Genomic DNA, 72,089 nt, shown 5'->3' with positions numbered 1-72,089 from the left:
CTATCCAATCATACATGACCTTTGCTATCCATTCGACTGTCAAGTTACGGCTCCTAAAATGTAGCAGCAATGAAAATGGCAAGCAAGACCCTTGTATACTCCAACGAAATAAATTTTCTGAGTTTAATTTGACATGTTTGCAATTAATGCCACAAACTCAAGTAATTCATTTTGTGGCACCTACTATTTCGATACAACACCAGAAGAACATTAAGTTTTAATCTAGTTTTGAAGTCCAAGTCAAAATCTATTTTTAGCTAAAGAAAACTACCTATTAAAAGATAATCACTAAGTAAAACTCAAAAGAAGAAGAAGAAGAAGAAGAGGCCTGCATAATTATAGTCCCTAGATATATATACCCATTTTTCTTATCCTTTTATATTTAATATTAATTTTTTAAAGCGGAAGAGAATTCAGCAAGAAGAAGAAGAGGCCTGCATAATTATAGTCCCTAGATATATATACCCATTTTTCTTATCCTTTTATATTTAATATTAATTTTTTAAAGCGGAAGAGAATTCAGCAAGAAGAAGAAGAAGAAGAAGAGCAAGCAATGTCGTCAGGCCAAAACATCAATACAAGCACTCACGGACATTAATAAGTCGAATGTTTTAGCCAAAGTTCACACATCGAAAAGACTGATCAAGCAAGATTTGTCCACCAAACAGCCACGAAGAAGAGATGCAACAAAGTAGTCTTCGACACCTCCAGCATATTTCCATTCCCATAATATCCAAAACATTCGAGTTCCAACATCATTCAACTCCATCCGCACAATCAGAAAAACTGACAAATCCCTAAAACCCTAATCAATTCCTATTCAGACAGATCCTCCCTCTTTCAGACACACTAGAATTTCAAAGTAAGGAAGTCAAACAAGGCTGGTTAATCATCGACATATGCTCTTTTGGAACAACGAACCAGAAAAGTCAAATTCGAACTCTCTCGAATAATCTGATTCACATTCGCCTTCTCTCTCTTGGGAAACAAATCCGGTGTACATAAACTCAAGGCAAGAGCCAAGATCTCAACATGTACAGAAGCAACCAGACAATCAAAGCTTTGACGCCAATTACAGAATGACCGAGATTGGACTGGCCTCATGCATGACGGTTCTCCACCAGCAAGTAACAAATCAGTAATCATACCTTAGGGTCGAAGCGTCAATTAATAACCATGCAAATCGCACTGGAATACTCTCAGATTGACTAATAATAGAAGCAAATCGATACTGAAGTCACTTGAGCAAAACATCGGACGCCTGATGAACATGAAATTTGAAGTGCTCGGGACAGAACACTTAACAAATTATCGATTAGGAGTGTAGAGTGAGGTGTTCATTTTAAACATTATCAGAGACAAAATCGACGAATAGGAGGACAGGCATGCACTGAAATATGATCGGCTAAGCCAAAAACAGAGCATAGGAGAGGGATACATTGCCAGAGCCGTCACTGGTTGAGATTGATGATCGCCCGAAGGACAAAGATCGTAATGGACAGTAATGCCGAGACCTAGAACCGTCAAAGGGAGGGAGAGACAAAGATTGTGTACTTCGGCAACGATGGTTCTGAATTAAGGGCGGACAGAGCCTCTTCACGATGGTGGAACTGGTGGCGATGAGGGAGCTACCGATGGTTGTAATTGACATGACTGGAGGGAATGAATATGGAGAATCCTCCGAAGACCGACTTTATGAGAGAGAATTTTCTCTCCCGAGCTCCCCTTGTGCCCCTACTATGTTCTTTGGGTATGTGCTCTCTGCGACGACAGCGTGCGTCGGTGACCCGTGATGGACGATTGACGGTGGCCACTGATGGCCTGAGGGCTATGGAGAGGGGAATCACCATGAGAAGCTACATAACCCCGAGAGAATCGGACTGGCTTAATGGGCCTGTGGTTTTAATGGGCTTGATCTCTGAGCTGAGGCTTCCTCTGATGATGGGCTTGGTATGGCCTAGGCTGTTATTATGGATCAAGTCTGGGCTGTGCAAATTAGACAAGGCCCTTTCAATTGTGACCGAATTGGAGCCTTTTTTTATTATTTCCTTTCTTTCTTTTTTATTATATAGTTCTTCTAAAACGAAACAAATTTGTTTTTTGAAGTTCAAAAAAAAAAAAAAATCCCATCTTGTTCGACAAAGTTGACATTCAGAAGTCATGGGATGTTCAAAAGTGCATTCAATACTATAATTTAAGATAGAAGAAGATTGACTGCCATACTTGTATAGCATCAAATTCACTATGACATTTTGAATATAGTGATGGGTATTTTCGTATTGCTTGGGTGGATGAATGGGAAGAAGTGAAGCTGGTACTTGCAAGAGAGATTTTTTAGCAATATGATTTGAATGATTATATATTAGAAATAAGATGTGCGGAGCTTTTGTTTTTTATATTCTTTTATTGCTTATTAGCATAATTATGTACATAAAATAGAAACATGAATTTGTAAAAATAAGTTTTAAGATTAATATGTTGTGTAGGAAATTATTATTATATACTCTAGGATTATGCCATTTTTTTGTGAACTGAACATGTTAATGGCAAAAGTAACGCCTCTAAGAATGTTTGCGTGCCATAAGTACTCCAAGAACCATTGCAAGTCCAAGGTAGCGAGGGGGTTTGAGCCTCAACGTAGAGCGCATAAATAATTAAATCTACAGGAAATGGGCTTGAGGAGTGTTCTGGAAACAGCCCAAAGCCCAGGAAAGAAGTGAAGTTTTTTGGGTAAAAAAATAACGGCAGTGGCTTCTTCATTTGAGGTCATTAGGGTCCTCAATAAGCCTTTGACATTGGATTTGTAGGCTTCATAACCCCACTTAAATCAGAATCTATGGCACGTCAAAGCAATCACCGCTATTGGATTTTTTTTTTCTAATTTAAATAATCCAGATTCAATAAAAGTTAGAATAAATACCTTGGAAAACCCCAAACTAGTACACATATGACAAATTTGCTAAAAAATAATTTTTTGATCATGAAAAACTCAAAACTGGTATACATGTAACAATGTACTCCAAATGATCATAAAAAATCTCAAATTGGTACATTTGCGATAAATTTACCTTAAATTAATTTGTTTTTTTTTTTTTGGTAAAGTACCTTAAATTAATTTGTTCGACCCCAAACAATCCTAAAATGATATATTTGTGATAAATCTCCTCCATTAAATTGGATTAGTATTACAAAAAACCACAAAAATTGTACAACTATAATATATGAAGAGTAAAATCTCAAACTAGTATATTAGTCAACTGTTACATATTATCAAACTTAGCTGTAAAATTTAATAAAAACTAACAAATGATAAATTTATCAAAAGTGTTTCAGTTTGGGGTAAATTTGTCCAAAATGTATTAATTTAGAGTTTTTGGTGGTCAAAACATTAGTTCCAGGTAAATTTCTCACATGTGTATTAGTTTTGGATTTTTCAGGGTATTAACTCTAAAAGTTATTATGGAGGTATTATGTCCTCTCAACTTTCCATGCGCCTAAATCCATCCCATTTGATAAAAAGAGATAAAATTGCCCTTAATCATCTCACTAAAGTTTAAAGTGGTGGACCTAAAGTTATTCACTTTCCCCCTTTTTCTTTATTTTTTTTCATTTCTATGTTGGAAGAAGTTGCCAAAATTAAGAATATCATGTATATGTTTTCTTAAAAATAATAAGTGGGTAATACGAAGCATATTTAAAAAGCACTAAATTTTTCTTTTTAAATTTTTCTACTGTACATATTAGCTTTCTCGAAGAGAGAATTTTCTAGAAAACCTACATCTTTTTCACATTATCGAGCAAATTTATGAATTGATTGTGAAGAAAAATACAAATAAAAATTGAACATCAACAACTATTTAAGACAATTAATATTCATAAAGCTTTCGTTTTTATTTTGCATATCATTGCCAATCTCTTTCTCATCAGTTATTTTTCATATTCACATGAGATGATTGGATAAAATAAATAGAAAAGAACTCTCTTAAAGACTGGACGTGATAAGATCACTGTTACATTCCCTAATACGGAAATTTAAAGAATGAAAATTAATAATAGAATACAATTGCATAAATAATTTAAATGATGGTTGAATTTAATTCGTTTTGAATTGACAAAAGAAGAACGACAACGACAAGAAGACAGAGGAGGAAGTAATTCCACAGCCAATCAAAAAGTCCCAACACTTTACCCAACTTCTTGATTTTGATAATTCAAAAAGCAAAAAAAAGAACTTACTACTCTTGTAATAATCGAGCGTGCTTCAATCTATCATGTTTTTTTTTTTTCTGAAAATTGGAGGAAATACATGAATTACGTTTTTGCTAAAAAAATCAAACCAACGTAGAATTAATATTAAGTTCTTCATCTTCAGTTTATCTTAAAAAATTATTTCAATAATCGAGCTGGATGAAGCTTTCCCAGCCATGGTTAAGCTCGACGAAACTGGATTGGCTGTGACTACGAGCTTGAAGAATTTTGGAAGCTAGAGTGCTCATGGCTGAGCTTAACGAAATTTGAGCCAAGCTACGGTCCATGGCCAGAAGCTAGACCAATCTCGAACAGCCATGGCGGCAAGCTCAAATTGTGGGCTATGAGCTTAAATAAGCCTGGAAAATGAAGTGGCAATGGATGCAAGCTGACGAACTTAGAGCAGCAATGGCCCAAATCTTGAGAAGCTTGGAAGATGGTGGTCATGGTCAAGCTTGAAGAAACTCGTGAGGCAAGGTCTTGCCTCTCTCCTCTCTCTCTCTCTCTCTCTCTCTCTCTCTCTCTCTCGTGGTCAAGCTTGAAGAAACTCATGAGGCAAGGTCTTGCCTCTCTCTCTCTCTCTCTCTCTCTCTCTCTCTCATGGTCAAGCTTGAAGAAACTCGTGAGGCAACGCCTTGCCTCCCTCTTTCTCTCTCTCTCTCTTTTCCACAAAAGTTTCTAGCTTTTTTATTTATTTTAATGCTTGTTTTTTTCCTTTATCCTTTTTTTCTTTTTTTTTTTTTCTTTTTTAAATAATCTTGTTATTCTTTTTTTCTTTTTAAAATTCGATTTTTTTTTTTTTCATGATGTGGTGCTTGGTGGACACTGCATTTTCTTAGGAAAGTAATTGAAAAAAATCACATCGGTATTTTTCACTAGTGAAATGAGATAGAGTTAACTAAGGGATTTAAGAGTTAACTAAGGGATTTAACTGCACCAATTTAACAAATTTTAAGACTTGATTGCATTTTTTGAAAGTATAGAACTTAATTGTACTTTTGCAATAAATTCAAGACTCTTAGTGCACTTATTCCTATTTATAAATTAGATTTCCAATTACTTTTCACACAGATTTGGAACATGTAAAATCAATGCCTTTCAACCGACAAAAATACTGACAAAAAAAAAATGATAAAACAAGTGACTACATAATGTAACATATCACATCCATTGAGTGCAAGTGATCCACGGACCACGCAATAAACAAAATAAATTTCTACATATGCTCTTGCATCCACCATTATTATTGAACATTCAATTTCCACGAAAAACTTGATTGGTTTTATGTCAAAGTTGTTGAATCAGCTGTGGTGCCCGCCTTTCTCTCCATCATTTCCATGTCTTCAATTCTCAACTAACTAACCACTGGGGGTTCGCCCCAGTGGCCACCCTTCCAACATGGAAGGGGGAGGTGAGGGGTTCAAATCCCCATCTTCTCAGGGGGGATGGGGGGTAGGGACGCGTAAGTTTCGAGCGTGGATTGCGCCTCCCACGCCCTGCAAGAGGCAGGGCACAAGTCTGCGAGTGAGTGTAGAGTAGGAATAGAGTAGGACTGACCAAAAAAAAAAAAATTCTCAACTAACTTGAAGAATGGTTTGCATACTTGGAAAATTTCCAGGTCATGACAAGATTTAATGACTGCGTGGGAGTAAAAGATGTGTCGTGTCTTTGACTTGAAGAGTTCCCCAGCAGAAAATTAAGTGTCCTCCATTAGTATTGAACATGTGCGTGTGGACTGGGCAGTGTCGATGTTGGAGGGAAGTGGAAGTTGTTTAAAAAGATTCTTATAACATTACCAAAATATCCGTGAATCGCACGAGTTGAAGCATATATATATTGGCTTTTTCATTTGTTTCAATGCTTGTACTTTTTTCCTTTATCCTATTTTATTATTTTTTTAAAATCTTGTTATCCCTTTTTCTTTTTAAAGTTTTTAATTTTTTTCCTAATGTGGCATTTGATGGACGTCACATTTTCTTAGAAAAACAATAGAAAAAAGGTCAAGTCAGTATTTTTCGTTAGTGAAATGAGATGGACTGAACCAAGGGATTTGATTACACCAATGCGACAAATTTTAAGATTTGATTGCATTTTTGAAATTTTTAAAAACTCAATTGCACTTTTACAACAAGTTTAAGACTCTTAGTGTACTTACTCCTATTTGTGGATTAGATTTCCAATAACTTTTGCACATGGATCCATAACATACAAAATCAATGCCTTCCAATTGATGAAACAAATGGTTCAATATAGGACCCGCACAATGTAACAGATCACATCCATTGAGCACAAGTGATCCGTGCCCCACGCAATAAACTACATAGATTTTCACATGTGCTATTGCATCCACCGTTATTATTGGACATTCAATTTCCACAAAGAACTTGATTGGTTTTATGTCAAAGTGGTCGAATCAAGTGTGGTGCCCGCCTTCTTCTCTATCATTTCCATGTCCTTAATTCTCGGCTAACTTGAATGGTTTGCATACTTGGAAAATTTCTGCGTCATGACAAGATTTAGTGACCGCGTGGGAGGATAAGATATGTCGCGTCTTTGACTCGACGAGGTTCCCAGCAGGAAATTAAAGTGCCCTCCATTAGTACCGAACATGTGCGTGTGGACTTGGGCGGCGTCGATGTTGGAGGGAAGTGGAAGTTGAAGTAAAAGTCGTTTAAAAAGATTCTTATAACACTAACAAAATATCCGTGTATCGCACAAGTTAAAGTCTATATTTTTTTTATATTATTGTAAATAGTGATAGTTAACCATTTCTTTATTCATTGTTACTTTAAGTGAAATATAAGATATATTGAATGTTGATCGGTATTGTGTGGATCAACATTATCAAATTGAACGAAGTTGTCTTATCGTTTCTTCAATGAGTCCACACAAATACCAATTAATGTGATATTTCTTGGCAAGACAACACCTATACTAAAACTTAATAACATCAAATCTTAGTTATTTATCTCATTTTTCTTGAGAAATGATACCTGGAACGGTTTCTTTTCCCCTTATAACTTTGGTGAATCACCGATAACTTTTATTTTTTTCGGTCCATTTGCTAATACTATTTTTTTTTTATCAATTTATAATATCCGTCTTATAATATTCACCTTTCTCTTTAGGACAAAACTCGAGAAGCTACTACCTGTGGCTAGAAAGCTCAATTAAGCTTGGAAGCTGAAGTGGCAATGGCTGCAAGCTCGACGAAATTAGAGCAACAACGGCCAAAATCTTGAAAAAGCCTGTTGGTGGTCATGGCCAAGCTTGATGAAACTCGCGAGGCAAGGTTTTGCCTTGCCTTGGTGGACGCCACGAAATTAGAGTAGCACTCCTTTTTTCTTTTTAAATTTTTAAATTGTTTTCTTGATGTGGAGCTCGGTGGACGCAAAATTTCCTTAATAAGGTAATAGAAAAAATGTCATGAGAGCATTTTTCGTAAATAAAATAGGACGTAATTAACTGAGATTTTTTGTTACACCAATTCAACAAATTTCGAGATTTTGTTGTATTTTTTTTGAAAGTTTAAGGACTCAATTGCACTTTTACAACAAGATTTAAACTCTTAGTGCACTTATTCCTATTTGTGGATTAGATTTCCAATAACTTTTGCACATGGACCCAAAAAATATAAAATCAATGCATTCTAACTGATAAAATATGTTATTCAACATAAGGCCCACACAATGTAACTGATCACATCCATTGAGCGTAAATGATCCGTGGACCACGCAATAAACTAAATAGATTCCCACATATGCTCTTGTGTCCACCGTTATTATTGAACATTCAATTTCCACAAAGAACTTGATTGGTTTTGGTGCCCGCCTTCTTCTCTATCATTTCCATGTCTTCAATTCACAACTAACTTGAAGAATGGTTTGCATACCTTTACTTGGAAAATTTATGGGTCATGACAAACTTTAATGACCGCGTGGGAGGAAAAAATGAGTCGCATCTTTGACTTGAAGAGGTCCCCAGCAGAAAATTAAGCCCTTCATAAGTATTGAACGTGTGCGTGTGGACCTGGGTGGTGTCGATGTTGGAGGGAAGTGGAAGTTGTTTAAAAGGACTCTTATAACACTAACACGTAAAACGCACGAATTGAAGCCTATATTTCTACTTTAGCTTTTTTTATTTATTTTAATGGTTGTCTTTTTTCCTTTATCATATTCTTTTTTTTTAAATCTTCTTATCACTTTTTCTTTTTCAAATTTCAATTTTTTTCCACATGTGACGCTTGGTGAACATCACGTTTTCTTAGGAAAGTAATGGAAAAAAAAAAAAAAGTAGGTCGACATTGGAGATGGATTGAATTGAAGGATTTGATTATACAAATTTAATAAATTTTAAGACTTGATTGCATTTTTTTTTTTTTTTGAGTTTAAAGACTCAAATTCATTGGTTTTATAACTGTGGTGCGCGCCTTCTTCTCTTTCATTTCCATGTCCTCAATTCTCATCTAAATTGAAGAATGGTTTGCATACTTCGAAAATTTCCGAGTCACGACAAGATTTAATGACTTGTGGGAGCGTAAAGATGTGTCGCATCTTTGACTTGAAGAAATCCCTGGCAGAAAATTAAAGTGTCCTCCACTACTACTGAACATGTGCTCGTAGATATGGGCGGTGTCGATGTTGGAGGGAAGTGAAAGCTAAAGTGGAAGTTGTTTAAAAAGATTCCTATAACACTAACAAAATATCAGTGTATTGCACGAGTTAAAGCCTATATTTTTTATATTATTTTAAATAGTGATAGTTTACGATTTTTTGTTCATAGATACTGTAAGTGAAATATAAGATATACTGCATGTTGGTCGGTATTGTGTGGATTAGCATTATCAAATTGAACGAAGTTATCTTATTGTTTCTTCGACGAGTCCACACAAATACCAATTTATGTAATTTTTTTTCTTTTTTTTGCAAAACAACACCTACACTAAAACTTAATAGCATCAACTCTAAGTTATTTATCTTATTTTTCATGAAAAATGAAACTTGGGAACGTATTTTCCCTTCATAACTTCAGAAAATCACTGGTAACATTTTTTTTGTGTGGATTTGCCAATAATAATTCTTTTGTCAATTTATAATATTCATCTTTCTCTTTAGGATAAGTTCTAAGTCCTATGGAATTGGCCTCAATGGATTTGACCTTGCTCATTGCTATTTCGTGGAGTTGGCCCAACCGTAATAATCAATGAAAAGGGTAATTCTTGTAAAGTGGCAGAAGGAAATTGAGCCGAAGAGCAGTCAAGGGATGATGCTCTAAATTTCAACATGATGTCGACTATGAGAAGATTATGAGTTTTTTGTAGACTGTTAATCAATTTTGCATTCATTGATACCTCAAGTTAAATATAAGATATATTGAATGTTGACCTGTATTGTCTTGATCACTTTATCAAATTACTCAACATTACCTTATTTTCCGTTCAATGAGTCCAAACAAAAACCGATTCATTTGATATTTCTTGCCACAACATCACTTGCACTAAATATTAACAATATCAAACCTTAGAAATTAACAATTTCTTGATCCTTGCCTCATGCAAGGGCTGCCCTTGCTGGCCTAGGGCGAGGGACACCGGTGCCTAGGCCGACGAGGATGGCCCTCAATGGATCTTCCACCGGCCACCAACTGTTAATGGTTGGCAAAGAGAAAAAAAATCAAAAAAATAAAATAAAAAAAGGAAAGGAAAGGAAAAAAATTCAGTAAATTAAAAAAATTGTAAAAATATTTCACGTTACCGCCAATGGTTCTACGTAGGATGACTGATGCTAACTAGACTACTACGTTAGCTATTTCTTGAAAAAATTGTCCCTAAGGACTAAATTGGGAAAATTTTGTCTAGAAAGACTTTTTGGATAATTTTCCTAGATTTAAAAGCAACTTTTGCCTATGGATCCGGAACATATAAAATCATGCATTTTGATTAGTAAATCAGGTGGGACTATATAGGACTCACCTGGAATTTGAGGGAATACAATAAACAGAATAAATTTCCACACATGTTAAACTGTATCTGAGCCATCCTATCTCGTGGAATCACTATCTTTAGTAGTCTCGATTCCAATCTGGTATATACACACACACACTACCCTGATATAGTGGTTTCTCATAATCCACAAAATACCATTAAAAAAGAAAAGAAAAAAAAAAGTGGACTCGAGAGGTGTCCATATTGGAGGGAACTGGAAACTGACGGGGTGCTTGGAAGAAAGATGCCTTGCTTAAGATTAAACCTGCCTTCTATCGTGGCATGGTGTTTAAAAAGATTTTCATCAAATACTAGCAAGTATTCGAGCGATGCCCAAATTTAAGACTATATTCTTTTATATTAGTCTATAAAATGATAATTAATTTATTTTGGCTTTATTGATACTACAATTAATTATGAGATATATTGAACGTTGATTTGCACTATCTTAATCGCTTTATTAAATTTGATGGAAATTGCCCCTCCTTTTTTTTGTTACCGAGGATCCACTAGACCCTACCCCCTTGTCGGCTTATGCCGATTTGGAGTCTCACGGGTCTCTGCAGTGGAAGCCCAATAGCAACTATACCTCAGGAGAAACTGGCTCAGAACCCACCGCCGGGGCCCCACTTTAATTGCTAATAACGCAGAGTTTCAAACCCTTGACCTCCTTAGCTGGAGGAGAGATCTCAACCAACTACGCTGCTCACAGGTGGGAATTGCCCCTTTTGGTTCCCTCAAAAAGTCCAAATAAGTACCTATTTATTCGATAGTTCTTAGAAAAATAACGCTTACTGAAAATTAACAACATCATCTATCTCTCTCTTTTTTTCTTTTTTTTTTTTTGTGAAGCAATATTAGGGCACATGTTTTTCTTTCCTAGCTTTGGTGAAATCAAATCCTAACTTTTTTTCTTTTCTGATTTGCTAATAAAATTTTTTGGTCATTTTATGATCTTCATTTCTCCTCTTTTGGAGAAGTCCTGGGTCAAGTCAACGGCAATGATCACGTGTTCCGAGGAGTTGGCCCCAGCAGACTTGACTTTGCCCATGGTTGTTTTGTGGTGTTGGCCCAACCGTGATCGTCACTCTAAAGGGAAAGATATTGCACATATAAATTAAGGAGATGACCCTCGTAAGTTTGCACATGGTGAAGCAAAAGAAACAGATAACGCACAGAACACCATCATAAACATGAAGTTTCTTTTATTGGGTATGTGGACTTGGGTGTTGTTGGTTTTGATGGAAAGTGGAAGAAGCATGGGTTGCATGGAAGAAGAGAGGAATGCACTGCTTAACATTAAGGCCGCCTTCAATTCGTCGATGGAAAGTGGAAGAAGCATGGGTTGCTTGGAAGAAGAGAGGAATGCACTGCACAACATTAAGGCCACCTCCAATTGGTCTTGTGCTCTGTCATGGCGCAATAGCCATGATGACTGTTGTGGCTGGCAACGTGTTGAGTGCGATAACACCACTTCGCGGATAACTCAACTGGATCTATCCCAGGCACGCCATGGTCGCAGATTGGGACTGTCGAGCAGGTCTAGACGGTACGGTAGGGAAAGAGAAGGGTCTAGGCCTTGGGTTATTGACGCCACTTTATTCCTTCCTCTGGAGGAACTTCAGGTGTTGGATTTAAGTGGTAATTCTCTCTCAGGTAACTCTCTCTCTCTCTCTCTCTCTCTCTCTCTCTCTCTCTCTCTCTCAGTTATTTGTTTCGTTTTTCTTATTTCAATTATGTTTATAAGCAATCATTTACTTTTTGAGCAATGAAAAAATGTCATACTGTGGTGCTATAAAGTATAAAAGTGAATTGGGTGAATTAATAACAAACATATGATTGCACAAATGATGCAATTCTGAAAGTAGTTGATTGCACATATCATAAATTAATTACGAGACTCATTTCCATAATGATGATAAGTACAAAGAACAAAAATAGAATTAGCTCAGTAAGCAATGATTTACTAAATTCCGACCTTTTTTTTTTAATTAAAGGTAGAATGGTTTGAATTTTTCACCCCAACAATTTTGCACTTGTTTGGAAGTGGACCGAAATCTACTTAATATTTTTATTTGTGTCTTCCTCTTTAGATTTAAATAAGAAAAAAAAATCAAGTTTATCATTCTACATATGGATGTTTACATTTTGGAAAGGTTTTGAGTGTTTATGATATATAAAAATCAAATTGTGACAGCCATAAGATTTACAAAAGATAAAAGAAAATTTGAAATTAAAAATCATGAAAAGTAGATTGGCATAGAGGATTAATTTAGAGGGAAGAGAAAGTATCTTAAAGGTAGTGTAATGGTTGGATAGAGGGAAAGAAACGGAACAATATAAAAAAGATTAGAACATATAAGGAGGAATTGCGTATAGCTGTTCGTCCTTCATATTCCTCATATAAAGGGATTTGGAGGGATTGAGGGCATTGATACTTTTATTAAACAATTTTTTTCTTTCCCACATTTACATTTGGTTTATTTCAAATTATAAATACTTCAAATTATATATACATAAAAGTAAAATATAGAGATAACGCATTATTTTTTTTCCTTTTTCCTTTTCTTCTTTTATCTTATAATTATTTGTATTTCTTATTCTGTATTTTGGTTACATCTTCCGACATCTACATTTATATGGATGCATGGACTCATGCCTGGTCGGAGATGGCAAACGGTTCCAAAATCCCAAGCCACACTCTACCCATCATGCATCCAGACGTGCAAGAAAATCAGGAAACCCCTTATTAGTGCTCTCCGGGTCAACCTTAAGTCTATTTAGATAAGGAAAGTCACATTTAGGTGAGTGTGTTTCGGGGAAAGTATTTTGCAAAAAATAATTTTCTGAACTGGCCATCGAAAATATTTATGTATAAATTTAAGAAAGTAAATTCCCAAATCTAAAAGATGAAAACACTTTCCAGAATTGCTACTCTCAAATTTTTAATATTTTCTTATTTTGTTCTTTCTTTTCCTTTACTCTACTCCAATGCGAGCGACCTGCAAGATTGAGCCTCACTAGGATTCGGCGAGCTCCAGCTCGCTAGTCTCAATCGAGGTTATCGAGGTGGAGCCTTGCCAGCCTGTGCCTATGGTCGGTTGTTGAGGCTATGGGACCAATTGAGAGAAGGAAAATGAAAAAAAAAAAAAAACAAAAACAAAGAATTATTTAAAAATTACACAAAAAAAAAAAAATTGACTTAAAATAAAGTCATGAGATTAAAATCATTTTTAAATGTGATCCAAACACCAAAAAAGTTTTTTTTGTTACATGTCACCTAACAAAAGAAAACTAAATATTTTCCTACAAAACGTTTTTTTCAAATAGAAAACATTTCCCTTTACCATGGAGTTTTTCTCGAGACAAATTCCCACAGTGTCGAGCAAACAAGGCAATCTTATACAAATAGCCATAAATAAAGAAGGAAAATAGATTACGCATGGATAACCACACTCAAATGAGAAAATATTGTGTAGGCCAGCCCCTCCATGTCACTAAGGGGCCGGCCCACTCAATGATCAAAACTTGGCATCTAGGACCCATTTTCTCTCCCTCTTCAGTGATGGCCCCGCATTATAGATCTCTTTACGACTCTTTCTTCTCTCTTATGCCCCTTTCCAAAGAAAGATTAAAGCCTAATTTTTTTTTGAGATACTCTTTGCTCCCAAAAGCTCTCATCCGTCGCATCCCAAACTTAGAACCGCCGCCTCTGCCTACGACACTCTCTCTCCACTCCAGTTGTTTGTTTATCACCACCTTGCTCTCTTCCACGTCCAAAGCCGATCATTCTCACTTCCGCTCAGCCGCAGCTCATCCTTACCATCGTCTACCTTGAGCTAGGCTGGCGCACTCGAACCTCAAATTTTGGATCTAAGCTTGAGTGAGTCCTAGACCTCGGATCTCAATTGATTTGAGGTTGAGCAGGGTATATAGCAGCCACATCTGGATTTTTGGAGTTCAACCGCCATTGTCGACCCCTAGTGCACGAGTTCTCATGGCATGGAGGCAATGGTAGAGAGAGACATGGGGGCTGGGGTAGAGGTGGAGTCATCTAGGGCTGAGTGAAAGGGAGAATGAAGAGAGGAGATAAAAAAAATAAATAAGAAACGACAAGTAGAGAAATGAATTAATGAAGAGAGAGGACCCACGAGGATAAGAGAAGAGAGAGAAAGTGGGACCTAACTGGAGTGACGTGTCGATGTTTGAGTGGGCTTAGACGTGGAGGGTCAGCCTACACAATAAAGTGGGGTCTAGTTTTTCTACTCTCTTGGTGTCTCAAACTCTCTTTGCTACTTCTCTTCAGAGTATCCAAATTTGAGAAGCCGAAAACAAAACAGAAGCATACGGGATGAAGTACTCCCAAATAAGTAAAGAAGCTCTCTTCCCAAATTTTCATCACCACTAGGAACACGTGTCATCATCATTGCCTGCCGTTGCTTGCTCTGCCACACTTTGTCGACATAGCCTTGCCTCTGTTCGAGCCATAAAATGTTGCCGGCAACTTAGCACTTGGCCTCCGAGGTCAACAAGGCCACCCAAACGCCCTCCTTGCACCCAATCCCCACCTTCTCTCTTCCACTTTCTCGCCATTGCAGCAACGCCTGTGCTAGGGCTCAATGGCAATTGTTGACCAAAAGACTCAATTGCGGCTGTGGCTAGCCCCTTTTGACCTTAGATTGACCCAAATCCTAGGTCGAGTCGAGGCTTAGACGTTAGATCTATAGCTTGGTCGACCTTAGATTTGGAATGTGAGGCTCGATTGTGCTAGTGGATTTCGAGCTTGAAGACACCAAGGATAAACGAGGATGATGTTAGCAGAGTTGGAGGCAAGAGTGTTGACCTAGGGCAAATGTCTGTATAACAGTCCATGTCTATCGTTAAATCTATCTAAACTACTATAGAATTCACCGATGCCTCTACAGAGCTCCATGATCTCTTTGTCCTTTCTTCAAATGGAGTTGTTATCGTCCTATAGCCAATTCCTAGGTCATCTTGTACACCACCACTTAGATGTATTTGGATGCCACCACAAGTAACTAGTCCACGGAATGCCATTGAGAGGCTTCTTCCGTATAAGGATAATTGTAAATATACTTTTTGAAAGTCTGATACTTCTACACATATTGATTTCCAATTTTCTTTTCCTTTTTGCTTTTCTTTATTTTCTTTTTCTTTTTCCCTCTTTCCACTTTTCCCCTTCTCCTTTATTCAGGAAAATTACCAATTCGATTTTGAGCTCATTACATGAATGTCAATTTAAACCTAATTTTTTCAATTTTGTTGATGTATTCCTATGCCTTTCGGTGAAATTTCAATGAAGTTTATTCTACCAATTGCCACTAGAAATAGTTGACGTGGCGGTCTATCATTGTCGGTCATCCTACACGACACAGAAATTGACTTGTACAATTCTTGGTAAAATGACGTTTTTGCATACTTTTTAGGATTAATACATTGAAAAACTCCAAACCGGTACGTATGTGACAAATTGACCCTAAACTATTTTTTTTGACCACCAAAAATCTCAAACTGATATATTTTTGACAAATTTACACCAAACTGGTACACTTATGACAAATTTACCTTCTTTTAGTTTTTGTTAAATTTTACTATCAAATTATTAAGTTAAATGACACATGAGAGTTGACTGATATACCAATTTTAGGATTTTACACTCTGTTTGTCACAGTTTACAATTTTTGTGATTTTTTGTGGTATTAATCTAATTTAGCATAGGGTATATTTGCCACAAATTTATCAGTTTGGGTTTTTTTTTTTTTTTTTTTTTTTTTTTGCGTTCGAATAAATTAGTTTAGAGTAAATTTGTCATAGATATACCAATTCAGGGTTTTTCTTTATGGTTAGTCGAGGTAAATTTGTCATGGGTGTACCAGTTTTGGGTTTTTCATGGTAAAAAAAAGTAGTCTGAGATAAATTTGTCACAAGTTTACCAATTTTGGGGTTTTTCATAGTATTACCCCTACTTTTTAACATTTCCTGTTTTTCTTTTATTTACTTTTGCTCTCTACTATTCATTTGCTTCCTTAGAGAGCTGAGACCACTAAGTCGCTCCATCTCCACAACACCATATGTCCCTAGAAGATCTAGTCGGAACCCTAGTTATCCAGGCTAGTGGCAGAGAATCCTTTATTTATTTATTTATTTATTTTACTGGCAAGTATTGTCGAGTTTCCGCTCATTCAACGTCCCACAAAATATTGTGTTCTATATTAGGTGCCTTCAAATCGGTCGTTTCAAAATCTATGCTTTGTGTTTTCTTTGACCCTTTTGCTTAAGAGCGTGAAATTATTGTTTCAAAAGTCCTCTCTATTATGAAGAATCCAGCTATTCTTAGCTCTGACTTTTTTAGCGCCTAAAAAGTTTGTCTTTTTCTTTCCCCCTTCAACTAATGCAAGGGTCTTGTTGTCCTTCAACATCGTTGCTCATTGTTTCCTCTTCTTTTTTCAAATTTCTTGGTTTTATCGAGTGGTGAAAGTTTGGCACATGGCTTTCTTGACTCACAAATGCACTCTTGAGAGAGCTTTGGTTTTTCCTTTTGCTTGTTCTAAAATTTAGATGGATCTTTAATTGCTTTCATGTTTTTCTCATTGCCACAAGTTGAGAGCAAGAAGTGCCGAAAATGCTAAGAATGTCGTCGATTTTAAGGAGCTCCAAGATCAGAGCCCTTGGATCCCAGCAACCCCAGCCAAGCCATTTTTCCCCGGCTGAAACATTCTGCTACCATGATCAATGAATAGGAGCTCTCTAATGAAGAAGATGAACACTAGCACATAGAAGGAAAGAAAAGGGAACAAAAAAGGATACGAAACGACGTTGTTTCATTAAGATTGTACATGTGAAAACGTCAGCTATGCAATGTAAAATAACTGTTGATGATTGAATATAACGTCAACAATTTCTAACAGCAATTTGCTAGAAATATTGCGTTGGAATTTCATACAAATGTTTAGGATTATTTGGAAATTTGAAGAGTTTAGGACTAATTAGCCTCCATACAATAGGTTTAAAATTAATTTGGTAATTATTCCCCTTTAGTCTTTGTTTGCTCTCCCACTTCTTTTCTCATGCACGCTTCCATTTCATGAGGAGGCGGTTACCTTTTACAAGCAAGCCAAAACTAATGCTTATTAGTCGAATGCAAGCCACATGACAATACCATGCCATGTATGTTGCCACGTAATGATTACAGATGTAAAGTAAAGGAATGTCAGGTGGGGAGCACATAGCTACCTCAGCTTTGCTAGTTAACTAAATAAAATAAATACTGTTAAAGGCACAAACTACTCGCTAACGAAATTGGTCTACAAAGCCACGCGATAGAGACTTTTATTATGCTTGGATACATCGGACCAATTGGTTTTTGCCTTTTAGTAAATTCTCTTCATCATAAGCATATAGTTATTCTCGGTATATTAAAGATAGTTAGATATATGATATCTATAAATAATTAATTGACCATAATGCATGCATGAATCTTTCTATAATCAGATTTAAACGGAACACTGCACTTGAAGAAATTGAAGAGGCTAGATCTATCTGGCAATTATTTGCAACGAGTCCCCTCATTGTACAAGCAAACTTCAATGGAGGCCCAAAATTTGTCTTCCGGTCAACTTGAAGGTACATGTAAAATAGAAGACAATGCCTTGATATGTAAAGTTTGATGTTGAGAACCTTTTGTCAATCACAGGTGTGAATCTTGAGGTGCTGGATCTTAAGGGGAACAACTTGGTGAATGATGCTCTCACGGGCATTACAAGGATAACATCTCTTAAGGCCTTAAACATAAGTTATTGCGAATGGGATGCCTCTTCAAAGTTATTGGAAGGTACTTCTATAGAAAGGCTTTCGTTTATCATTATTAACTTATCATAGAAGCATATACAATTGTTTGACCATAAGCAAATCAATGTCATGCTTCAATGTGCTATGATGTTTGTGATCCTTACAAGTTCGATTTTTTTTTTCAAAATTTTCCCTAATCTTTGAAGATTGAAGTTTAGTCCCATGCTTTTAGTTTTCTGCAACTTTTTGTGTGGGCCAATATGAATAATAGTGTAACAACATAACATATTCAAGGAGCCATAGCTAAGAAGATTAAATACTGACATGACAATATACCAGAGGAGTTCAAATATTATATAGGAATCATAACCAAATTAAATAAAAAAGTTAATCAGAAATCAATATCAAACAATATTTAAAGTTCACATATCAAACCGCAATGGTGGTCAAACTTAAGGGGATCGCAAGTGTCAATAAATTCAACAAAGCCATGAAGCTTAAGAAATTAAATGACACTAAAGCTCAAACAAAGCAACCTTAATGGACATACATGATTACATTGATTTTTACTTTATTCTTTCTGCTTATTTTAAATGTTGCATATCTTTCACTTTGACTTCTTCTTTTTTTCTAATTTCGAAACACCCACACTATACACAACTGTGAAGATATAGTTTTTTGTATTATTTTTAAATTAAGTTATATTTTAGATTTTGATAGTATAGTAAAAACCAAATTATTTTGTACTTTTCACAAAGCAAAAAAAAAAAAAAAAAAAGACGCACATCATCTGTTTTCTATGGTAATACTTGTTGATTAAATAACCTATATAAATGAAAGTATAATAAGGGAGTCAATAACCTTAAGTTGTGAGTTGAGAGAGAGAATGAACAAACTATTGTTATCGAATGGTAATTAACTTATGAGACTCACACTAAGTTATTCTTAATAATTATGTTGCTGCAAAGTAATAAACTATGTGAGAGAGAGAATATGTTGCGTGCAAAATATGATAACAAGACGTTGTTTTATAAGTGGCTACTAGCTCCAACAATGAAGGCAATAGGGTTAGGCGGCAATAAGAGAGCCTTTTCAAAAAGGATAAGTGCATCATAAATTTTAAAACATATCACGAAAGCGCAATCAAATTTTAAAACATGTCAAGTTGATGCAATGTGATTTGGCTAACTAGAAAAGCTGGAATGTTTGTTTTTATTACTTTCTTAACTTGTGTGGTGCTAATGTAGCGCCCACTAAGCTCCACATAAAAGAAAATAATAGATTTTTAATTCTTTAAGAAAGGGAAAAAAAATTTAAAAAGAAAAAATGATGAGAATTGCCAAATAAAAAAGAATAAAAATCTAAAACCACCACCATAGCCGCTCAAGGCGGCCATATAAATAGTCTATCAAGAAAATAATTTCTAATACTAGTTAATCATGAAATCTATTCAGTTTGAAATTAATCCTAAAACATATATATTTTAAATATATTCTATTTATCATTTCAAATTTAACTTATTTCATCACATGATTAAACTTTACTTAGTAATTTTTTATCTTTTTGGTTTGTCTTTGAAGATATTATCTTTTATTTGGACAATTTTCAATTAATAAGTAGGCTTTCATTTATCTATCAATTTTATATGTATATTATTAAAGTCGAAGATACGTTCACTCCTATTCTCAACATAGGGTACTTCACTTCATCTTAGAAGCATTGGCTTATTGATTTGTCATCAACAAACTTTAATTTTTATTGGGTTAAATATAAGTAAAAAGACAAAGTACTTCGAAAATATTTTCCAACGCTCATCTTTTTTTGACCTTTATTACTCATTGATTGTATATTTGAGAAAAAAATTGAGTAAAGATAATGTATCTTAAAAATATGAAATTTAACTGTCCAATTTAAGTATCCTCCACATATGCCACTTAACTAATATATATGATTGCCATATGGCATAAATTGCGGCAAAACTTTGCCTAATGGGATGCATTTGGCTATTAAGTTATAAATGATTGTTGATACCTAAAATTTTGGCTAATTATTTAATATTAAATTGCATAAAATATTAGGAGCCAATTCAACCCTAACAAAAAAGGATTTTCACATCACCTAGGTATTAATATTATGTGCATCTATTGAACCTTATTTTTATTTTATTTTCCCTTATGTTACCTCATTTCGGGTAAATAAAAATATATATATATACATATATATATATAAATATTTTTAAAAAGGGCTAGAAGAAGCTCGGGGGGCTGGGCTTGTGCTCACCCCTTTAATTTTTTTCTCCCGCGCACGAGCCCGGGCCTCGGCTTACCCTAGAGGGGAGCACGGGCAACTTGCGGTCAACTTGCCCGTGCTTCCGTGTCGTGTCCGACACGTGTCGGAGCGTGTCGGACACGTCGACACGCTCGGACACGGTCGGACACGCGGTCAACGCGTGTCCGATTTTTCGACACGCGGTAAACTTTTATCGACACGCGTGTCGACGCGTGTCCGGAAGACTCCGGGTGGAGGCGAGGGAGGGAGGGGGAGCAGAGGCTGCGAGCGACGGCGAGAGACGGCCAGAGAGGAAGAGAAGAAGAATCGGGGCCCGAGGGGGCGGCGGCGGCGGCAGCATCTCCTCCTCCTCGGCGTCGCGTCCGCTCCGTCGTCGGAAGCTGAGAAACGATGCGAGGTGCGAAAGAGGGAAGCGAGGTCTGCTGTCTACGTGTTTGTCTTGGTGCGGTGTTTTTTGTGCGAGCGGTAGAAGGAGGAGGAAACCGAGGGTCGCTAGGGTTTGTGATAAGGGAATGAAAATAATAAAAAGAGGGGGACGATGGCGTGTCTTTTTGAGTTTTGGGGAGGGGAAGTGAGGTTGATAGCTTGTTTGTCAGTGGTTTTGAGAGGGAAAAAAGTAAAATAGGTTTGGGGTGGAGGGAAATGGACAAAGGAAAGAAAGAGTGGATTTCAGGATTTGTCTTAATAGAAAAATTAAATAAATGAAATTGAAAAATAAATTCGAAAAGTAAAAATATTGAATTTTAAATAATGATAAATTTTGATCATTTTAAAAATTATGAATTTATTTAAATAAATTGATTCTAATTTCTTATTAATTATTAGTTTTATCAATAATTTTTATTAAAATTAAAAATATGTTTCGCATTATTTATGAATATATCTTTCGAATTTCAAATGAATTGATTTATTAATATTATTAGTGTAAATTTATTATAAGTTTTTTAAATTAATTATTTATTTATGAATTTGAATCAAATTAATTAAAAATAAAAATATTCATTTAATATTTAACGTGCCGTGTCGAATTTTTTATTTTTTATAAATGACGTGTCGACGTGTTGTGTCGTGTCGGACACCTCATGTCGTGTCGCGTGTCGGTCTTACATAGGAAGCAACTAGGGTAGAGTAGGTAGGAGACGGTGCAGGAGAGAGGAGGTACAGAGCTAGGCCTGCTACGAAGTGGATGGTGACGGAAAGTCGGCTCGGCCAAGAGAGGGCCTGGTCGGCGTACCAAGGATTGGCGGTCGGAGCACCTCCGTCGATCAGGCTCCCTTGCCTATAAATAGGGGGCTGTAAGCTCGGTTGAAGGCGGAGGAGGGAAATCTGAAAAAAGGGCATCTGTGAGGAGGATCGAGGGCAATGGCCGAAGAAAGAGGGATTGGAGAGGCTGAGGCAAAGAGAGAGAAGTCGGCTAAGAGTGAAATCAAAGGAGATCCGAGCGAAAGGGCTTTAGCTGACACCTCGGCCGTGTGTGAGCTCCATCCGACACCTCGGCCGCGTGCGAGCTCCATCCGACAACCCTGCCCAGCCGACGCTCCCTAAGCCAAACCAGTGAGCCTCCCTCGACCCTATTCCATCCCTTTTTTGCCCATGTTGAGTCGGAGATCGCGGCCGCCTGGTTCACGCGAGCTCTGGCCACTAGCCGTCCCTCGTCACGCCGTCCCGCGTGTTCTGGTTTGTGTTGAGAGCGCCGGCGCCGGTTTCGATCCCGTTCGAGCTGAGAGTCCCCCGTTCCAGTTGCGCGCACCACCCGCTCAACGAAATGTCTAAACCAGATCTGAGCTTGTGTTGAGAGCGCCTGTCTCTTAGATCTTTGGTTCGTCGTGTCATCTTATTCTTGGCCGTCACTGCCTCCCTTTCTTGGTCGAGGTCGACGCGTGCGAGCGTCACCGGAGCATGGTTTACGGGTGGAGGGCAGGCTGTTCCGGTGAAACACCGAGAAGAAGGAGCTCTCGGTGAGGTCCAAGGAAGAAGACTGCACGAGTGTAGTGGAGAGCTCGAGTCGGGTTGGGTCCGGATCATTCTCGGGTCGCGGGTTCAACTGGCTCGGGCACGTTACTCTTTTTCTCACGAGCCGGGTGTGCACACGCTTGGGCAAGTAGGGCTTTTTTTTAGTTCATGCACGGGCCGGGCCTCTCCCTTTTTGCCCATTTTGTTCCCTTAGGCCGATCGCGGGACCAGGCTCAATAATTGAGACCAGTCCGGTCGCGGGCCTAGTCAGCCTTGACCCGTATCAGGTCTAGATATCCGACCCGGGTTCGGTTGTTTATATTACAATATTCTATTATTATTTTAATATTTAGAAATAAAAATAATTCCGAAAATGTTTTATTTTTTCCAAAAATTAGCAAAAAGCTTAAAAAATAGTTTTTCAGTAGTTTTCTCCCAAAAAAAAAAAAAAAGCATGAAAGGCCCCTAAAAAATCAAACTTGATTTAAACAAAATTAAGTATCGAAATGGCATTGATTGATTAATTAGTGTAATCAAGTCATCGATCCTAATTTCTCCAGTGGTGACTCTTAAATAAAAATGACATATATTAAAAGCTCGAGCCATAAGTCACGAATTAGTTGGCTTAGGAGAGCTTGGGCTAAGCTTAGACTTAGCAAGCCATCAGCCTCTATGCCTCACGGGAGGGCTTGAGAAAGTCGCGACATGATCGATCTATTGTTTTCGAAATTTTAGCTCTTTAGGATAAATATGCACATAGTAGATAAATATAAATTATATTGAAATAACTTATTCATGTAATCTAAAAGTTATAGAGTAAATTATATTGAAATAACTTATTCATGTAATCTAAAAATTAACTCTATAACATATACTATTTAAATATATTCTATTTATAATTCCAAATTTAGCTTAAATTTACTTTGAAATTTACTTAGTAAATAAGTTTTACCTTTTTGGTTTGTCATTGAAGATTTTATCTCTTATTAGAACAATTTTCACTTAATAAGTAATCTTTCACTTATCTACCAATTTCATGTACAATTAAAATCGGAGCATGCTTGTTCATATGCTCATCGCGTGACAATTCACTTCAACTGATAAGCACTTAGTAAATAAGTTTTACCTTTTTGGTTTGTCATTGAAGATTTTATCTCTTATTAGAACAATTTTCACTGAATAAGTAATCTTTCACTTATCTACCAATTTCATATATAGTTAAAATTGGAGCGATGCTCGTTCATATGCTCATCACATCGCAATTCGCTTCAACTGATAAGCATTGTCTTATTATTTTGTCATCATTTTTTTTTTTTTATCTTTATTGAGTTTAAGTTTAAAGTTTAAGTATGAAAAGAAAGTCCCCAAAAATCTTTTCTGGAATTTATCTTTTTCGACTTTTATCTCTCATTCATTATAAAAATTTGAAAAAAAAAGTAAGTAAAGACAATATATCTCAAAATATAAAATTCAACCATTTCATGTAAGTTCACTCCACACATGCCACTTCACTCATATATGTAATTGACATGTGCATAAATTGCGGAGAAAAATTTGCCACATGGGATGAAAAAGTGAACCAACAGAAAATACCTTGAACAACGTAATCTATTCATGTAATCTAAAATTTAAATTAAAAAGAGGAGTACATCTTATTACATGAATAATATTCATATTTTGAAATATAACCTATTTCAGTGCAGTCATACATACATAATTTATAGTTTTTAAAATTAAATTTAAATTATGTGAATGGCAGCTTATTTTATTTCTTATTTTGCTTAATATTTGAAATATTTTTTCTATTTAATACTCTCGAAGTTTAAATACCACAATAACATTAATTCCTTAAACATCAGAAAAAAATTAACTTAATTCACACACGAATATTTACAGTTTTTTTTTTTGTTAGCTTCTCTTCCTCTAAAATTCACCTATCTGAAATAGTTTATTTCATTCGAAGCAATGTAAAATATATATACAAAGTCCATTTAATTGAAATTGATTTACAAAGAAGAAGAAGAAGAAGGTAAGAGAGAATTTCATAAGTTTTACTCAATTTTGGTTTCAATCGTATAGTTCACAAAAATTTAACTCAAGGATAATGAGGAAATGATATCGAGTTTTGACTTAATTGATTGAAAATCATATTTAAAGACTATGATGTTAATAAGGAAATCCACATAATTATAATAAAAATTAAATTGAATTTGTGACGAAGATAATAGTATTACTCTTATCTTATTGCACCGTTGTACGTCTATTTAGCTAGAGTTTTCAGTTTAAACTTTTCTCCCACGTTTTATTTGTCCAATTTAGCAAATATTTTTAGTTGATGTATTTCTTACCTAATGAGTAACATCCCCAAATGATAGATATGCAAAAGTCACTAACACTAATAATGAAAATGGATAAATACATGTAAAAATATCTTTACCAATGAACATATGTCCCTGCAAAGCACCAGGCTCGTAAATAGTTGCTTTGTCGGTCTCAAATTTTTATGTCCTATTAAGTATAAATTTGGAAAATTGTTAAATAAAATTTTCAAATATTTTATCAAATGATATGGATCATATTAAGGACAATTTTTTTTTTTCTAAAAATAGCTTATCTAAAGAATGATTTATAATAGTATAATATATGAATTGCAAAAAAGGAAAAAGTAAGCACAATAAAAAAAAAATGGAAGTGCAAGGAAGAAGAAGAAGAAACTAAAATGGAAAAAAGGAAACGTAAGCACAAAAAAAAAAAGGAAAAAGAGGGGAAAAAAAGTGAAATGCAAGTCCACATGATGTCCGGGGACCTCCTCTGCTGACTTGGCAGACATGCCGGCCAACAAAGCATGTGACCTCATGCCGCACCCAATGGAGGATCACATTGAATCGTCTTTTGAAAAGTACAAGATTGCACAATCCTTTTAGATGCTGCCCATATAATTACGCCTTAAATCTAGGGATAATATCAACTTTAGATATCGTTTCCAATCCAATTAAAAATTTGTCAAAACGCCTGAAGAAATCAAGCCTCTCCTTTTTTGTTCTAATTAATGAAATGTAAATAATAGTGAAAATGAAGCATTGTGGTGATGGGACTCCGTTCCAAATCTCCATCTTACCAAATTTTCTGTTTTGTCTTTTTTTATATTAGATTGCATACTCTTGCTATCCTCCATTCTCGACAGAAACCATCATACAAAGTACAATTTAGTGATGATACTCATAGTTGCAATGTCCACTTCAACAGGCTTGTGCGGATTGAGGAACCTTGAAGAGTTGGATATTGGTTCTAATCATTTTTGGGGTGCTCTTCCTCCATGCTTATGCAACTTGACCTCCCTCCGTAGGTTTGATGTTTACAATAACAACTTTAGCGGGGCCATTCCTTCATGTCTCCTCTATAATCTCAAGTCACTTGAATATATTGACTTTTCTAGAAATGCTTTTGAAGGCTCATTTTCGCTTGCTTCCTTGGATAGTAATTCCAACCTTGAGGAATTGTACCTTAGAGGAAACCAGAATCGTTTGGAAGTAAATACGGAAGAGCCCACTTGGTTTCCTTCATTTCAATTGAAGGCGTTCCTTTTATCAAATTGTGTGCTCAATAAAGATGCAAATGGCATAATTCCCAGTTTTCTAAAAGAACAGCATGACTTGAGATGGCTTGAACTCAGCCACAATGGAATGACAGGAAATTTCCCGCATTGGCTATTGGACAACAATGTAAATCTTGATTACTTAGGACTCACAGGCAACGATTTATCAGGTGTTTTTCATTTGCCTTCCAATTTGACTCTTGTCAACATGAGCTCGTTGGATGTGTCTGCTAATCATATTGATAGCGAGCTTCCATCTTGGATTGGTTCTATCCTCCCGAATTTGGGAGACTTGAATTTGTCAAACAACTTATTAAAAGGGAGAATCCCTTCCTCAATGGGCAATATGAAAAGACTTTTTACATTGGACTTGTCGAATAATGGCTTCACGGGAGAGATACCAGAGACACTGGCTAACAATTGTACGTCACTTTATGAATTGATACTTTCAGGTAACAAATTGCAAGGCCAAATGCTACCGAGGAATTCTAACTTGAGCAGTTTGCGATATTTGTATTTAAAAAACAATCGTTTCACAGGAGACATATCGCTTGGCATCTTAAATAGCCCCTACTTGACAGTTTTGGATGTAAATAATAATTCCCTATCTGGAACACTTCCCAATTGGGTTGGAGATAACCAATACTTGAGCGTGCTTACGCTGTCGAGTAATTTATTGGGAGGTCCTTTACCATTGAGCTTTTGCAACTTATCTAATCTCCTTCTGTTAGACCTTTCAAGTAACAATATTGGGCCAAATATACCTCCCTGTGCAAATGTTTCAGTTATCAAGTTCTTGCATTTAGCAAATGACATGCTCACTGGGCATTTTCCTGATTTTCTTTCTAGAGCTTCATTGATTGTCACATTAGATTTGAGACACAATTCATTGTCAGGTGAGATCCCCAATTGGATTGGTTCACTTCCGAACTTGAAGGTTCTTCTAATGCAAGGAAACAAATTTGAAGGATCAATCCCTTTGGATCTATGTTTGTTGAAAAACATGACCATATTGGATCTCTCAAATAATAGTCTTTCTGGAAAAATTCCTCCTTGTTTGAAATATTTGACATTTGGAAACAATAGAATATCTCCAAACTCATCTACTACCTTGCGCGATTGGGGTGATTCTGGCCAAGGTCTCGCATATGTTTTAGAAGAAGTAAGTTTCAGTACAAAGGATAGGGTGGAATCTTATAAGGGCAACATTCTAAAACTAATGTCAGGACTTGATCTCTCACAGAACAATTTGATGGGCTTTATTCCTCCAGAGGTTGGCCAATTGAGCGAACTCAGAGCCTTGAACCTATCACACAATCATTTGATTGGACCAATCCCGAAAACATTTTCCAATTTGAAGAATGTAGAGAGCTTAGACCTATCTTACAACAGCTTAACTGGTCCCATCCCTCCACAACTAACGGAGCTCTACGCCCTGTCAGAATTTAGAGTGGGTCATAACAACTTGTCAGGTAGGACACCAGACCGAAAAAATCAATTCGGAACTTTTGATGAAGCAAGTTATGAAGGTAATCCTCTTCTTTGTGGAACACCATTAACGAGCTGTGATTACTCAAATCACGAACGAGAGACACCGCCATCTTTAAATCATACCAAGGAGGATGATTCCTGGAGAGAAACCTTTTTGTGGAGTTTTGCAGGATCATATGCCGTGGCATTCCTTGGGGTAGTTCTATTTCTCTACCTAAACTCGTATTATCAATGCGTGTTGTTCGAGCTTGTTTGTAAGCTTATCCGATCGTTTCTACAATAGAGATTATTCTTCTCAGAATTTTGAGATGGAAAAATACGATGAAACAGTGGAGAACCTTTATGTAATAGGATTGTAAGCATTTAAGTTGACTCCCAGAGTGTTTGTATTGTATTCCTTGTCCCGCTAATTTGAATATAAGAAGATTTTAATTTGGTTTTGTCTATAAGCATATCCCATTGTTTTCCGAGCAAAGCTTGTGCTTGCAAGCATTTTAAGCATCTTGATTCTCCACTATGCATGATAAACCATTGGATCGTCATTTTGTCCAATCTTATCCTATAAATTTGGGTATGAATACCATCAGATTTTCTTTTGGTTTTACTGTAGGAAAAATCATTATGATCTACAATAGCCATAAGAAAGAGAAGTTGGGGCCGCGGCATGTTATCACAGATTGACCGGTGCTGCTCTAATTTTCCTTGGGACTTTCCACAGTACACTTGGTAGACCTTACTGCCTCCCGTTTCATGACTCTTTGAACTTGGTTACTACAAATCGTGATAACGTGTTCCAACATTTTTGGACTTTGATGACATGTCGTATGGTACACCCAAGTACCATAGAAGTGGCTTGCAAGCATTTTAAGTATGTGATGGCATCGTTGGGATAATGTGTCAATAGATTGACCACTGCTACTCTGATTTTCCTTGGGAATTTCTACAGTACACTGGTATAACTTACCATCTCACTTTTCATGATCCTTTGAACTTGGTTACTACAAATCGTAAAACAATTTGATAATGTGTTCCAACGTTTTTGGACTTAACTTCGATGACATGTCCTACGATACACACAAGTGGCAAGTGCCATAGAAGTGGCTGATTTTGCGAAGCCAGATAGGCTGCTAACTGTCTTTGCCAATACGAAGCCAATTCTTCTTTGAAATTTAGCAGCATAACTGCTGGCATGAAGCTTCGCTAATTCTCTTACTAACAACGGCTCCTTCTTGGACTTCCAAACTCTTCATAGCTTGCGCTTCTTTCGGACACTTTTTATTTTATTTTATCACAGAGCTTTGATAATTGCAGAGATTGGAAATGGGCTAAAGCAAGTTCCATGTCTGCATATTCTATTTGCTTACATCTGTTGCTTTTTCCCGAATCCTATTAGGTAGACCCTTACTATATCTATGTTGTCATGACTTGACTTCTAAAATTTCACGACACGAAGTACAAAATAATTCACCATCCTCCTGCTCTAGCTTTTTTCTTTCGTATGGAGGACGATAAAATGGTTAACAAACTACTCTCGTGGTACCAGTACTCTTTTAAAAGAAAAGGAAAACTAATAGTAGATGAACTAAAATTATGAAGCAACAATCTTACAAACAGCTTAAAAATTAGATGAAAGCAGAAAATATTATTACCCACATATGATCACATTGTAAAATCAAATCATCCGTGGAAAATGAGAATAACATAACGAACACAATACGCATTTCACTTCTTTATGAATAAAGGTGTCTCCTCCGTCATGGAGCGCCATTTCTTATTGAGGCTTCTTGATTTGGGGTGTACACACACCAACAACGTAATATCACGAAACCCCAGCAAGTAGCTCCCACTTGGTTCAATCAAAATGAATTGAATTTCGACAAATTTTAGTATTGTTACATAGTTCTATCGCACCCGACTCTATCTCGCCACTGTAAGAGCAAGAGAGTAGCGACATAATGAGCTAATGCGCCCACGATCACAAAGACGTGAAATATCTGATGGCTATGGCCAGCAAGGTCGAACCAACCTGGTTTTAGCCTCTCAGGAATCCTGCTAACAGAAAACAAAGTACCTGTAATGTAAGATAGTGCCATGGCCGACTCATAAACGAGCGTGATCGGGCATTGGGGATTGCTCCAATTCACAATACAGGCATGGATCGCAGGTACGATACCAAAAAACCCCATGGACGAATCGCTCGAAATGCCCGGAATTTCCCAGAAGAAAGAGAAGGGGCCAGCAATGTCACAACAGTGAACATCCCCATCGCCGTTATTCCACCAAGGTAGATTAGTTGCCAATGGGGCTCGCACTGGAAAATGTAGTAGATTGGAGGGAAGAATGAGGTGATGATCATGACCGTGATGCCGACGTAGTCCATCCGTAGCAGTTGGATGTTCAAGCAGTGTGAGTGGCATGAGAAAAGGTGGCTTCAGCCCGGAGAGAAGTATAAATCAGAAATGCTGCTCGAGAGGAGGCAGAACATGGATCCGCCTAAGAAGACGAAGAACGGCCACCGTGTCGCAGCTGGCTGGAGTGAACCAACCTTCATTTCTTCTTCTGTTATCTGATTCAAGTTCACCAAAGAATTTGTACCCTGAAAACTAATTGTGTTAGATGCATCTGGAGAGATCGAAAGACAACATTCTTTTCATAAGTTGAATGAAACACCGTTGGCACGGCACTCGCCAAAAGCAATTCCTTTGAGTAAGAGATATTAGTTCCCGCACTAGTGGAGTTTGTCCTGCACAAGTGGATTGCAATATCAAGCCATTGCATAATCTATGGAAATACTAGTCAGAGTCCAATCTTCAAATAACAATTTATAGAAAATGGTTCAATCCCGTCTGCGGGAGGGAGAGAGCAGGCCAAAATGGTGACAGTGAATTGGCAGAGCACTAACTGAATAACTACCTAGCTTGCTTAAGCTGATACTTTCAAATTCAATTTCACAACCTGTGAACTTCTCTTCACTATAAAAGCTATTTAACACTATGATTTGGTTTGGAAAATATTAGCAGCAGTCAACTTTCAGAGCATTCTACTGTAGTTTATTATAAGGTCCGCCATGTGTGAACTTTTTCTCAACACACAGTGCTCTTTCGTGGAAAATGACTATCCATGGAAGGTGGACTGAATCCATGTTGTATTATGAGGACACAGAGATTTTGCAATGGATTGGATCTTTACTTTCTGTTTGAAAAGAACAGAAAACTCTATTAATACTTTGATCCATCATGGTAACTAATCACAGATGACCCTTGTTATCCATCTTAATTTTGCACTTGTTGTTTGAGCAAGCCTGCCTTGACTGGCAGGCTACTAATCCTGAAATTTAGCAGCAATGAAAATGGCGAACACGACCCTTGTATATTCCTATGAAACAAACTTTCTGTGTTTAATTCTATGTGCCTGCACTTAATGCCACAAACTCAAGTTATTCATTTGTAGCACCTGCAATTTCGATACAGCACCAGAAGAAAATGAAGGTTAATGGCAGTTTTGGTTGCCAATTGCAAGAAAGGTCAGCTCATGAAAATGGCCGGTTGCTCGGTATGGTAACTCGCCACAAATATCACAGTATTGCATTGACTTATACAGACTAAGAGCGGCGTCCTGCTGATAAACAGGTAAGAAAAATCTAATCGACTGTGGCTGTGAAATTCGACAATTTTAAGTTGGTCATGGAGGATTTGATCAAAACAGGGTAATTCAAATATCCTCACCAAATGAGCAATTCAGCAAGCTCTCTAGTGAGTTATAACTCGCACCTGCAAGCCTAATCTCATATTACAATTGAGACAGTGAAATCGAGGTATGATAATCAACACAGCCCGAGCTGCTCTCGACAAATTCCTCACTACATATGTATGGCTATCATTCCCACTCCGACAGAAATGATTTGTTCCATTCAATATCATGGACACTCACTAGAATCTGCACGCTAGTATAGGAGTGAATAATACAAAACACACCTTGAGAATAGGTCGAGAAGATCCGCAACCTGAGGCACGCCCTCAAAATTGGCCACCGTCAATCTCACTGATGGCTTTTTAATTAGTGATGGGCCTAAGTTGGCCCGTCCGCCCATGCTGGGCCCAAAAGGCCCGGCCCACGGGAATAGGGCCCGTGGAGGGGGAAGGTATAAAAGGGAGGAGAGAGAGAGAGAAGACACCTCTTGGAATTAGAACGTATGTACGTTCTCTCCCTCGCTCTCTCTCCAACAAAAACGAACAGTAAGCAAACGGCGACACTATCTTCCCTTCAAGGCTTCATCGGATCGAACGGGGCCAGATTTTCTTCCTCTTATCAGCGTCGGTGTCTAATCTGTGGCTAACAAGGTACGCTCGACTACGTGGTGTGCTTTACGATCGGTGATACGTGTTTTCCCGGGCTTCGTCTTCCGCATTGATTTAGGGGTTCGATTTAGTGTCGAATCCGGTTTTCGGGAATCCGTTATTCCCAACATTGGTATCAGAGCCTTAGTTCACGTTTTTCCCGACTTGTTTGACGTTTTTTCATTGATTTTTCGCGAAAACCTTCAGCCGTACGGATCGGGGCGAGAAATCCCGACACCCGAGCGCTGTTCGGCTATTTTTCTGAGTTTTCATAAGTCGAAATCGAATTCTGAAAGCACTGGGTGAAAGAGGACGTCGAAACGAGTTCGGCGACATGTCGTGCGCCGCCGACACGACGCGCCGCGCCCACACGCGCGGCCGGCCGCTGCGCGTGGGCGCCACGTGCCCGAAGCGCTGGCATCGGCTAGCGCGTGCACCACACGCGCCGGCGGCGAACCGGCGCATGGGCGCCGGCGGCCGGCGAACCGGCACGCGCCGGTCGACGGACCGACGCGTGCTGACGTCAGCATGACGTCACCCAACGGTCAGTAACCGTTGGGGTGACGTCATCGATGACGTCAGCAATGACGCCGGTTGGCCGGGCGGTTACCGGCCGGCGACCCAACCCGACCCGAACCACGATGCGGCGCGCGCGGCACGTGCGGGATGATGTCTGCGTGACGTCATCCCGCACACGCGCGCGGCACGTGCGGGCGGTTCACGCGAACTGGCCCGACGGCCCGACCGGTCCGACCGGTCCGACGACTTGGCCGTTGACCGGCCGTTGACCCGTTGACTGGCCGTTGACCGTTGACTTTGACCATTGACCCGAAAAAAAAAAAAAAAAAAAAAGGAATTTGTTTCTTTTTCAATTATGTCTGTATGGGTTATAGGTTATCCATTTTTTATTCTGCATGTTTTGCATGAATCATGGAAAATTATGTATTTTCCATTTTGTTTATTATAGATTAAAAGTGATCCATTTTAGTTCTGCATTTGTTGCAGGAACTATGATGTGTTATGCACAGATACCTGCAATCCCGAGAACGGACGAAGGAAGAGTTAGACTGAAAAGGCTGATGAAAGAGTTAGCTGATTATCGGTGGCTTGATGGTGATTTAGTATCATATATGGTCAAGGTCAATCGATGATACAGAAATCATCTGGAATGGTTATCTTATGTCGAACTTTGAGAAGGTGCGGCATTGATGAACACTCTTCCACCTGAATGGCAAGCAGTGTTAGATCGGTTATGGGAGGTCAACGTGGTCCCGGATTACAAGGGGCTAGTGGAAGCTTTTGTAAGAGAGTACTATAGGATTGAGTTGGCCAAAACTTCAACCCTTAGATTGAGCGCCACATGGCGTAGAGTAAATGCGCCTTGGTGGCGACATGAGAGCTCTCCAAAAGTTTTTCCATGGTTGGCAAATGTGCATTCAGTTTTCTCAGATGTTTTGACTGATAGATTAGAAGAGACTTTCCATAATTATTTCTTAGATTAGTTTGAGATGTTTTTAAGTGTTGAATATCTCTTTCTATGTTGGTATTTCTTTTTGGACATATTACTTAGTGTAATGAATTGTTGTATTAGTTGAAAGCATTATTATTTTATTAGATGTAAATTATCTGTTGCTTTCTGTTAATTGCTGATTGCTGTGGATAATTAGCTGTGGGTAGTTTAGAAGTTTTTGTAGCTTCATAGAATTGATTTTGCATATGACAATCATATTAATGATAGTTTTAAGTTAGGATTTTTGGAGGATGATTGGAAACGTAGTTTCCTTTTGATTCTGAAACCTTACTTGAAATTATTCATTGATATGATGGGTCTGTGCAAAGTGGATGCATAAATGATATGCATTAATTATTTGTGCACATATGTCTGATGTGTTCAGATTGATGGATTCAGCAATTAAGAACGTAATTACTGATGTGAACGGCAACAATTGTGAAATATTGAATATGAATATTCAATATGTGCTGGAAAAGCAAGAAGCACTAGAAGCTCTTGACCATGTTATGGAAGATCTTGAGGATGCTGTGCGCCACCTTGAGCTGGTAGAGGACCGCTTAACGGCATGTGAGCTGAAAATAAATATTTGCAATGCTGGTTCTAGCTCAGAATGGGCTTTGAGCTCTAAGCGCAAGCGTATTGATTCGTTCAATATGTGGGAATGCAAAGGATCAAGTCCTTATTGCAAGAGATCAAGAGTTAACCAACACAAGAGAGGAAAACGTCCTCAAGTTAAGAAAATGTCAAGGGTGAGGTGTTACAATTGTGACAAGAAAGGTCACTATGCTCGCGACTGTCGTGAGCCAAAGAAGGTAAACACCTCTTGTACATTTGAGAACTTTACTTTTGTGTCAAGTTCTGCATTATTAGCTGAATCCAATCATTTGTGGACTGTAGATTCAGGAGCAACAGACGATGTAACGAAGGATAAAGGATCCTTTGTGGAATTCCGACGAATACCAACTGGCACTGAGTGGATCTATGTGGAAAACAACTCTAGAGCTGAAGTTAAAGTGATTGGCACCTGCCAATTGAACATGCGTGGTGGACGCAACTTGTTCCTACATGATGTTCTATGTGCTCTGGAGATTCGTCGAAATTTAAGTGTCTATTTTGATGTTGGTTAAGCTTGGTTTTGGTATGACCTTCCATAATAAAGGTGCAGATTTGTGTTTAGATACAAACTACTATGGTTGTGGTAACTTTCTGGATAGTTTTATTGTACTGAATGTTGATTGTGGTGATGTCAATATATATTATTCCCTTGTTTCACGTCTCTTACTTCATATGATAATGATGTGAATGTGTGGCATGCTAGACTTGGTCATATTAGCCAATAATGTATGAATAAACTAGCCAAAGAGGGTTGGTTTGGCAAAATTGAAAAAGTCGATTTGCCCATATGTGAGCATTGCCTATAAGGGAAAACGACAAGAAAACCATTTGGAAAAGATAAAAGAGCTGAATTTCCTCTGCATTTAATCCATTCTGACGTCTGTGGTTCAATGAATGTGAGAGGAAGGCATGGGGCTGTTTATTTCATCACTTTTATAGATAATTATACTCGATTCGGAAATATCTATTTGATTTCTCATAAATCTGAAGCATAAGTTGTTTCAAAAGGTTTATGAACATGATAGAAAATCAATTAGACAAGAAAATAAAAGCATTGAGATCTGATCGAGGTCGAGAATATTTATCTGATAAGTTCAGAAAATTATGTGATGAAAAAGGAATAGAAAGACAGTTGTCTATTCCATATACTCCTCAACAAAATGGTGTTGCAGAGAGAAGAAACAGAACCCTATTAGAAATGGTTAGGTCCATGATGGCGCATACTAACTTACCTATCACTTTTTGGAGTGATGCGTTGTTAACTGCTACCTATATACTTAACTGGATGCCTTCCAAATCAGTTGTTTTCACTCCATATGAGTTATGAACAGGTAGAAAACCGGACTTAAGTTTTCTTAAGCCATGGGTTGTGCTGCCTATACTCATGAGTCCTCTCACAAATTTGGGAAATTTGGTCCCGAAGGAAAGAAGAGTATTTTAATGAGATACTCCGAACACTCGAAAGGGTATGTGTTCATAGGTGAGTAGGAAAGTGGGAGTATAACTGAATTTGAATCACAGGATGTCACATTCTTAATGGATGGATTTCCTAAGAAGGGCAAAATATGGGAAGATTGTTCCCTATTTGAGACCTCGAATCAGGATAATGATATTAGTGGAGTTCGTCCAAGTGAGGGTAATATGAGAAGTGATGAATTGAATTCAACTCATTCTCAATTACAACCACATGATGAGATGATATCGTCATTATCTAATCCGAGTGGGAGCATAATTGGGAATGATGTGCTAAGTGTACATTCTGCCATAGAGCGAACAAGTCGCTAAAGTATCCCCCGTCGACGTTTTGACATTGAAGGTGAAACTTTTAAAATTGCTCCACGAGATAAGGATGAGCCAAGAAATATTAACGAGGCTCTGAAATGCCCTAGTAAGGAAAAATGGATTTATGCAATGAAAGAGGAGATGGAGTCAATGAAGTCAAACCAAGTCTGGAAATTGGTTGATCTTCCAAAAGGGACGCAGAGCTATTGGGAACAAATGGGTTCTCAAAATAAAGCGAAAGGCTGATGGCTCGATTGAAAGGCATAAGGCTCGCCTTGTGGTGAAGGGGTATAATCAACAGGAAGAAATTGATTATAAAAATACATTTTCTCCTGTAGTGAGATTTTCCTCGATTCGCATTATTCTGGCAATAGTGACAAGTATGGATCTTGAGTTACATCAGATGGATATAAAGACTGCTTTCCTCAATGGAGAATTAGAGGAAGTAATATATATGGAACAACCTGCTGGTTTCATAATGAAAGGCCAAGAAGAAAAGGTATGTCGACTTTGGGGGTCGATATATGGCCTTAAGCAGTCGTCAAGACAATGGTATATACGTTTTCATAATACCATAATGGCATATTATTTTACAATGATAGATGAGGATCATTGTGTATATATCAAAAGATCCAATGATCAATTTGTGATCATATCATTATATGTTGATGATATACTAATTGCCGGAAGTAATATGGAGTTTGTCAATACTATCAAAAGTTGGTTGTCTTCCAATTTTGAATTGAAGGATATGGGATTGTAAATCCATTGACACTCCTATTGCAAAAGGTGAATGATTGAGCCATAGACTGTGTCCAAGGACTCCACAAGAGAATGAACAAATGAAACATGTTCCTTATGCTAGTGCTGTTGGGAGCTTGATGTATGCTATGATGTGTACAAGACCTGACATATGTTATGCAGTTGGAATGGTGAGTAGATACCAATCCAATCCAGGTCAAGCACGTTGGAAAGCCGTTAAGAGAATATTGAGGTATCTAAAGGGGACTGCTGATTATACGCTGAGTTATTATGGAAAGGATCTACGACTCTAAGGCTATTCTGATGTTGATTGGAGAGGAGATTTAAATGAAAGAAAATCTACCTCTGGGTTTGTTTTCTTACCGAATAATTGCACCATATGTTGGAGCAGTAAGAAACAAAAGTGTATAGCCTTGTCCACGATGGAAACTGAGTTCGTGGCATTATCAGCAGCAGTATAAGAAGATATTTGGCTTAAGAGATTATTGGATCATTTAGGTGTTATTGGAAGTGCTGCAGATTTGTTATTGGTTAACTATGATAGTCAAGCAGCAAAAGTGTACACTAAAGATCCAAATATCATGGCAAGACCAAATATATAGATACCAAGTATAATTTTGTCAAGGATATGGTTGCACGAAAAGATGTGAACTGAGTACATACTACGCATAGAATGGTAGCAGATCCTATGACAAAGCCAATATCTAGAGATGTGTTTTGTGGCCATATGAAATCTCTAGGATTGCGTAGAATCTGATGTACTGAATATTGTAATTTTCCCTAAGTGTTCACATATGATGAATTTGTGTTTTTTCATCATTAATGCCTATGAATCTTTGTTTGATCTTTATGCATCTTAATGCTCAGTGCATTACTTTAGTTGGAAAAAGTATGTCGGACAGATATGAGATTAGCCCACTCACACGAGTAATTGCCTCTATTTGCTGTGTGATAAATAGAGATGAGACTGTTTTTAAGCTTATTATCTAGGTGATAATCGAGAGCTCATGCTTAAAACATGTATGTCGCCTTAACTGGGTGTTAAGATGAGGACATAATACTTACCATGTCCGAAAGTAAAATACCCCACATATTTTACTTTATCTGTTTAAGATGCCAGATGTGAGTTCTGATGAATTTTGTAAATGAGTAGATACGTGAACTTAAGTTAGACATTGGGTATGTTTGGACTATCATTTGTACGGTGTTGAAAGTGTAGACATACGCTCCATGGGAAATGAGTTAATACCGTAATACGTATTTCATACTACGTATGCATGAGACGACCAATAAGAGTGGCAAAAGTTTGATCTCAACTTTTTATGTCGTGTGAGACTCTTGAGAAAAAAAAAGTTCCTCAATTTTTAGTTCCCTCATGACTCTTACTTATCCTCAAGATTTCTATTTAGTATTTGCTATCTTAGAATGTTGCCAATGGTCATGAGTTCGATTCGATCTAATGGGGCATTTCTAGAAAAGCAAACTGAACTGAAATTGAGAGTTTAAAGGAAATAGGAAGATCGAATTTGGAGAATCACATTGTAGTTTTGTATTCACCGGTTAACCAATTATGACTGTCTTTGTGATAATCATAATTGTGAATACAATATATATATCATTGTTTGAAAGAGATCAAGAGAAATATAAATGTGATCAATCGATCTAGGGTACTGCATACTAAATCTACTCGGAGTGTGATGCCCATTATGAGCTTCTATATATTCCTAACAGATGTATGGCAACGAGCTCTCAAAGTATGCTGGTCGCACGGATTATTCACCGGTATGAATGTTGAAGAGAGGTAAAGAGAATTCTGTTCGGCCCACCATGTGCGAGTAGGAGATGATGGCTTTTAATTAGTGATGGGCCTAAGTTGGCCCGTCCGCCCATGCTGGGCCCAAAAGGCCCGGCCCACGGGAATAGGGCCCGTGGAGGGGGAAGGTATAAAAGGGAGGAGAGAGAGAGAGAAGACACCTCTTGGAATTAGAACGTACGTACGTTCTCTCCCTCGCTCTCTCTCCAACAAAAACGAACAATAAGCAAACGGCAACACTGTCTTCCCTTCAAGGCTTCATCGGATCGAACGGGGCCAGATTTTCTTCCTCTTATCAGCGTCGGTGTCTAATCTGTGGCTAACAAGGTACGCTCGACTACGTGGTGTGCTTTACGATCGGTGATACGTGTTTTCCGGGCTTCGTCTTCCGCATTGATTTAGGGGTTCGATTTAGTGTCGAATCCGGTTTTCGGGATCCGTTATTCCCAACACCCACAAACACCGAAACCCAATCAAATGCCTGCTCGCCATCTCACAGAACGCAGAAGAGATCACCACAAATCACCCAAAAAAAAAAGAAAAAGAAAAAGATAGAGACAAAAATGACCTCAAGAAGAAAATATGAACGGCCCCGCATGAAGAAACAAGTCGAACTAAAGACACGTCAGTCATCCTTACGTCCAGACGTTGAGCGTCTCGTTGTGCCAACGGAACAAGCTGCGGGCAGCCTCGGCGATCGGCCATTTGGCGCGGTAGTGGCCGAGGATGAACTCGCTGTCCTTCATGTACTCTGGCAGCTCCCAGAACGACACCAGCACATACCGCCTCGCCTTCTTCGGGCTCTCGCGAGCACCATCACCAGAAGAAGAGCAGCACATGGCATCGAGCCTCTTCCGATCCAAGGCTTCTCTTCCCGGCTTCCTCTCCAGACCATCTCTCCTTCGCCAGCACTCATTGTCTGCCACGAACCGCCACCCCGACGACAATATACTAGCGATGGGCGACAACCCCACGAAGCAAGGATCAAGAAACGAGCAAGAAGGAAGGGTTTCTTGAGCGTGCTTCAGAGAGAAAGAGCGACTGCAGCATCAACCCAAATAGGGGTGGAAGCATTTAAAGAAGGAGGAGGAGTTTGGTTTGGCGTAGAGGGGAGGGAGGGAGAGATGGCGGTTAGGTCATCCATAAATATGGCGGGGGCGAGAGGAGGTCTGCGGTCTGTTCTCTTGTCCTTTTTAGCGAACGGAACGGTCTCGTTAATTTAAATAGGACGCTAATGGTGGATTGCTTGAACGAAAGGGAAAGGCAGAGGAAGTAACGAAATCCATGTGGATGAATGGGATGGTGGGGGGCGATTGGAGTGGGGCACAATGAGAACGTCACGCGCCATATATATATTTGTTCGATGTAATTCGAGTTACTGCCATGACGAGAAAGTATGGGACGAGGGTCGCCATGCTTTGCGACGTGATTGCTTATGGAAAAAAGTGCACCTAAAGTGAATGTATTTTGGTGAAAGAATTGATGTGATTATGTAATGTTGGATGATTTTTTTTTTTTAATGAAAGAAGAGAAAATGCATGGTGGATTATCATCCGTAGTTATAAATCATACGTCAAATGATGGGTGAGATAGTGTCGAGAGACATTTGTTAAGAATTTTCTTTAAATGATGTGTCTATTGATGTTGCTCTATTTAAATTATCTTTCACATTCAAAATGTTCTATTAACACTCTTATATGAAATGGAGGGAACTGTACAGCTGTTTTTATTGGGGTGTAGGCTTCATCACGAGATGAAGAAAAGATCTTTAATTAAGATATTAAAAAAAATTGTTCAAAAAATCCAAAATCTATTGTAGCATGACCAAATTATTCTAAACCTTGCAATTGCTATAATTTAGTTCTAAACATTTTGTCAAGTTACCAATTTAGTCCTGAACCCATCAATTGTAACAATTTAGTACTAAATTTTTTGATCACTTTAGTCATCTCGGCCAATTTTGATCAAAATTGTTGATGTGGAGACTTAGTCGATGTCGATTATATTTTTAATTAAAATATAATTGTTTTGCAGTTTTTCTCGATTGTTATGGTTGCCACATTTTTTTGGTCGGAATAATTGCCACATTATGCAGTGGATTATGTACCTCTTAATTCTTACATCTCCTTCTTACGGTAAAAAAGATTGCGAGCCTTTCTCGCTTTGATAACGCATTTAGTAGCTTTTATTTTTCATCGGTTAGCTGTCAATAGTGATTTTATGAACCTCCAATGCGGATAACATGAGCTGTCCTACGTTATGAGCACAAACCTTGTCTTGGCCCTCTACACTCGGCTTAACTAAATGCAAATTATGACTTCATCGACCCCTTAAATTTTCCGTATATATTTTGGGTTGGTAGGAAATATGGGAATTAATGTTCCCGATCCCCTAACCTACATTGTCTCATGCAGATGAAGCTGGTCAACGTGGACCGACCACCGTTCATAGGATCTACTATGAATCGGAGTTGAATTTAACGCATTCACAACGTTTGACCCATGAAGGAATAAGGCCTCTTCTTATCATTGGAATATGCCATGCCATGCCATGCCAATGTTTGACCATCTCATCGCATCATCATCTTTAAGTTTGACTTGTGCATAGGGCATGAGTTATTAGGTTTTCCGAGAGGTGGCGAATGTATGTCGAGTGAAGACCGTACCATTCATGCAAAATCGCCATTATCTGATGTCATTTTCACGAATAATTCAAAGAGCGATTTTTCAAACGATTCGTCCCTTGCTTTTGTTGAATTATCCAATTTTTATTTTTATTTGCAAATAATTGAATTACCGTTTATCATATTTCTTAGTCATTGATGATGCATAATTAAGGATAGATTTGCCATTTAGAAAAAGTTGGCTTTCAAAGGATCGAAAGTTAATTTTGCATAATCGATATATCAAAGGATCTCAGGAACTTTAAGAGGGTATTTAACTAGGGGGCAAGACACAAAATCCCTTTGGGTCTATGTTTGATGAAAAATATAAGCATGTTGGATCTCTCCAATAATAATATTTCTGGAAAAATTCCTTCTTGTTTGAAAGATTTGACATTTGGAAATTATTGGGCATATATGACAAGGTTTAATTCGACTAAGACTTGGGTGGTCCATTGGGAACTAGGCGACTATAAGGGAAAATTCCCTTTAATAGAAAGGACAATTATAGCTAGCTCATATACTTTTATGGATGCAATGGTAGAAGTGGACTTCATGACAAAGAGGAGATTGGAGTCTTATAAGGGCAAAATTCTACGACTCATGTCGGGAAGGAATCTCTCAAAACAATTTGACGGGCTTTCTTCCTCCAAAGTTTGACTACTTCATTGAACTTGAGCATTGAATCTATCACACAATCATTTGACAAGATTGGTCCCACATACATTTTCCAATCTAAAGAGCATAGAGAGCTTGGACCTATCCTACAATAGCTTAACTGGTCCCTTACCTCCACAATTAATAAAGCTTTATGCGCTGTCAGATTTTAATGTGGCTCACAACAACCTATCGGGCAGGACATCGGAACCAAAATGTCAATTTGGAACTTTTGGTGAAGCAAGTTATGAAGGTAATCCTTTTCTTTGTGGACCACCATTAAGAAGTTATGATGGCTCAAATCAGGAACAAGGGACATCACCATCTTTTTATCATACCAAGGAGGATGACACTTGGAGAGAAGCATTTTGTGGAGTTTTGTAGGATCATATGTCATGGCATTCATTGGGGTGGTTCTTTTCTCTACGTAAACTCATACTATTGGTACATGCTGTTTAGGATTGTCCGTAAGCTTATCCCATGATTTGCTCAGTAGAGATTGTTCTTCTAAGCATTCTGAGATGGAAAATATGACGAAACACTGGATAACATTTACTTAATAGGATTATAACAATTTGAGTGTTTATTATGCATTTTGAATGCCCGACTCTTGGAGTGTTCATATTGTATTCATTGTCCTGATAAGGAGATTCAATTTTGTTGTGAATTGAGAGAGGATAGTTTAGTTCACAACCAAAATGAATCCAGCATTAACAAATTTCTATAAATGTTACCCAACTTGTGAAATACCTTATGGCTGCAACCAGCAACATCAAACCAACCGTTTTAGCGTCTCAAGACAAGATCCTACTAATATAAATGATTGGGCGCTTGGGATTGCTCCAATCTGACAAGAAAGGCATGTGCTGCTTATCCAACTGTGAATGCAATATTGCTTGGAGGATAATCTCAATTCTACTGCTGAATTTTAAGAGCATATGCAATAGGATCAATTATCAAGCCCACGTTTCTTTTCCCATCAACTTGTTCTGAACCCAAAACAAAATTTTGCATGATTTTTCATTGTATCTGGGCATTTAGACATTACAAAGCATGTCCACATCAAATTAATTTCATCTTAGTCAGCTTTATCATGCTTGAATTCGAATCGAGGAGTAGGAAAGTGCTTTTGGCCGACGCATGCTGCTAAATGGTGCAAAATTGAGCAAATATGTTAGGAATATGCTTGGTCTAATGAGGGACTATGAATCTTGCCCTTAATATGAGAAAAGGGACAGATGGATTGTGTACATGAGGACAAGAAATTTGGAAGAAAATCAGAAGTATCTTTTCTTTATACTTGAGGTCACGACCTCCACAAAAGGGAAAGTGACCAATCAAGCGAGGAAATCTTTCCATGCTTCTCTTAAGCAAATTTCAGCCATAGAGTGCTAGAGATCACCGGAGGAGATTGGTGGACCGATTCCATGGGCCTAAGAAGGAAAGTCAAGATAGGATTTTCATTACTCTTTAACCCCATAAAAAGGAAAGAAAACGCTTGGCAGAGGACACGAGGGACACATAATGCAGAGAGAGGCCAAGACAGAGAGGGCAGAGAGATGGCCGTATTCTTTTTTTCTTTTTTCTTTTTTAAATTTTGTCTCGGCAATTTTCTTTTGGAATGGAGACTAACCCCCCTGGATTGTCACCATCATGGAAGATCACCATCATCTCACGACATCTGACACCACCATTCCATCGAATTAGGCCAGAAAGCGGCAATCCCTGTTGCCATCGTTGATTTTTGTCCCCACGAACGTCCCCTCTCGTTGCGTAACCGCACCAACGTATCAAGCGCGGGAGTGTGAGCTCCGTTCCAGCCGCACACTCAGCGCATCATTCACCGGACAACGCGCTCGCCTTACATGTTATTGTCGCCAGTCGTCATGCTTCTGCCGCGTTCACGCTGAGATCATGGCCAAGCTGCTGTCTGCCGACTTGACTCGTCATCAACAGACGAACTCAAGCTGTTGTTATGATAAAACTGTGATGTCTGTCGAAGCTTGGAAAGACCACACTTGTAAACAAGCCTAGAACAAGAATATACGGTAAAACTTTGAAGAACCATGAAGGTGAGCAACTTGATAGAGTCAACATAGTCAATATACTTGGAAGCCTAGAAGATAGAAGATTTGATTATTATCAGGAGCAACAGATCATCATCGGAGCAACAGAATGTTGGTGAGAACAGCGGCCAATATAAGATGAGAAGGCTGTGATAATACTGATGATCCTTGTGAGATTGTGACAATAGCGATGATACTTGTGAGATTAGTGAAGATGACAAATCAGAGGAAATGCCCGAGTTATTGATCCATGATCCTTAATCAACTTAAGTTCTCCAAAGGAAATGCCCGAGTTATTGACCCATGATCCTTAATCAACTTAAGTTTCAGTGACTAAACTTGATTATTTGTCAACTAAGGTGCCAATGCAGTCTTTTTACAAAATTATGAATCCTAAAGTTATCGTCTATTACAAAATTATGAATTCTAAGGTTCTCACCTACTGGAGGTGTGAATGATAACCATTATATTTCTCTGTATTTCCTTCTTCTTCTTCTTTTGTTCTTGGATATAGATTTGGAATAAAAATCCGTTTAGTAAAACAATTTCAATTTTCTATTTCCAGGAAAAGAATTTAGCCTAAAAATATGTTTGGAATAGAAATAATAAGTAAAAAGTTTTCTATTTTTCTATTTTTGGAATAGAAAATGATAAATAAAAATTCTTTTCATCGCCTACCCGCCCACTGCCTCCTTGCCATTGCTCGCCATTAGCCATCCACCACCACCACTCGCAAGAAAGATATTTAAGGTCTATCAAATGAATTTTTGTTAGGGGAGCAAAAAATTTGTGTCATTATCAAATGCGTACTTTTGCTCAGAAACTCGTCTAGGGAATAAAAATAGAAAATTTTATTTTTAGCCAAAAATTGTTCTCAAGAATAGAATGATTATCATTCGTGCCATAGGTAATTATGCAATGTTTTTCATTCATATTTATTATAACCCTTAAAAAAAAGGTAACCTAACTATTCAGCTAAAGCAAACAAATAATATAAAACAGCTTTGTTATTAAGCCACAGGGTAGAAACTCCATGAGCTTGTTTCAAATCAAATTCAATTTCCTAAAAAAAACTAATTTTCCCTTACCTATACTAGAGAAAATCGTGAATTATCCTAAACCATCCATGTAATGTCTAAATGAAACCAAACTAATTCTAATAATGAAATATAGTAACCTAATCAAGGCCTATTCCGCTAATCAATTTTCCAATTTTGATTTTTTTTGGGAATTTTTTATTTTTATTTTTTATTTATTTTCTGTAAACAGGAACTCGGGTTGGGCCCTTGGACCCGATCCCAGTATGGGCAGCAGTTCGCAATCCCACGGGTCCAGACCACGGACACAGATTACTGGGCTTATTGTATTGAGATGCTTCAATTAAATTTTTTTTCGGCTCAAACCATAGAATTAAGCCCAATATTCCCTAGAGTCCAGTCGAAACCAAATATATTTGAAACGGGTTCAGATCCTCATTAAACCCATTTTGAACACGACAGCGTTTAAGCCCATCTTTTAATGCCCTTCTTCTTCTTTTTATTCCCGTTTTCATTATCTTTTTTATTTCTATTTCTTTGCCTGAACATTCGCACTTTCTCACTTAATGTTCGTCACCCCCGGATTCATCTAAATTATCACGTTAAGGATTCAAACGAGACTCCATCTGAGACCACTTCTGACGTTCACCGATCAACTGCCACTTTCGGCCCTCACTGAGGACAGAATCTCAATATTGCAAACCATGCATTAAGTACATTACTAGAGACACGATAATTTGCACATCAGTGACTCTCGCTCATTTTCCTCATAGAAAATTCCCATGAGAAAGGGATTTTTATGCCGGTGCAGTACATGAAAACAACGGGAACAGAGGCGAGGAGAAGAAAAACGAAGAGCAAAGCAAAGATCAAAGCGAACACGTTACAATCTCGGACACTCAACTCCATTCGTGCAGAAACTTCTGCTCCAACCGTGGACATCAACAAGAGCAAAGGCGTTTTTCTCTTGCTCTCTCTTTACTTTGCCTTCTGTGTGAGCCCCCTTTCCATAGATTCTTTTGAAAATGTGTATATACAGTAACGCCAAATGTCTGGTGCAAATCATTCCACGTCGGCGTTCTAGAAGAAATGGCGTGACATTTATGAGCAAGAATCGATTCTCCTTCATTCTCTCTGATTCTCTAGTGCACGCGATTATAGCTATCCGATTTTGGGCTGTCTTATTATTTTTTCTTATTATCTACTTTTATTCTTTTTATATCAGTATTTTTTTAAAGAAAAAAATTGAATTGTTAATCAAAATTCAATTGACAGCAGCTCTACGATTCTAAATATCGATTATTTGGGCGAATTATCTCTCTTAATTCTATCGTGTATTCATTTTACAGGATTGATTCTAAAAACATTCTCGGATTAAAGCAATATAGAGAGCTTGGACCTTTCCAATAACAAGTTACCTTGTCCGGTTCCTCCACAGTTAACATAGCTATACACACTTTCGATAGGTAACACACGAGATAGAGAATCAACTTGGAATTTTTGACAAAGCAAGTTACAAAGGCAATAACTCTCCCCCGTGGATCATCATTAATAAGTTGCAATAGCTTAAATCATGATCCAAGAACACCGTCAACTGTTGACAAAGGTGGTGAGGATGAGTCCTTGAAAGATGCCTTCTTGAGTTTCGCATGATCATACATGGTGGCATTCGTTGGGGTCATCGTTTTTCTCCATTGCCGTTTTTGTCTACTTAAACTCTTACTATCTCAACTTAGCATTTGTTTTGTTTGAAAGCATATCCCATTGTTTCTGGAGCATAGCTCGTGCTTGCAAATTTTACACATCTTGATTCTCCACTATGCACGTTGAACCATCGGATTGTCATATTTTCCATCTTTTCCTGTAAATTTGGACATGAGTACCATTGGATTTTCTTTTGGTTGTGAATTGAAGGGAAAGATTATTGTGGTGACAGATACAATAACCTTAAAAAAGAAAAAGTATGGATGTGACTTGTTATCTCATACTGATAAGTGCTTCTCTGATTTTCTTTGGGAATTTCTACAATACACTAGTGGAACTTACTGCCTCCGTTTCATGACCCTTTGAGCTTGGTTATGATGGCTTGTAAAACAATTTGATAATGTGTTTCAACGTTTTTGGACTTTAACTTCGATGAAATGTTGTATGGCTGATTTTGCAAAACCAGATCGGCTGTTAACTATCCTTTCCAAAAGGTAGCTGATTCTTTTTTGAGATTTAGCAGCATGACTGCTGGAATGAAGCTTCACTAAAAGTGCAAATTAGATCGTCTGAGTTTCTTTTCTTACTAACAGCGGCTCCTTCTTGGACTTCGAAATTCTTCACAGCTCATGCTTCTTGAAGACACTTTTTTTTTCTTTGTCGCAGAGATTTGATAGATGAAAAAATTGCAAATGGGCTGGAGCAAGTTCCAAGCCGCAATGAAGCTGGAACATCCATCCTTCTATTTTTTATTGACGAAGGTTTTCTAGTTTTTGTTATCTTTTGTTTCCTTTTGTTGTTGTTGCTTCTTTTTCTGGGAACCATGGCACTCTTACACTCGTTCTAGACTTTTGTCTTTTTGAGTGTCTGTTTTTGTTAGTGCCGGGCCTCCCTCTTGTATTCTTTCTTGCAAAATCAATATATTACTTACCTTTACCAAAAAAAAAAAAAAAAAAGTTCCAAGCCTGCAGATTCTATCTACTTACATCCGTTGCTTTTTCCCGAACCCTATTAGGCAGACTCTTAGTACTTATATATGTTGTATTGGTTCATAATTTATCTTCTTAACAGCCACCACACAAAGTACAAGATAATTCACCATCCTCCTGCTCTAGCTTTGTTTTCTTTTGTACTGAGGACGATACAGCGGTTAAAAAAACTATTATCATGGTGGTGGCGGCGGCGGCGGCAGTACTCTTCAGCGAAAAGGAAAAGTAACAGTAGAAGAAATAAAATTATGGAGCACCAATCTTGCAAACAACTCAAAATAACATGAAACCAGAAAAGATTATTACCCGCATACGATCACATTGTAAAATCAAATAATCCATGGATAATGAGAAGTATATAACAAATACAATGAGCATTCCACTTCTTTATAAATGGAGGCATCTCCTCTGTCATGGAGCGCCAACTCTCCTTGAGGCTTCTTGATTTGGGGTGTACACACACTAACAACGTTATATCACGAACCCCCAGCAAATAATAGCTCACACTCTCTTCAATCAAAATGAATCGAATTTTGACAAATTCTAGTGTCGTTACACAGTTCCATTGCACCCAACTCTATCTCGCCACTGTAAGAGCAACAGAGTAGCGCCATAATGAGCCAAGGCACCCATGATCACAAAGACGTGAAATATCTGATGGCTGTGACCAGCAAGGTCGAACCAACCCGGTTTTAGCCTCTCAGGAATCCTGCTAACATAAAACAAAGTTCCTGTAATGTAAGATAGCGCCATGGCCGACTCATAAGCAAGCGTGATTGAGCGGTGGGGATTGCTCCAATTCACAATGCAGCCATGGATTGCAGGTACGATAGCGAAAAACCCCATGGACGAGAAGAGCATTGCCCGAAATGCCCGGAATTTGCCAGAAGAAAGAGAAGGGGTTAGCAGTGTCATGACAGTGAACATCCCCATCGCCGTTATTCCACCAAGGTAGATCAGTTGCCAATGGGGCTCACACTGGAAAATGTAGTAGATTGGGGGGAAAAATGAGGTGATGATCATGACCGTGATACCCACATAGTCCATCCGCAGCAGCTGGATGTTCAAGCAGCGTGAGTGGCATGAGAAAAGGTGGCAAATGCTGCTCGAGAGGAGGCAGAACATGGATCCGCCTAAGAAGACGAAGAACGGCCAACGTGTCACCGCCGCTTGGAGTGAACCAACCTTCATTTCTTCTTCTGTTATCTGACTCAAGTTCACCAAAGAATTTGTGCCCTGAAATCTATTTGTGTTAGATGCATCTGATACTTCAAAAGAGAGTATTCTTTTCATAATTCAGAATGAAACACCGTTGGCATCCCACTCACCAAAAGCAATTCCTTTGAATAAGATATATTAGTTCCAGCACTAGTAGAGCTTGACCTGCACAAGTGGATTTGCATATCGAGCCATTGCATAATCTATGGAAATACTAGTCGGAGTCTAATCTTCAGATCACAATTTATAGAAAATGGTTCAATCCTGTCTGCTGGAGGGAGAGAGCAGGCCAAAATAGTGAAAGTGAATGGGCAGAACACTAACTGAATAACCACCTAGTTTGCTTAAGCTGATACTTTCAAATTCAATTTGAGATCCAGTGAACTCCTCTTCACTATAAAAGCTATTTACCACTACGATTTGGTTCAGAAAATCTTAGGAACAATCGACTTTCAGAACATTCTGCAATAGTTTATCATAAGGTCCACCATGTGTGAACTTTTTCTTGACACAGTGGCTACTTGCATGGAATATGATTATCCATTGACGGTGGACTGAATCTATATTGTATTATGAGGAACAGAGAGATTTTTCAATGGATTGGATCTTTGCTTTATGTTTGAAAAGAATGGAAATTTCTACTAATACTTTGATCCATCATGGAAACTAATCACGGATGACCCTCGCTATTCATCTTAATTTTGCACTTGCCGTTTGAACAAAGACTGTCTTGACTGTCAGGCTACTACTCCTGAAATTTAGCAGCAATGAAATTGGGGAGCACGACCCTTGCATATTCCTGTGAAACAAACTTTGGAGTTTAATTTTATGTGCCTGCACTTAATTTCACAAACTTGAGTTATTCATCTATGGCACCTGCAATTTCAATACAGCACCAGAAGAAAATGAAGTTAATGGCAATTTTGGTGGCCAGTTGCGAGAAAGGCCGCCTCATGAAAATGGCCGGTTGCTCAGTATGGTAACAAGCCACAAATATCACAATACTACATTGACTTGTACAGACTAAAAGCGTTGTTCTGCTCATAAACAAGAAGGAAAAATCTAAGCGATTGTGGCTGTGACATTCAACAATTTTAAGTTGGTTGTGGAGGATTTGATCAAAACAGGGTAATTTGAATATCCTCACCAAATGAGCAATGCAGCAAGCTCTCTTGTGAGCTATAACTTGCACCTACAAGCCTCATCTCAGATTCCACTTGAGACAGTGAATCGAGCTATGACAATCAACACAGATCGAGCTGCTACTGACAAATTCCGCACTATATATGTACAGCTGTGATTCCCACTCCGACAGAAATTATTTGTTCCATTCGATATCGAGACTCACCAAAATGTGCACGCAGACGCAAGTAAAGGATTGAATGACAGAACGCACCTTGAGAATAGGCCGAGAAGATCCGCCACCTGAGGCACGTCCACAAAATTGGCTACCGTCAATCCCCGAAACACCAGAACCCAATCAAATGCCTGCTCACCATCACAGGCAGGACGCAAAAGAGATCACCGCAAATCACCAAAAAAAAAAAAAAAGAAGAAGAAGATAAAACTGAACTCAAGAAGAAAATATGAACAAAGATGGCCTCGCATGAAAAGAAACGAGTCGAACTAAAAACACGTCATCCATCCTTACATCCGGACGTTGAGCGTGTCGTTGTGCCGACAGAACAAGCTGAAGGCGGCCTCGGCGAGCGGCCAGCTGACGCGGGAAGTGGCCGAGGATGAACTCGCTGTCCTTCACGTACTCCGGCAGCTCCCGGAACTACGCCAGCGCGTACCGTGATGCCGACGTCGTCCATCCGCAGCAGCTGGATGTTCAAGCAGTGCGAGTGGCATGAGAAGTAGAAGCGTCGGTGAGAATCGAAGGCCCATCGTCTTCCCCCATTGCCATCGCTCCTTTTCCCTTCTCCATCTCCTCCTTCTCCTGCTCTTTCGATGGTCCCTCCTTCATCGATTTCTGCTGGATCTGTTGGTCTTCTTCCTCTGCTCCATCTCGATGTGGCTTTTTCCTCCTTATGGAGAACTCGGAGTAGGCCTTGGTCATGTGGATAGGCCTATTGGAGAAGAAGATGAAGAAATCGTTGAGGCATTGTTTGGCCCGATATCGGTGTCTCCTTTATGTCCCTTACGTCTTTATTTCATAGAAAACTCGAAATTATATTTTTGGAAAAATTGGTTACATCGCTTAACAAAATTAATCAATAGAAAGTATTTTTATTATTAAAAACAATTTATGCCTAACTATTTTCGTAAGTGATGATAATATTTTCAATTCATTCATTTTTAAAAGCGATATAAATAATAATTTCAAAAAATAGTTTGCAAATCTTGAGTCTTTTTGTGAAATAAGATTTTTTATTTTGTCAAAAATTATTTTATTTTTTGCAAGATTTATTGGCCAGTTGTTGAGAAATCAAGTAGTAAAAATTTGAAATTTTCAACAGTATTCATGTTATGTGATGAAAATATTTTGAAAATCGAAATGTTTTTCTCTTAAATTGTCGGAAAAAAAAATATATCAAGATTCTTAATTTGTATTATCTAGACAAAACTACACAACAAAACAAGTACACTAAAATTTTTAAATTAAAAACAAATTTGCTAATTGACTATGACAATTTAGATTTGAAATGGCAACTTAATGAACATATGACAATTTAGATTTGAAATGGCACCTTAATGAACATCACAAAATACTTAAATAAAATTATGCCATCAATCAATCTATACCTGCGCTCTAACAAAATCTCATATCTTTGTCATCAAGGAAGAGTGTCAAATTCCACTCAATTTTTCTAAATAAAATCTAGAACCCTCTAGCAATGTCTTTAAGGCTTTGGTTTACTTGTGGTTGGGAAAGGGTGTGGCCTAGGACGAAAGAAAAAGAAAAGACCTCCGATAAAGCAGAGATTTTTGTATGCGCCATGTCGGTGGAACGGGCCTATAAAAGTAGAGAGCGGAGAACAAACCAGGTCCAAAGCCTCTTCCCATTCATCAAACTTTGCGAGTCACTTTCCATTGACCACTCCCTCGGCTTGTCCCAAACTTCCATGGAGTTCTCCTTATTTTTACAAAACCAAATAACTAGCCCTTTATCCAACCTACATAGATGAATAGCCAAAATCTATCAAATCTTCGAATCATAAATTGTAGAAAATGGTTCAATCCTGTTCGCCGAAGGGAGCAAGTAGGCCATAATGGTAAAATTGAACGGGCAGAGCCTCTTCACTGTGAAAAGCTATGGGTGTGTTGACATTGGCAGGAAGAGGAATCATGGGATGCTTGGAGAGGAGAGAGAGAGAGGAGTGCAGTGCACCGCTAGTGCTCGAGATCAGAGCTGCCTTCAACTATCCGAGTGGGTCTTTTGTTCTATCATGGCGGAACAGGTAGGGTGAGTGCTGCGGTTGGGAGGGCATTCAGGTGCGATGATACCACTTCGCAGGCGACTCCATTATTTCTAGACCACACACGAGACGAGATTCGAACTTGGAATTCATTAGGGCTATTCATGCCTCCTCATCCCTTCCTCTTGAGGACCATCGAGTGTTGGATTTCAGTTGGAATGATCTTAACAGTGAATCTCTCTCTCTCTCTCTCTCTCTCTCTACCTATAATACACGAACACAATATAGAATTAATTACAAGGAGATTTTGTACATTGTTGTCATGCATTGACAAAGATTTATCCACTAATTTTTTTTATTAACTAATATCATCTAACGGTTAATAATTGATGATGCTCTATTATAATATTGTAAAATGTCAAAAAAACTTTCCATAAAACTTCAAAAAAATGTCATTTGGAAGTCATTTAATTTTTTTTTTTTTGTAATTTCCCTAAATAGATTTTTAAAATATTTTCTATATTGAGTTATTACTAAGGGTCGTGCTTTGGTGAGATCAGCCAAAATAGCTCGAGCAAGTTGATTTCTTCTTATTTAATTGTAACGTGCTATTTGGAGAAGTTTTAAACGAAGAAAAAAGTGTGCAGGAAATAGTAATTTCGTTTTGTTTTATGTTGAAAATCAATTGAACATCCTCAAGACCCAATTTTTTTTTTAAATTCAAATATTTCAACCTATCTTAGGTATTAAAATAGAAAAAAAAAAGAATATTGAAAATGATAGAGATTGGGCTTAAAAAAATTTAAATTTACAATAAATGAAAATTAAGAAAGGTGGATTCTATTATCGAAAAGATTTTATTTTCTTTTTAAAGGAAGGGAATCCCTTGAAGATTATTTAGTAGTGTACATTAACATGTATATTGTCCCAACCAAAATTGCACGATTTACGTGTTATCTCTTTCCCTGCTTTCGTATTGTTTTTTTTTTTTTTTATCGACCTGCTTTTGTATTGTTGAAACATACGATTTGAAAAGGTTTTCAAGTGAAGAAGCATGAGTCAAATAACTGTGATTAATTCAAACAAATGACATTAATCCATCAAATATCCGGACTGTTTGATATAACTAAGCATATAAACCTACTCTGGCTGAGAGTGAGTGTAGTTAAACATGCATATGTATGGGTTTTAGTATTGAAAGAATATAAAAGACATCAACTTATCAAATCGAGCTATTATTGCAGTATTAGTAATTCTTGTTAAGGATTAAGTATATCGATATACGGAGGGTCGCATTCATATAATCTGAAGTACCTCATGGTCCCCATATAAATTCAAAGGGCAAGAAACAACGTGACTTGAGAGCTGAACAAAAAATGTGACTTGAGAAACAAATGAACTGAAGAGCCCGTGCGAGACGTGTGTGATTGACTCATGAGATTTCACTTGATCAGATGTTGAGGGCATATTGCGCCCGAAGAAATTGCAAGAGTAATATCTATCCGGCCATGCATTAAAACGAATCCCATCCTCTGTACGGCCTTTTTTTTTCATCCAAGGACTCAAATTCGTCCTTCGAGCACGTCGAAGGTGTACGTGAAGCATGAAATCTTATTATGCCCGTGTCTCTCAGTTACGTTGGTGACAGATTCGAAGCTGGAGGTTTGGGACGTGTCCTTCAATAATATGTCAAATGATGCTTTTCCAATCATTACAGATATCAGAATCGATTCGTCACAGTACTCAGAGTTCAAGAAATATGTGGTATCAGTCTTGACGGATCTCTCACAACGTATGAAAAACGTATGAAACGAGGCTCAATTTATTACTAAACTAAGATGAATGAACGACATACAACCATAGTATTGTTACATAGACTAATTCAATATAGCACACCACGGAAAGGGGCTTTCAAGTTAATAAATTGTCAAATCCTATATCTTACGAGTCTAATTTCTCATAAGCCCATAAAACCTGTGTGAAATCTGGGCGATCTCCTCTTGGAGCCGAGAGCCAGAAGCACCATCTCTCCATGAAGAACAGGCCTCTGACTGTCTTGGCGGCTGCTTCAGCTCACTTCTCTGTGTTTGGAATTTACGACACTGAACGGAGTATAATCCAGCGATTCCGAAGAAAGTGCCAGATTTAGCTCCATCGAAGGAGTCGAAGGCGACACCAAACAATGTATATGGGTGATGGATTCCGAGGGCCTGCTGAATGATGTTCAGGCGGCCACTCCAATTTTCCGCGCATGCATTATTGAGGTTACTGATTCTACTCAGAAAATGTTCGACGAATTGTCCAAGAGAGGGGAAACGAGAGTAACTGCGCTCTAACTTGGATTACTTGTTACGTCAACAATAGGCAATACTCTTCCCTCTTCGACTATATTGAATATTATAAGTAGAAGAGCCATTGCTATGGGTCCTCGCGAAAATTTTCTTCTCAAGCGGATGAGGTCTTCCTGCTAGATTCTGCTTCGCTGAATCTTCAAACTGCTGGAGACGTGCTCTTGCAAAAACCAGAGAGGTGTTAAGGCACTGAGACTCCATAGATTGAGCGGCTGGCTCTTGTATATCAAAACCAGCTGGTGACTCCATATTGGTTTTGTTTCACAGAAGATATGAAGTCTCCTCCAATGGGGGACATTTTTCCTTAAGGGATTGAACCTCTTGCTCTTTCCCCCCCTCCAATCTTTGTGCCTTCCAACATCTGGTAGTGGACAGGACCAAATACAGGAAGGTCATTGCATGACCAGAAAGTTTCGTGCATAATGAGCCTGCTACACATAATAAATCTCATGCCTCTTCTCGGTTAAATACACAAAATGTCCAATTTTATACCCTCAAAGCGCCTCAAAATAAATTTAAGAAAGAAAGAAAAGGACGAATAAATTGTATAACTGGACAAACAATTGGTACCATAAATTATATTTATTAATCTTTAGAAAATGAGTTCACATAATAATAACAACATGAGATCTACGAAATTGAGCAAACATGGATATTACTTGGACTTAGCCTTTGGTAGGTTCGACCACATATAAGGGTAAAGGTCTTTGATGGCCAAAATGAGAAAGCAAAGCTAACAGTAACATTAGTAATAAAAATGAAACAGGTTGGGTCTTGAAGCTTATTATTGAATTTTTTCATGAAAGAATTTTCTTGAAAATGACATTAGTAATAATAAGCTTATTATTACTAAAATTTTTCATTAGTAATAATAAGCTCTTGATGGCTCCTGAGTCTTGAAGCTTATTATTAATGACATTAGTAATAAAGAATTTTTTTTCTCCGTCTAGCGCCTTGCCATCGACTTCGGGTCGCCATTTTATGGCCATGCGTGCGGGCTAGAGAAGACCGCTAACAAACGTCGGCAGCGGATCCAACTCAACGATAGGGCCTCGCTCAGTTCATTATGGGCTTTTGGTAGGGGACAACTTTTACAGACGATCCCAAGCCAATTCAACATCAAACATAAATAATAATAATAATAATAATAATAATAATAATAAATAATTTAAAAACTTAAAAATTAAAAAATTAAAAAAACATTTAAAAATTAAAAAAATTAAAATTAAAATTAAAATTAAATTTAAAAAATCCACGTCCTCAGCACTAGTGATGCTAAAGAGGAAAATTAACGATTACTAAAATTCAGGAGCCATCAAGAGCTTGAAAACCGGAATTGGCCCAACCGAGCCAATCCCGCATTTCTCAAGCACGATTCAGACGAGCCAGTCCATGGGGCGGATTTTTCTAGTTTCGTTTTCAGGCTTATTTAGGTTACTAGCCTCGGGTAGTCGAGATGCCATTAGCAAACATAAGTGAAGTAGCAATTATAATTGAATGAAGTGAATTGCAAAGGAGATACAAAGATATGCATATGAGAAGAAAAGGCTGATGAGAATCGATGAAAGAATGGAAGGAAATATATTTCAGATTCTGCATTCATTCTATTAATATGACACTTTGCAATGGTTATACGTATAAAACATTGTTTATTCATCTTATATCTTGCTATGTACTTCCATTAGAAAATAAAATTTGACAGGCGACCAAAACACTAATAGCAAATTTCCACATGGGACCAATCTAATTGTCCCTAGTCTAGAAATTGCCATATGGTACATTTGTGATAAATATATCATTCGTTAATTTCCATTAAATTGGATTGATACCTTGAAAAAAATCACAAAACTGATATATTTGTGACAAACACAGAGTAAAATCTCAAACTAGTGCTTCTTCTAACTACACGTATACTAGTTTGATGTCCTTAGTTTTGGATAAATATGTCACATGTGAACTAATTTAGGATAAATTTGTCACAAGATACCCGAACTTGTAAATTGATAAGTCGAGCTTATCGGTTGGACTAAATATATTAGAAAAAATTATAAAAAAAATTCTTAGATCTATTATACGGCGGCTAATTCAATTCTAAAATTTTTAATTTTGACAATTTAGTTAAACATTTTAAACAATATATCAATGTAGTCTTTCCGATTAATTTTACCGGTAATTGATAATATAGATACCGGTCGTCCTACGTGACAAGCTTATCTATTGGAGTTAATATAGAAGGAAAAATTTTCAAAAAAAAAAAATCTTAAATGTATTATATGATGGCCAATTCAATGCAAAAATTTTAATTTTGCCAATTTACTCATAACCTTTTAAATGATTTGTTAACGTAGTATTCTCAACCAATTTTTAATAAAAATCACTAATATGAATGCCGGCCATCCTACGTGGCTAACGTGGACAATTTTGCATATTTTCTTAAAAAAAATTGAATTTTATTTTTGTTTTATTTTCTTCTCTCTTTTTTTTTCTCTTTTTTCTTTCATTTAAATAATTGCAAAATTTGTCTAACACTAACTGCATCATGTAAAACGACTGGTGTCCACATTAGGATTTTCAGCCAAAATTAATTAGAAGAACTATATTGACAAATTGTGAAATCGTCTATATTGGTTAAATTAAAATATTTATGATTAAATTAATATGTATACAATATATTGAAAAATTCTTTTTTATAATTATCCCTAATATATCATGATCTTTCTTTTTCAACTTCATCATGTAGGGACTCATTTATAATTTAAGCAAGTCAGTTTGGCCACTTTCAATGAATGCCGGAGATGCTTTTTTTTTTTTTTTTTTTTTTTATAGGGATGTCTATCATAGGAGGTAAAGTCGTAAGACCTTCACTAAATTGTGAAAGCCGCATGAGAGTGATGGAAAAGAAAGCCAGCATAGTAACTCAATTTCTCTTTCCATCTCAATCTGTCTTGGATGAGATATTGCTTCTATACCCCAACACAACACTAGACTAAGAGTGCATTTGGCTCAACATTCCTAAGGGGCTTTTAGCCCCAAAAGTCCCTTTGGAAAATGCTAAACTGTTTGGCAACTATTTTAAATGAGCTTTCAACCAAATGCTAGTCTTGGGAAACTGATTTTTCTTTCCAAAACTATCCTCACCAATTTTTCTAATCTCCAATTTTGTCCCTAGTTATTTTTTTTTATTTAAAAAATGAGACAACCCTTTGCCAGTCCAGCGAAGGACTATGGCTACCGGTGAGCCAAATTTGGTGTCGACAGCTATTGATTGAGGTTGTCCAAGGTCGTGCGACTTTTGATGGCCCTCTCGGGTGACCTTTGGTGAGGATCGCTTGGTTCAAGTGACTTATCGAGAGTCGCCCGAGGTCATGCGACCTCTGGCAAGGGTCACACGACCTAGCCAATGGCCGCTAGAGGTTGCACGACCCTGGGCGGCCACAACCTTAATTCAATGGTTGCCTTGGCGGTCGTAGCCCTTCGCTGGTTCTGCGAAGGGTTTGGTTCATTTTTCAAATAACTATATAAAATATACCCAAAGCCCATTGTGAAAGGTTTTTTTCCCAAGTACACATTCAACTTAAAGTCCATTTGTAAATAGGTTTTAACCAAACACAATTTGCATTTCTCCATATAGCTTTAACTTTCAGCATTTGTATTACTCTCAAAGCTTATTTGCAAAGTTGAACCAAATGCAACCTAAATACCTCTTTTCTTGGTCAAGCACATGGTCAATACTTTGAAAATTGGTCAATGCAAGGATCCTTTTCCTTACGTGGATTTAAAAAAAAAAAGGATTGCAATTTTCTAAAGTCTGAAAGAACCTTATATGGTCATGTTAACCCCAAATTCAAGATGCAAGAAGCGAGGGACGGAGGTAGAAAAGGAAAGGGAAAAAGAAAACAAAAGGAAGAAAAGAAAAGGGGAAAAAGAACAAAGAGAGAATAAATCTAGATTGTCCAATGACACGTGGTGAGGTATAAAGATAAATACACTAGAAATGTCATAACTTTTCGTACGACCCTCAGTTAAGTGCCATAACTTTTTATTCACTCATTTGAGTGTCGCAAATTTGAAAAATCGATCACTTAAGTTCTATCACCGATTTGCCTCACCAAAAAATATGACGTGAACATTGGTTGCCCTACATGGTATCACTAATGTTGACAAGGACAATAACGACTAATAAAAAAATTAAAAAAAAACCATATTGAAATGGAAAATTAATAAAAAAAAATTAGGGAATGCCGAGGGTGAGCTCAACCTCGTCTAGCCATGGTTAGGCCCACCTTCATCAATGCCAACCATCGACAAAGCGGGCCCTCGCCTTTGGTTGGTCTAGTGATTGGCTAGGGAAGAAGGAAAGAGGAAAAAAAAAGAAAGAGAAAAAGGAAAAAATATATATAAGATTTTTGAAAAATTGGCATATTAGCATAGGCACCAGCTGGCCAAAATTGATCAAATGGATTTAATTGATATAAATATAAAAGGTTTATCGCTAAATTGACCAAAAAAAGATTAATTACTAAATTTATACAATTACAATAAGTTTAGGATTATTTTGATAATTTTTCGAACTTTACATTGTGTTGCCTTTATTACTGCCCTCTAGTTTGTCGTTATGTGGTGCTGTTATTGCGATTGATAGAAGTAGTTTGTGTATGGTCACTCAGATGAATGAGCCTAGGAATTAAAAACGAACAAGATTGCATGATCAATGTTTTTGAAATAACGAGAAAAATTACAAAATTTGGACGTTTATTAGATTTTAGCTTAATCAACTCCCCATTCCTGAACACTTTGGTTTACAAAAGTGAAACGATCTCCCGCATTTCGCTTGGTTGATAACTGGTCTTCGATAAATTAGTGGTGACTCTTGATAAAAGAACATAATCCCCATAATTAATGGAGTCAACCAAAGCAACGAACGATACGGATTGGGCATGGTAAGCGCAGGTGCTTCTTTGCGATTGGGACCATTTGCGCCAGCTTGGCAATCAATCAAATTTCCTTGATGTTCACTTCATGATGATTGCGATAGCTACGGACAGGTTTTATATTATAATGCAATAGACATTTGAATGATTATTTAATAAAAGATTTTGCTAAACTTTGATTTTTTTAATGTTCTTTCGATCCTCGTTAGAATTATTAGTTACTTAAGATAGTGACTTGGATTTATAAAATTAAGTTTCAAGTTTAATATACAGTGTAGGAATTTATGATTATATACCGTAGGATTATATTGTAGCTAAACTCTGCAGCATGGCTTCTCTCTTTTCGCACTGCCCAGGGACTTTGCACATCCCTTGCATTAACCCACTGTTTTTATTTACTCTGAACAATGTTATCTTAATCATTTACTCTACGGCTTTGGCCATTAATGAACAAATTCATTTGAACAGTAAATTATATGTTTCCAGCAATTATATAACCAATTGACTTATTTAATGCAGAAAAAAAAATTAGCATGGTCTAAGACTGCCAGGGACCTTCCATCTTCATTTCAGTTCCCTCGTTTTCAACTACATGGTATTTTTTGTTCTCCTTTTTTTTTTTTTTTTTCCTTTTCACGATTAATGACTTTTGGTTTTCTGAATAAATAGCGACAATTTATTGACTACCATATAACATACTTTTGTGCTTTAATAAAAAAAAAAAAGCTTATATTCATAGGCACCTATATATTCAAGGAATACGTATATATGCGGCAATGCCTCTACATTTTCTTTGAGAGCTGTCTTTCCATGTCCTCTTAAAATTTCTTCTTCTTCTTCTTCTTCTTCTTCTTCTTCTTCTTCTTTTCCAAATTCTAGTGATTCGTTATGAATTCTTTAAAAACTTATTCATTTTCCAAATTCTAAACGTGATGATTGATTTTAATAATGAAATATGACAAATTCACTTTGACCTCTGTCATTCTCTTCGTAAATAATCATTTATAGAAAGAAGCCTAAATTACTAATTTGATGCTCATGCCATTCATGAATAGAACGTTTTGTGCAATGCACACATAATAAATCTCAAATCTCGTCATTTAAATACACAAAGTTTCCAATTCTATACCCTCAAAACGCCTTAACGAAATTCTAGCATATAAAAAGATATTTAAATTATATAATTGGACAGACATTTGGCACTGTATACTATTTTTATTGATCTTTAGAAAATTAGTTAATCAGTTGATAATGATAAACATCATGTATGTTACTTGGACCTGGCCTTTACTAGGTTTGACCACGTGTAAAAGGTAAAGGTCCCCGATGGCCAAAATTTGAAAAAGTAAACTAACAGTGACAGTATCCTTTCCACTAAATAAAAAGCTCTCTCCTCTCCGACTATGGAGATTCCCCTCAACCTTCTGCGTAGTGATCCTCTACCTTCAGGGTAAGTTCCGATTCATCATCAATATATAACCATTTCTTTTACCTCAAGTTTCTTTAACTTCATCCCAGCCTCGTCATTGCGGAAGCCCCATTCTGTCCATCAATGGCTAACCCTCATACACCGATTTCTTCACCCCACATTTCGATCAGATCATCCCAGCCACGTAGAATCTGATTTCAGGGCGGAGGATCTGTTCTACCGCCATTTCTTTCACCATAAGCTCGACTATTCTATAGAAGAAGTTGATAAGAAACCCTAAATCCATCTGTATACCCAATCGTGATTCACCCAACCACTGATTCAGAGTTCCTTCCAACTGTAAGGCATAGCTTCTTTTCCCGGCACTACCCGGCCTGCAGAACAAGGGATGGCAGATAAGTACGAGGAAGAAAGGAGGGTGGCTGCTCTTTGCAAGAGTCTAGGCAAGCTATGGTTTGACGAAGATGTAGTTGATGTAACAGGTGATATTTCTACTGAGAATCTAATAGAATGTCGGGAACTCTGTTCGGGAAATTTTTCTCTAAGCCGAACGTGAACTATACAGCCTTTATTAATACTATGAAGAGAGCTTGGAGGACTGAAAATTTTACCTGTGCACAAATAGAGCATGGTTATTTCTCATTCTCTTTTGAATCGGAAGCCAAAAAACAAAGAGTGTTAGACTCTGGACCATGGTCTTTCTCTAGTAATCTATTAGTTTTACAGCAATGCGATCCAAACACCCCTAACATTTGCTATGAGTTCAACCATTGTGCCTTATGGGTGAACTTTTTTGGTCTTCATTTTAGGAGAGTTACAACTGGTGTTGTTAGGAATATTGCCTCGAAACTGGGAGAAGTAATTGATGTAAAGTTAGAGGCAAAAGGGAATAGCAACTACAAGATTGGGAAGGCCAAAGTAAAGCTGAATCTGGAAAATCCTCTCAAAATGGGAGTTATTGTAAATCTGGATAGCAAGAGGCTATGGGTACAATTTAAATATGAGAGACGTTCGCACTACTGTTATTCATGTGGAAAAATTGGCTATTATTACACCTTCTATAAAGAAATACCTTATGAGAACTCGGGGCTTGCTGAAAACTTACTAGGAAGATTCGACCATTGGTTAAGAGCGGAAGCACGAGAACTCAGCCCTTATGGGAAAATCTTCTATGGAAAACAGGATATCCTCCAAGAAGAAGAAGAGATTGTGCCCGAGACCCAAATTTCTGGAAAAGAGAAACAATTGCAGGATCAACATCAGAAATGAACTCTCTCTATGTGTGAGCAGAACACAGCAGAATGTCATTAAACTCAAAAGGAAAACAGCCTATCTCCTCCTTCCCTTGCACTAGTAATTAGGGAAGATAAAGGCCCCCAGAAGAGAGGAAGTTGCTGCTTAGATGATGAATCCCTTATGGTCCTTTATAAGGAACATCAGAAGGAAGCATAGGTGGAAATGCATGAAAACCTAGCAGGTGACAAGGGGTTGGTCAAACATAAATCAAAAAGTGCTAAGTTATTTGTCTCAAAAAAAAAAGGAAGATTTTGCCCTTATGGTGCTCAAACATCACGAGTACCAACCATAGAAAACACACAGCTAGTGGAGACCCCCATAAAAGTGGTAGAGAAGTCAAATCAGTGGGCTTTGGTGGCTAGCTCTAATAAGCCACCGGATCATCCATGAAGGTGTTAAGCTGGAATTGTCAAGAGTTGGGCACACCCTTGACAATTCAAGCATTAAGAGTCCTAGTGACTCAGGAAATGCCCAATATTATCTTTATTATGGAAACAAAAAATCAAGAGCAAAAGGTGCTTCGTTTAAGGAGGAGGCTGAAGTTTCAGAACAGTTTTTTAGTGAATCCAGAAGGAATAGCAGGGGGATTGGCCATTTTCTGGGATAATCGGGTGCTATTATCTATTGACTCTTTCTCGGCTAATGTTATTAATGCTCAATGTCAAATTTCAGCAAACCAAACATAGAATGCACATGACATTTCTACATGCTCCTGATGTATCTCAACAAAGAGTATTGTTATGGGAGGCTATTTACAGGGACATCATACATTATCATCTACATTGCTGTGTATGGGGGATTTTAATGAAGTTTTATATCAATGGGAAAAAGTGGGGAAAAAAAGAGCTGAAACTTACCGACTCACAGCTTTCAGAGATTTTTTACACAAATGCTCCTTAATGGACTTGGAATGTAAAGGGTGTACATTCACCTGGACAAACAATAGAGTAGGAGAAAATTTGGTTAAGAAAAGACTTGATAGAGCTCTATATAACTCGGAATGGAGATTGGCATATCCCACAGCAGAATGTTTAGCACTACCAGCTATAGGGTCTGATCATAGCCCTATTGTATTATCACTTGATCCATAGAAGAAAAGGAAGGGAAAGACATTCAAATATGAAGCATTCTGGGTAGAAGATGAGGAATGTGCATAGCTGGTTAAAGAAACATGGGCTGAACTTGACTCCCAACAATTAAATGTGGTGGAAACTACAAATTGTGACATACAAGCTGATGCAATGGAGTAAAAATAGATTCTCTAATGCAAAAAAGAGAATTTAATGGCTGAAAAATGAATTACAAAATTTGATGAACAGTAAGGGAGTTTTTCAAGAAAGTGAGACAGCAAAGAAGGTAACACAAGAAATAGAGAAATTGTGGTGACAAGAGGAGATGTATTGGGGAATGCGGTCCCGAATTAGCTAGTTAAAATGGGGTGATAGAAACACAAAGTTTTTCCACACCACCACTATTCAGAGGCGAATCAGAAACAAAATCTCTTTGCTGAAAACCGAAGAAGATATTTGGGTAAGAGATGAAATGCATTTAAAGCAACTAACAGAACAACACTTCAAAAAACTATATCAGTCGGTGGGGTATCGAGACTTCCAGCCTATTTTATAGCATATTCTAAAATTAGTGGATGAGATCATGAACCAACAGTTAATCGCATCTGTCACATTGGAGGAGATAGCTAATGCTATGCAACAGTTAGGAGCTTCTAAAGCTCCAGGACCAGATGGACTACACGGACTCTTCTTCCGAACTCATTGGTCGGATATATGCCAGGACATTTTATGGGAAACTCAGAATTTTTTCACCTCTGGTTATCTAAATCCTGATATGAACATAACACTGATTACCTTTGTTCCTAAAATCCAGAATCCAGAAAAGCTTGAGCAATATCAGCCAATCAGCCTATGTAATTTCATATATAAAATCATTTCCAAAGTGATGACCAATAGACTCAAGCCTTTGCTTCCTAATCTTATAGCTGAGGAACAAAGTGTTTTTGTGGGGCGAAGACAGATTCAGGATAACATCTTGATAGTGCAGGAAGTCCTTCACAGATTGCAGACCCGAGAAAGGAAAAGAAAGTTCCAAGCTGTTTTAAAGCTTGATATGTAGAAGGTGTATGATCGAATTGAATGGGATTTCCTTAAAGCATGTTTAATTAAAATGGGATTCTGTGATCAGTGGGTTCAATGGGTGATGCAGTGCTTTTCAACGGTCTCATTCAGGGTCAACTTTAAGGGAGAACCTCTGCCATCCTTCAAACCCACACGTGGGATTAGACAAGGTGACCCACTATCCCCCACTATCCCCCTATCTATTTATTATTGTGGCCAATGTGTTATCTAACATGATGAAACAAGCAATTACCGATGGCACACTTCGAGGAATTAGAATGAACAACAGCTATCCAATTATATCACACTTGCTATTTGCGGATGACTCCATTTTCTTTCTTGATGGAACAATATTGGAATGTCAAAATCTAGCAGCCATCCTTCATCAATATTCCTTTGCATCAAGTCAGGCTATTAACCTTAACAAATCAGGAATTTATTTAAGTAAAAGCTGTCCAATTAGTTTGAGGAGGAATATGGCGGCAGAATTAAGAGTTCTAGAAATTGCAAAGACGAGAAAGTACTTAGGAATTCCTTTAGACTGAGGGGGTTTCAAAGAAAGATATGTTTGCTTGGATTTTAGCCAAAGTTAACATGAAATTGGAAAGTTGGAAGGAAAACTTGTTCTCAAAAGTGGGAAAGGAAGTATTAATTAAATTAGTGATACAATCTATCCCTCAATATGCTATGTCCATCTTTAAAATCCCTATTTCAGTTTGTAAAGCTATTGAGATGAAAATTGCTAATTTTTGGTGGAGGAATAGCAATAAAAGTGTTGGGATTCATTGGAAAAAATGGGAAAACCTGAAACTTAGAAAGGATGAGGGGGGTCTTGGCTTCAAAGATTTGATTGCTTTTAATAAGGTGATGCCAGGTAAGCAAGCCTGGCGCATTTCACAGCATCCTCATTCCCTCTTAAGCCGAGTAATGAATGGTCTCTATTATTCACAGTGTGACTTTTGGAAAGCCGAAAAAGGTTCTAGACCTTCATGGGGATGGCGGAGTATTATACTGGGAAGATATTCTATATCTCTGCATACTATGTACTCAATTGGGAATGGAAAAGGAATTTCAATTAAAGGGGATAAATGGTTGAAGAGCGGAACTATTGGGGGTCTAGCAACATATGGAGAACCAAATCAGGTAGCTGATTTAATTGACCAAGAAACTGGAACATGGAATGTGCCGATGGTTGAGTCACTATTTGAGGAACAAAGAGGGAGAGAAATACTTGCTACCCCTATCAGATTGCCTACTGAAGAAGCTAGATTGGTGTGGATAAAAAAACAAATCAGGGTTATATACAGTCAAAAATGGCTACTTCACCACAAGAGAAATCCCTTCCAGCAAACATTCAGCAGCAACAACTACATCGCATCAGACTAAACTAGAACTTTGGAAATATATCTGGAACTCTGAAACTCTCCCTAAGGTTAAGCTATTCCTATGGAACGCATGCCAAAACGCTTTACCCACAATGGAGAACTCGTATAAGAGGAAGATGGTACATGACCCGTTATGCCCTATTTGCAAACATGAAGTAGAAACCGTCGAACACACTCTCTTGCTCTGCTTTTGGACAGATCTTATATGGAAAGCAGCTCCCCTGCAAATAAAAATTTCACGAATAGGGTTAACTTGGCTGGATGATTGGCTATACTCGGTAAAATCCGACCAAAGAAAGACCATCAAGTTTAACCTCTCGGCAGCAACCCTCTAGAGCATCTGGAAGGACCGGAATCAATGGATTTTCAGCCATCGCCCCCTACAACCGCAGCAAACACTACTCAAGGCTATGGCCTTACACGAAAACTATACCACATGGAGCTGCAAATCAAGAGGAGAGCAAGATAAAGCGATCCAACCTCAAAAATGGAAACCCCCGGCTCCAGACGTGCTGAAGATCAACATCGATGCATCTTTTCCCCTAAACGAAGCAGCTGCACTAGAATCTGAAGAGTGTAGGGGAGTGGATGAAAACAGGGGAGCTATAGCCTGTATTTGCAGAGACTTTAGGGGTTGCCTCATCGACGGCTTCATCAAAATGGTAACGGCTTCATCAGCGCAATAGGCGGAAGTTTTGCCCTTCCTTGAAACCCTAGATTTTCTTTACAACCAAACTGCTCTAACTCTGCAAGTACAATCCGACTGTCTTCCGCTCGTGCAAGCCATCAACAGTTCGAAGGAGATATGTTGGGAAGTGAAGACTGTTGTGGACCGGGCGAGGGCAAAAATGAAGGAATTTCCGGGCCTTTCTCTGGCCCATTGCAGCAGAGAGGAGAATAAACCAGCTAATTGGCTTGCGAAAGCCCTAAGATATAGCTCTCTTCCATTGGATTGGTTATCTAGCCCTCCGCCTGCTCTATTTGATCTACTATACGCTAATGCTTTTGATGTATTTACCCCGAACTTAGCCAAGTAACTTAATAGTAGTCGTTTATTTCGCCCAAAAAAAAAAAAACTAACAGTGACAGTTACAAAAAATAAAATAAAATGAAAGACATTGAGTTCTGAAGCTTACTATTGGTATCATGGAAAATCAATGACTTATAAACATTTATCTGAAAATAATTTCTTCTACCAATTTAAAAAGTTAATCATCCGAAAATATCTTCATCATCAGCAATAATTTGTTAAAAATATATGTCTTGAGTTTGACCTCAATAGATAAAACCCAATTCGAAATTAATTATTATTTCTGGAGGTTTTAATATTCCGAATTGATATTGACGGACGTCTGAATATAGATTTTCTATGTAGTGTCGGAGTCCAAGTAGGACAAAGATTCCAATCAAAACAGAGAAATGAAATATACGGACCAATTTTGTAATCCTCACGTTGGAGTCTGAAGTTCAGACTCTGAACCGTGAAATAAAATAAAGAAAAGCATGGTTGGATTTTGTTTCTTAATCCTAGTAGGCGTGGGTTTCTTGGACCTGGTCAACACAGGTCAATAAAGGAATTAACAAAAGCCGACTTAAGTGGGACTTTGCCAAAAGGTTAATATTGACTAATATATGTATATCGGTGAAATAAAAGAAAGAAAAGCATGGTTGGATTTTTGTTTCTTAATCCTAGTAGGCGTGGCGCCGTGGGCTTCTTGGAAGTGGTCAACACGGGTCAATAAAGGAATTAACAAAAGCCGACTTAAGTGGGACTTTGCCAAAAGGTTAATATTGACTAATATATGTATATTAGTGAAATAAAAGAAAGAAAAGCATGGTTGGATTTTTGTTTTTAAATCCTAGTAGGCGTGGGCTTCTTGGACGTGGTCAACACGGGTCAATAAAGGAATTAACAAAAGCCGACTTAAGTGGGACTTTGTCGAAAGGTTAATACTGACCAATATGTGTATATCAGTGAAATAAAAGAAAGAAAAGCATGTGGGCTGGAGGGCCTTGTGACCCCGAATAGCATAAGCGAAAGGTGGATCCTCGGTTATCAAAAAAAAAAATAAAGAAAAGAAAGAAAAGCTCTTTACCAAAAAAAAAAAAAAAGAAAAGAAAGAAAAGCATGGTTGGATTTTTGTTTTTTAATCCTAGTAGGCGTGGGCTTCTTGGTCAACACGGGTCAATAAAGGAATTAACAAAAGCCGACTTAAGTGGGACTTTGCCAAGATGGTAATATTGACTAATATATATATTTATACACACACATACACGCGCGCAATACAAATCAGGGTTTGCGCCATTGTTAATAAGAAGAGTAGCGTGGTTTTGAAGTGTCGTTTACGAGTGCTTGGCAATTGGGAAAGGTTTCGTTTGTTCAATTACACCTGGAGTTTTTTTTGTGTTGAAGTCGATTAAATTCTTGTGGTAAGAATTTGTGTATAATTTTTTTGTGAGATTGAAAGATTATTTAACAAGAAATTGTAAGTCTAAACATTACATGTACTATTGAGTGTAATTGGGGTTTGGAAAACACTGAGAGTGTTTGAGTAATTCAGATGTGATTATAATCTCCGTTATAGCGCTTGATCTATAGCAAAATTTGTCGTTGATTTCCTCGTGGATGTAAGTCACTATAATCAAATCACGTAACTTTGATGTCCAATTTATTTTCTTATTTTGTCTATTTTATTGTTCAACTCTTGCTCTGCAAGACAATCTTTGCCTAAACGTTTATGTTGATGATAAATATATTTTCTTTTAATTCGTTTTTATAAGCGGTAAAAACAATTATTTTTAAAAAAATATATTTCAAATCGGTTTTTTTTTTAGAAACAAATGTAACCTATATATCAAGATTATGCACACTAATATCTCCAACATTAACAGCTCAAGTGAAGGCAATATTATGATCAACCAATATACATAGGTCCTGCAGGGAGCAAATGAGGGGGTAAAATAGCAATAATAGAATGAAAGATGTCAAGTTTTAAACCTTCATATCAGACACATGCACAAATGTCATTTACTCGGATCTCGTCCGATGGCTCGTGGGGAGAAGCTCCGATCGTTTTGGGATGATTCGCGTGGATGCGTAAATGAGAGAGAGTGAGCTGAAAGAAAAGGCTAATCAAATCCAATGAATAATTAAAAACAAAAAGGATTTTACCGATAGTGAGTTAAGATAGAGATACATGGGAGTTGCAGATTCTTCACAATTGAAAGTCATTAACATAAATCACTGTCTTTAAGATGATTCATTACGATTTGACACCTGGTATTTACCAACACATTTAGACCTTGAAGGAAATCAGAAGTGACTTTGGAAAATAAAATAAAATAAAATAAAATAAAAGGAAAGAAACTTCCAATCCATTAATAAATGGATGGTGACACCCGACTAATTTAATGGATAAATTACTAAATTAGGAAATTCCAATTCTATACTAGAGAAATTGCTCATCATTGATATACGACAACTGTCTATATACACATCTATTAATATTCAGATTATTCTTAAAATTTCTCAACAGTGGCCTAATGTTAAAAACAAACCTCTCTTATAAATAATTATAGATTAGGCATTGCAAATTTAACATATTTTGGAAACCCTTTTCAGATAAATGAGGTATATATTGGAAACCTTTTAAACGAAGTCATGAGAGCATTTGTCTTTAATATTTATAGATTTCATTTTATTCCGCAGCGGTCACGTCCTCCGTAGTCGCTACCATCTCAACTAAGCTCCTCTGCTTCAATCAGAGAAAGGGAGAAAGAGAGATATGTATATTAAGTTATTTTATGGGTGTTTTGGATGAATTTCCCCAAATGATTAGAGTATTATGGTCTGGTGGTTAATATTATCAGATAAAGTTACTCCAGACTTCAGAAAATTGCAGTCCATTTTTCAAATCTGCATAAGGATAAGGTCTAATTGTCCTTGCATCGTTTCAGAGTCTTGGCCAAGTGCTTTATGAGACAGCTGAATGGATTAGATTTTATGCCCGATGAACTTACTGGAGTGAATGAGCTAAACACTATAATTGAGGAGCTTGCACTGATTGACCCTCTTCCACATGCCCTTTCTTCACATGGACTAATAAAAGGTTTAATGATGGGAAAATATATATAAAAAAAATCATAAACCTATTACATTAATACCAATTCAGTCATAAATCTTTTAATTGGATTAATTTAGTCTTAAATATTTTCACATTGGTACCAATTGAGTCCATTTGGCCAATTTGTGTTAGAAATTATTGACGTGGACTCTGGCCAACTTACATGGCACAATTGGTGCTAATGTGAATATTTTATAATATTTTAAATAATTTTTTGTTGAATTTTAATTAATTTTTCCTTTTCGATTTCCTTTTCCTCTTTTCCTTATTTTCTGTATTTTTTTCCCCACCATTGCCAGCAAGCTTTGCCGGACCTCGCCGGCTGCCGGTGAGGGTGGTGGCCCTTGCCCAACCTTGCCTACTTGCGGGCGAGGTGCATGAGGCCATAGTTGAGGTCATTGTCGCCTTCGCCCACAGTCGGCGAGGCCCCAACAAGGGGCTCAATTGGTTTGTCTTGATTTCGACCTCAAAGATTTAATTTCATCCATCGAGCTTTCCGGCATTTCACCTTCGATTGATATCGTTCGATTGAAGAGGGATCGGAATCGCTCTCTGCATGAAGTTGGAACGATGATGCTCAAGGCGATGCAGACCCTAGGTCCTTGGAGGTGACCTTGCTCCTCCTATGGCTTCCCCGCTCTCTCTCTCTCTCTCTCTCTCTCCAACCCCTCTCTCAAAAGAAGATGAGGCTCGCATACTTCACTCCAAGTCCCCTCTCTCTCCTCCTATGGTCATAGGCGGCCTCAGGGGAGGCCACTTCCCCGGGGCGTTACCTGAGGCCTTGTACGCCTCGCCCACATCTCAAAGAGGCTGGGCGAGGGCCATGACTCTTGCTGGTGGTTGACAAGGGCTACCAACGATGGTCGTGCCCTCCCCCAGTGATCGGCGAGGTTCGGCAAAGCTCATCGGCAATGTGGAAAAAGAACCAAAAAACAGGAATAGAGGGAAAAAAGAAAAAGAAAAAATTAATAAAAAATAAAAATTACGACAAAAATTATTAAAAAGTATTTTAAAAAGTCTACGTCGGTAATTTCCAACTTATGGACTGAATTAGTACTCATGTAAACAGGCTTAAGACTAAATTTGTCCAATTAAAAGATTTAAGACTAAATTGGTATCAACACAATAGGTTTTTGGTACTTTTTCCTTCAATGAAGATCTTATAGCGAGCAAGCTTGATAGGGTCTTCATTAATCCAAATTGGCAGAATAGGTACATTCACTATTCAGTAGAATTCTTGCTGTTGAGTATCTTGGATCATTCTCCATGTCTGGTGCATCTGAACACTACCGTTAGGAGAAGGAAGCTATCTTTTAAATTCTTCAATTTCTTGACTGAAAGCCACAATTTTCTGCCAATAGTCCATGTTTGTTGGCAATAGGAAATTAGAGGATTTAAATTGTTTACTCTAGTGAAGAAGCTCAAAGCATTGAAACAACAACTCAAATATCTGAAATCAAAATTTGGTGACTTGCATCTGAAAGTTAGGGAAGCCATGGAGAGAACCTATAGCAATTACAACGGGATCTTGCCTTCTACCCTTACAACATGAGCACTCGGGAGGAAGAAAAGGCACAATTGAAACATCTACTAGCCCTTAGAAACATGAAGAATCATTCTAAAGCCAAAATCTAGAAATTTATGGTTCAAGAAGGGGTACAACAAGAGCAGGATTATCTTTGTCTCCATGATGCGCAAAAGTGCTTAGAACAGAATTAATCAACTCTCACCTAATGATGGAACTATTATAACATATGAGGGAGGTTTGAGGGATATAATTGTCTATTATTATCAGCTCATACTTGGCAATTCTAGACACATTCGTATCCCTTACAAGGGGCATGCCTCCCTATTCCCCAAAGATGTCGGTAGCCTCATTGCTTCGCTGGGCTTTCAACGAACTAAGATCCTTAGATTTCTTAAGGTCTCAACGATTTCAAAGCTCCGGGTCTAGATGGATATAACAAGTTATTCCACAAAAAAGCCTGGCCTATCACAGGGCAAGATATAGACGATGTTATCATGGAATTCTTCTCCTCAAGAAGGATGCTGAAAGCTATGAATTCTACTTTGATATCCCTTGTGCCGAAGGTCTCGAATCCATTTCGCCTCATGGATTTTAGAACCATCTCATGCTTGCAATGTTTTATATAAGATCACATTGAAACTACTTGTAGAAAGAATCAGCTATGTCTTTCGTCCAGTTGTTAGCCTCAACCAAACTACTTCCATTTCGGGCCGATAGATCTCGGAGAATATTCTATTTTGCCAAGAACTCCTCCACAACCACCATATAGGCGACAAAGGTAAACACGTGAAAATAACAATTGCCTTCTTGAAAGCTTATGACATGGTAAAATGGGAAGCAATACTCAGGGTTTTTAGAGCTATCAATACACCCTAGTAGTTGATTGATTTGATAGCTCCATGCATAATTACACCAAGGTTTTCGATAAACCTCAACGGTGAACAAATTGGCTATTTTGCTAGTATCAATGGATTATGTCAGGGTGACCATCTCTCTCCTTTTATATTTGTCTTGGTTATGGAAATTCT

At 37.7% G+C, this 72,089-nt stretch overlaps 2 protein-coding genes and 1 pseudogene across 2 annotated transcripts; 1 reads left to right on the top strand and 2 right to left on the bottom strand.

Moving 5' to 3' along the window:
* Positions 1 to 769, bottom strand: part of LOC104440509 — a 5,045-nt pseudogene extending 4,276 nt beyond the window's left edge.
* Positions 770 to 11,490: 10,721 nt separating this feature from the next.
* Positions 11,491 to 29,938, top strand: LOC104451109 (receptor-like protein 15). The gene is made up of 6 exons (XM_018875396.2): positions 11,491 to 11,887; positions 17,744 to 17,875; positions 17,946 to 18,083; positions 25,529 to 27,406; positions 29,520 to 29,652; positions 29,758 to 29,938. The coding sequence occupies exons 1-6, from the start codon at positions 11,491 to 11,493 to the stop codon at positions 29,936 to 29,938; spliced, it is 2,859 nt and encodes a 952-aa protein (XP_018730941.2).
* Positions 29,939 to 47,664: 17,726 nt separating this feature from the next.
* Positions 47,665 to 49,045, bottom strand: LOC104447775 (heptahelical transmembrane protein 1). Its single transcript, XM_010061487.3, has 2 exons — positions 48,634 to 49,045; positions 47,665 to 48,541 (listed from the first exon to the last, which is right to left on the bottom strand). The coding sequence occupies exons 1-2, from the start codon at positions 48,721 to 48,723 to the stop codon at positions 47,858 to 47,860; spliced, it is 774 nt and encodes a 257-aa protein (XP_010059789.1). The 5' UTR covers positions 48,724 to 49,045; the 3' UTR covers positions 47,665 to 47,857.
* Between the last annotated feature and the right edge of the window lie 23,044 nt (positions 49,046 to 72,089).

The sequence above is a fragment of the Eucalyptus grandis genome, chromosome 6, assembly GCF_016545825.1.
Source record: "Eucalyptus grandis isolate ANBG69807.140 chromosome 6, ASM1654582v1, whole genome shotgun sequence".
Lineage (NCBI taxonomy): Eukaryota > Viridiplantae > Streptophyta > Magnoliopsida > Myrtales > Myrtaceae > Eucalyptus > Eucalyptus grandis.
Note: the sequence above shows the minus strand (reverse complement) of the source record. Positions and strands in the feature narration are given on the sequence as shown.

Excerpts from the sequence above, each read along its gene's own strand:
- LOC104451109 (XM_018875396.2), top strand. The coding sequence starts at position 11,491 with ATGGGTTGCATGGAAGAAGAGAGGAATGCACTGCTTAACATTAAGGCC. Across the intron at positions 17,876-17,945 it reads GTCTTCCGGTCAACTTGAAG|GTGTGAATCTTGAGGTGCTG; the intron begins GTACATGTAAAA and ends TGTCAATCACAG. Across the intron at positions 29,653-29,757 it reads ATCGCCGTTATTCCACCAAG|TTGGATGTTCAAGCAGTGTG; the intron begins GTAGATTAGTTG and ends CATCCGTAGCAG.
- LOC104447775 (XM_010061487.3), bottom strand. The coding sequence starts at position 48,723 with ATGCAATGGCTCGATATGCAAATCCACTTGTGCAGGTCAAGCTCTACT. Across the intron at positions 48,542-48,633 it reads ATTCAAAGGAATTGCTTTTG|GGCACAAATTCTTTGGTGAA; the intron begins GTGAGTGGGATG and ends AATAGATTTCAG.